This window comes from Akebia trifoliata, chromosome 16, assembly GCF_017979445.1.
Source record: "Akebia trifoliata isolate Shusen 1 chromosome 16, ASM1797944v1, whole genome shotgun sequence".
In the NCBI taxonomy this organism is placed as follows: Eukaryota; Viridiplantae; Streptophyta; class Magnoliopsida; order Ranunculales; family Lardizabalaceae; genus Akebia; species Akebia trifoliata.
Genome location: NC_141390.1, coordinates 25,045,035 through 25,117,123, shown reverse-complemented (window position 1 = coordinate 25,117,123; position 72,089 = coordinate 25,045,035). Strand labels below are relative to the sequence as shown.

The 72,089-nt window shown below is 36.4% G+C and overlaps 4 protein-coding genes across 10 annotated transcripts; 1 reads left to right on the top strand and 3 right to left on the bottom strand.

Moving 5' to 3' along the window:
- Nucleotides 1-28,169: 28,169 nt before the first annotated feature.
- Nucleotides 28,170-28,520, bottom strand: LOC147383026 (uncharacterized). The gene has a single exon (XM_086427262.1). It carries the CDS (start codon nucleotides 28,518-28,520, stop codon nucleotides 28,170-28,172), a length of 351 nt encoding a protein of 116 aa, XP_086283388.1.
- A 6,007-nt stretch (nucleotides 28,521-34,527) lies between these two features.
- Nucleotides 34,528-40,345, bottom strand: LOC147383025 (YTH domain-containing protein ECT2-like). Of its 3 annotated transcripts, none has more exons than XR_015173900.1 (6): nucleotides 39,993-40,345; nucleotides 37,575-38,095; nucleotides 36,070-37,458; nucleotides 35,927-35,971; nucleotides 35,331-35,480; nucleotides 34,528-35,243 (listed from the first exon to the last, which is right to left on the bottom strand). XR_015173900.1 is itself a non-coding variant. In XM_086429065.1 (5 exons), exons 1-2 carry the CDS (start codon nucleotides 38,149-38,151, stop codon nucleotides 37,454-37,456), a joined length of 582 nt encoding a protein of 193 aa, XP_086285191.1. In that variant the 5' UTR covers nucleotides 38,152-38,754; the 3' UTR covers nucleotides 34,528-35,243; nucleotides 35,331-35,480; nucleotides 35,927-35,971; nucleotides 36,070-37,453. The 3 variants fall into 3 exon arrangements, 1 of the variants encoding a protein (XP_086285191.1); XR_015173899.1 differs by having other exon boundaries at nucleotides 37,575-38,100; nucleotides 39,993-40,344; XM_086429065.1 differs by lacking the exon at nucleotides 39,993-40,345 and having other exon boundaries at nucleotides 37,575-38,754.
- Nucleotides 40,346-44,521: 4,176 nt separating this feature from the next.
- On the top strand, nucleotides 44,522-58,055 carry LOC147383023 (protein CONSERVED ONLY IN THE GREEN LINEAGE 160, chloroplastic-like). Of its 5 annotated transcripts, none has more exons than XM_086427794.1 (12): nucleotides 44,522-45,990; nucleotides 46,590-46,647; nucleotides 46,763-46,862; nucleotides 47,373-47,596; nucleotides 49,269-49,318; nucleotides 49,850-49,946; nucleotides 50,042-50,137; nucleotides 50,219-50,299; nucleotides 50,416-50,507; nucleotides 50,698-51,378; nucleotides 51,474-51,589; nucleotides 57,411-58,055. In XM_086427794.1, exons 5-10 carry the CDS (start codon nucleotides 49,272-49,274, stop codon nucleotides 50,807-50,809), a joined length of 525 nt encoding a protein of 174 aa, XP_086283920.1. In that variant the 5' UTR covers nucleotides 44,522-45,990; nucleotides 46,590-46,647; nucleotides 46,763-46,862; nucleotides 47,373-47,596; nucleotides 49,269-49,271; the 3' UTR covers nucleotides 50,810-51,378; nucleotides 51,474-51,589; nucleotides 57,411-58,055. The 5 variants fall into 5 exon arrangements, with proteins under 5 accessions (XP_086283920.1, XP_086283921.1, XP_086283922.1 ...); XM_086427795.1 differs by having other exon boundaries at nucleotides 46,746-46,862; XM_086427796.1 differs by lacking the exon at nucleotides 49,269-49,318.
- LOC147383024 (UDP-glucose flavonoid 3-O-glucosyltransferase 7-like) lies at nucleotides 57,352-57,780 on the bottom strand. Its single transcript, XM_086427261.1, has 2 exons — nucleotides 57,603-57,780; nucleotides 57,352-57,515 (listed from the first exon to the last, which is right to left on the bottom strand). The coding sequence occupies exons 1-2, from the start codon at nucleotides 57,778-57,780 to the stop codon at nucleotides 57,352-57,354; spliced, it is 342 nt and encodes a 113-aa protein (XP_086283387.1).
- Nucleotides 58,056-72,089: the final 14,034 nt, after the last annotated feature.

The window sequence follows — 72,089 nt, the reverse complement described above, 5'->3', positions numbered from 1 at the left end:
AATTAAAGGTATTTTCCAATGGAAAATATTCTTTCATGGCTTGATCCCATTGGACTGAGCATATCTTTTCAAATTCGAACCCACTGAGCTCTACTCCCTGTTGTTCCGATTGAATCTCAAGCAACGGCTTATCCTTAACCTCAGTACTGCTCATAATCCCTACAATTTCAGCATCTCCATGGAGAGTAATCACTAGCCCATCCTTGATAAACTTGACCTTCTGGTGTAGCGTAGAAGGGATGTCTTTGATTTGGTGTAACCATGGTCTCCCTGGCAGTAAATTGAAAGAATACTGGATATCAATAACCTGAAATTCCACAGGAAATTCAGTTATGCCTGTGGACAGTCGAAGGTGCAAAATTCCCAGTACATCCCTCTTGGTGTTATCATAGGCTCTAACACCTTGATTAGTAGGTTTGAGATCTTCAGCCTTAAACTCAAGGCAAGTAGTCGTTTTCAACGGGCAAACGTTCAGTGCACTCCCGTTATCAATCAAAACCAAAGGTACCCTCATTCCGTTACAGTCAACTGTAATATGAAACGGCTTAGTATGGCTTGCCCCTTCTTTTGGGAGATCTGAGTCTGAGAAGAATAGGATATTCTCCACGTAAGTTGCCCCCACTATACTGGCCAGCTGATCTGGAGAAGTTTCAAGGAAAACTTGGGCTGTGTTAAGTGCTTTGAGAACAGTCTCCCTATGAGCAGTGGACGCCATGAGTAAACCCCATACTGAGATATTGGCCCCTGATTTTTTCAACTGTTTGATCACGGAGTTATCCTCTTCGATGTTTTCCTTAGTGGGATCTTCTCCTTCTTTTCTTGCTAGGGTTGCAGGATTTTCAACACAGAGTTCTTGTGGCTTAAAAACTCTTTCCCCTCGAGTCATATGTCTAACTTCATCACAGGAAAGGGGGAAAGGCTCACCTTCCTCGGTCAACAAGTATGGATCTTCGGCTGTCAAAGGTTCAGGGTTTTTCAGATTCATTTGGGCCAACAAGTAACTAGTGAACTCGGGACTATCGTAACGAGGCGGGGATAAACAATACGTGTCATCCGAGGTTAAATCAAATGGTTCATAGTTAGTGGTGAAAACCTCATCAGTGAAGGCTATCCTGGCAAGGGGGTAACTGGGTGATTTAACTTGGATTGGATGGATGAGAGAAGCAGGGTCGAATGGTAATGGGGTGTGAGAAACCATGTTCAGGGTCGGTGGAGGTTGATAGGTAGGTAGTGGATTAGTAGTGACATTTGGTGGGCTAGGGATCGTGATCTTTTTGTTATCAATAAGGTTTTGAATGGCATGGCGCAGGGTGATATATCGATCAGTGTGATGGCCAGGATTTTGATGAAATTCACAGAATAAGTTGGGGTTGTGTCCGGCTGGCAAGGGATTTGGTAAAGGTCGGGGTTGGATCGGGGTAAGATCGGGGTAAGCAACCTTTTTTCAACAGTTTTTACAAAGCTACGGTAAGGGTCATCCCTAAATTGGTAAATTGACGCGGAGTTCGAGGTTGACTTGGGTGACCTTGGTTATTAACCCAGGCCGGGGGTTGAGCTGGGGTAACTGAGGTATTGGCGATGTAAGTATGGTTGATGTTGGGTTTGGGAACATTTGGTTTCTTAGGCTTGTTATCTGAGGGGTTAGAAAGGATCCCAGAGGCAAATGCATCCTCAAGTTGGCTCCCTGCTTGCAACAAGGATTCAAAAGTAGGGAGGTATTGGGCCACTAGGTGTTGAGCATATCCTTGAGAGAGGTTCTTTAAGATAATTGCTACTTGTTCCTTCTCCGAAGGTCAATCCCACATTTGAGAAGCCTTGGCCCTCCAGCGACCAATGAAATCAGTGAATGTCTCCCCATTTTTCTGTTTAGTTGCTTTCAAATCCCTTCTTGAAGTCTCAATCTCGGTACTGTACTTATACTGATGCCAGAAGGCCTTTGACATGTTTTCCCATGTACCCACAGTAACTGGATCTTGAGACATTAACCAACGTAGTGCTGATCCCAATAAAGTTCTTTGGAACAACAATGTCATTTGTTCGTCGCTGAGCCCCATAGTGCGCATGTTGGTAACATACACCTTAAGATGTGTTTTCGCACACCCTGTCCCACTGAACTTGTCCATCTCAGGCATCACAAACTTTTCTGGCAAATGGATTCTAGGGATGCGATTCAAAGCTTCAATGCCTGCTGCAATTTCATCGATACCCTTTATACTCTTCATTGCTGACTCCAATTGAGACATTCTATTAGATAACGCCGGACTTTCATCAACATACTCTTCATCTCCGTCGAGCTCGAAGACTTCACGTAGACGTTTCTCTTCAACCTTTTTCCCCTTTAGGTCATCTAGGGGAATTCCTGTTGATTCCGAGGTCTGTTCTAACATTTCCACTTTGCCTTTTATATTGTTGATATCATTGGCAAAGGCTGCCAAGATCTTACGGATCTCTGTGAGCTCAGATTCTGAAGCCATCTCTGCTTGTTGACTTGGTACTGTGGTTCTTTCTAACCGACTGGACTTACGACTCCAACTAGGAGGTGGACGCTTGAGTTTGGGCGCAATGATAATCCTATATGACCCCATCAAAGGTAGATTTAGTCAATTTCAGTATTACCCCCTTGATAACATTTTTAAGAATCATTTTATTGAGGTTCGTGCACCAATCCATTAATTAATCCATTCACACAATGAGTATTTGAAAAGAAAATAAATATTTATTCAAAAAGAAAGATAGTTTTATTGAAAATGATAAACAATACGTTCTTATTAAAACATCTTTCAACAAATTTGTTTTGAACTATTTTTACATGGACGCTTGGCTTTGTCTTGATGGTCATCAGGATTGCTGTCAGGCTTGACCCTCTTGGCTCTAACAACTGGCTCTCTGAATTCTGCTGGTCCGTCTGGATACCTTAAGGTGCGCTTGTTCCAAGCTTTCTCGATGAGGTGTACTAACTTTTCAGTCAAAGGCTCGGGGGAAAAGAAAGCTTTGGGTTGAGGTAAGGATAACTCTATGGGTACATCATACTGTTCTAGGATCAAATTAGGATGGTAAAAAGATGTTTCTTCTAAACCGATCAGACGGACATAGTAGGATCCTTTGGTTCCTAGAATGGGGGGATCAGTCATTCACCAAGGACATCTTAAACCGATATGACGGGCTAAGCGAGAGTCTAACCATTTACTCCAGGCTTTGACTGAGTTGTGACGCACTAATAGGTTTCTCTTGGAAAAGTGTTCTGGCCCATATTCGAGGTTTGAGGGAACATCTACAATCTTAAGACGATCATAAAGCCACATATAGAGTAAGTAGGGGCTTCCTTTGAAGCTTTCCCGCTCACCATTTTTTATGGCATCTAGACCTGAGAAAGTTTCAGCTAAGATGAGGAGTACTGGGTTGGCTTTCCTCGAGAGTTGAGAGGCTATATCTATGAAGGACTTAGGGATAGTTTGGCCATCACTATTAGAGGTCAGTATGTATTGGGCTAGGATTCCTAAGCATAATCGATAGTCTCTAGTAGCTCGCCAGGCTTCGGGTTTTACATTGATAGGATGACTGCGGGAGCGGTACGGGCCCAGTAAAGGTACTAAATCCAGTCTCCCGTTATGGATTAGGGCCTTGGCTTCTTCTTTGGAAATATTCAATCCTGTGGCGAGGGCACCAGAATATCCGGTCTTCAATGAGGGCTTGACTAGAGGTCCTGAAGTGGATATCCCCATAATACCACAAAAATCCTCGTGAGTAGGGCACAAGTGTATACGCCCAATGTGGAATATGTGAAGGTAGGGGTTCCATCGTTTAGCCATAGCATGTAAGAGGTTCCAGTCTATCTCAAACTCATTGAAGTAAAGAGCACTCCTCAACATGAATCTCCCAAAATTGATCTTCTCTACAGGGTGCATTCCTATGACGGTTGTTTTGACTAACTGATCGATTGGGTTATCGCCGACGGCTAACATCCTGATTTGACATAAAAAGGTATTTTAGTACTCTTCCAATGATCCATATAAAATATTAATCTTATTCTTATGAAAAATATTTTCTGAAAAATATTTTTTCTTGGAAAGCGTTTTTTCTAAAGAACATTTCTTTTGGAAAATAATCTTTTCTGAAAAATATTTTTTTTTTTCTTCTTTGAAAATTCGATTTTCATTTTGATTTAACTGGCCCGGTCCATCATGATTGTTGGATCGGGGTGGACTGGGTCATTATTGTAAAAGAATGGGTTCTTTATTGGGTTGGTGCACCCATTTTAATTTTCAAAAATAAATTTTTGATCCTTGAGGACAATCATACACTTTGATCTCATCAATCACATCACTCACATACATCCATCAATCACATGCATTCATTCAATAAACAACCCGGGAACACCCACGATAAGTTCGAGTCGTGACATATAGGGAAGGGTTCTAGACTCTAAGCTTACTACGTGCAATGCATTTTTATCTGGCCACTCTTGCCCAAGCACACCTATATACCTTTCGATACGTGGTGACTTGGTTTGATATACCGTATAGGTGATAATCTAAAACCTCAATTCACTTCTCTGAAGCCAAAAACAGCCAGTTCGATCTCCAGTTGAGAGGTGGCGCACAATGCTGAGCAAGGGCCCACTTAAATACCTCTCGTCTAGAATAGACGTAGTCTATCCCCCTCGTACAGTAGGGTACAGCGGGGCAAGATCTTGCTTAGGCACCGGTTTTGACCAAGAAGTGCAATTGATATACTTAGATTATCTTTTATACCTACGGGTACGAGTCAAGAGTTGTAGCTTTCATAAATGGTTTGGCATCCCACGAGGGGACCGACCACGTACTAGTACTACGTTAGCAATCGGGACATGTGACTGTGTGGCTTACAATAGGTCAAAGGCTCAGGTCGCTCCAGCCTGGGTGCATCAATATATCTCTCAGAGTCACCTGATCAGACGGTATTAATGCCCCAGTTTGATATACCCTAAGGTACGTGACTGGAGTTGTGGGTTTCATGAATGACGTCGCATCTCCGAAGAGACCTGGCCACGCACTAGTGCCACGTTGGCTAAATGGGACGTGTAAGTGCTCAAAACAATAAACGTGCATGTGGTGTGTGCAAAACAGGGTGGGGTGTGCCCGGGGCCTTTTCAAACAAATGGGCCCATGGATCCAATCAAACCAATCATTACAACATGAATAACATGAATATTTAATTGAAATAAACACTATCCTAATCACATGAATACTTAATCAAGATCAAGACCATTCAAATCACATGATTAAAGATGAGGATATCAAGCATATAGCAAGCACTTAATCCAACATTATTTCCTTATGTATTCCAATCGAGGGTTATTTCGGATGGCCCAAAATAATTCAGAAAATCATATTGCATCGAGGATGACTGGATATTCGTTAGGATGGAGATTTTAAAATCAAATAACCATTTTTTTTTTTTGAATCAAAAACAAAATCCCAATAAAAATTTAGCCAACAAATGGATCGTTGTCGACAAACCATCTTTTACTAGTGTCACCCCAATTTCCACGTAAATCATTAAGGTGTCATTAGAACAATTGGTGTGTCAAACTAACAAATCATTCAGCCGCAAAGAGGGTTGCCAACAATTAGAACAACATTGGGGTGTATTAGCAATCCATTATTAATTTATAACACATCAATCCTTTAGAAAAAATAAATAATTGCCCACACGTGGATCGGTGTATTACAAATAAAAGCTTGAGATAAACTAAACAACCACAATCTTCATTAGTTAAATTAAGCAATTATATAAAAAAATATGCTTATTTAGTTGTAATTTCTCATCTAATCCAATGATTCTGATCCCAGAATTTTTAAGAAGTAAACATAAAAAATTAAAAGGGTTCAAAACTAAACGGATTGACTTTGATGTTGTCATCAATTTCCATAACATGTCGATGTTCTCGGCAAATTCCTAAACAAAAACAAAAGTTCAACAAAAAACAGAAACTAATTTTGTGAAAATAGATCAACTGAGATCGGCCCGTTCCAAATCCAAGAGAATTTTTTTTTTTTTTGCACCTATCCGATCTACCGTTTAAAAGCAACCGAAACCAAACCCAGAATTTCAACGTTTCTACAGTTCGATTTATGTTCATCATACCAATCTGATATATGTGAGTTGAAGCACATAAACAGCCAACAAGATCAACCAAAATCGGCAGTGATGTACGAGGTTTGAATCTACATAAAAGTTCGGTCGAATTAGTTTTTTTTTTTAAAAAAAAAAAAAAAAACAAACCAGAACAGATTTAGTTTCTCTTTTTTTTTAAACTCGGTTTCTTTGGGCGGGATTGACAATATCCAGCAACCTTCAAGTTCTCCTTGACAGATGAAAGAGACAATGGTCTTTTTCAAGATCGGGTGACCTCGACAAATCCGAGCTTTGCACTTCTCTCTTAGAATGGATCAAAAGAATTTCAATTAATGATCTCAAACCGATCGCCATGATTGATAAAGAAAGCTAAACCGACTGTCCCTTGTTGAAGACGATGGAACTAGATGGACAAAGATCAGTTTCCTTTTTTAAAAAAAAAAAAAAAATCGATTGAACCGATCGATCTTGAATCAGCCGATTCGGATTGAAGTCGTTGGAACTAGATTGGTTTCAGATATGGTTCGGTTCGGGAAGATGAACCAGATCGGTTTCTGGTTTGGTTCAGTTGAGGACGATGAAGTAATAAACAGATTAAAACGCCAAGATCAAATCGATTTTGAGAGTGATTACTCTCTTTCAAACAACGAATTCGATCTGAGATTCCAGCCGATCGGTTTGGATTATTCTCTGTTGGAAAGAACGAACTCATTTGGTTCTCTTAAGAAGATGATGTGGTAAAAAGAAAACATTAATTTTATTTAAAACACACCACTTATACCAGCGTTGTTCTTGGTGTTAAGGGAGTGTGAAAACTGAAAAAAAAAACGTTATTACTCATTGCACACCGACCCAAACAGCACTTGCTGTTGACAGAACCTAGAAATTTTTTTTTTTTTTTTTTACTATTTGCTTCATGTTTGCTGTCAATGGACAACACCATTATCTTTACTAGAACAATCCAATCATAAAAATTTAAAAAATAAAAAAAATAAAATAAAAATAAAAAACTGTCAACCAAAAGATCGACCACGCCTACAAGTAAATCAAAAGCTTTTCCCCCTCCCTAAAAAACGTCCAAGGATTGATCAAAGTACTCCTAAAAAATTTTAAAAAAATTTAAGGAGAAACAAGACAGCAATCTCTCTGCTCCAATAACCATTAATTTATCCTTGATAATACCGACCTTTAAAATTTTGTATTATTTAAGGTCATCCTAAACGACCCTCAATTGAACCACAAAGATAATGCTTGATTAATCCATAAAAATAACATGCCGAGATCTCTAATATTCAAAAACACATGCCCAATAATCAAACAAAAAGACGGAGATGCAAATATAATCATGAATAAACCAATAAACAAAAACAAACTAAATAAATAAACAAATAAAAACATTCTAGGTTATTTTAGCGATGCCCCCATACTTGGGGTTTTTCAAGTTTGATCCTCAATGTCCCCAGTGGAGTCGCCAGTGAAAGCGCCCTCGATCCGCGGGGTGCGCGGATCCGCTTTTGACCCTTGAGGTTTGGGAGTCGCCACCTAGTTATTGTGGTCTAGGAACCAAACTGACTCTAATATGGATAAAAAGAACTAATCTACCATAAAAAATCTGAATTCGGAGATCATGTTACGGGGTTGGAAGGTGTTAGGCACCAACCCTGCCCGGCCAAAGCTGGTCTCTACTAACTTCCCAAATATATAACATTGCTAAAAACCTAGATAAAAATAAAAATAAAAAATTACATACGTTTTTGATAGCAAGGATTTTGCTCCCTCAGATCTGACAAAAAGAGCTCCTTGTACTGTACTCCCTTGCTTCGTTCTGTCTCCGGATTTGACTTCGGATCTCCTAGATCAGGGTATCTCCTTGTTTTTGAATCTGAACTCTTTAAGTTTATTGCGGATTTAAGGGTGTTTTTGGAGGGATTTTAGGTGTTTTCTATGCTAAAATTGAAGGAGGGATGTTAGGTAAGGAGTTGGGACTCCAAAACCAGGGTTTATGGGAGGCTAGGGGGGCTTTTAGACCTACTTCTCTTAGGGTTTATGATTTGATACGAAAATAGGGTGTGAGCACCTCTATTTATAGATTTTTTTAGAGGTTGATTTGGATAGAGTTAGTATTTAATTAGAGTTCTTTTAATTAGAGTTGTGTTTTAGTTAGACTTGTTTTAGGTAGAATTGTGTTTTAATTAGAATTATTTTAGGTAGAATTGTTTTTAAGTTAGAACTCTATTTGATTGAGTTATTATTTAATTAGAACTCTATTATGACTTTTGGTCTTATTTGATTGACTTTTAATGTTTTGACTTTAGTCTTAATTGATTGACTTTTAATATCTTGACTTTAGTCTTGCTTAATTGACTATAATTTTGACTTTAGACTCACTTGATTGACTTTAATACCTTGACCTCAGTCTTGCTTGATTTACTTTTAATTTTTGGAGAACCCCCCTCTAAAATATCTTTAATTCTTTGGACCCCCAAATGGAGGGGTCCTTAAAGAAATATCTCACGAACCCTCAACAATTTTACTTGAAAGCCCGATTGATTGATTTTTTTAATTCAAAATTTTAAATTAATTTTATTAATGTTTCACTTTAATTATTTAATATTTTATTTATTAATTTCGAAATTTTTAATTATGAAAATTGTGAAATTACCGTTTTACCCCTAGAAAAGACTTTTCACGTTTTAAGTCAGTTTTTAATGTTTTAGGATGTTTTAGAATCGATTTTTCGTAAGGCATTCAATGAAAATATTAGTTTGTGTCATTTATAAAAAATTTTATGTGAAATGGTCATGAACTTTATGAGGGGCATTTTCATAATTTTGTCGAATTTTGTTAAAATTGGTGAAATGATTTGTTTGGTTTCGATTTGTTGTTTTATGTGTTTGAGAGAGTTTTCCTAAGCATAACGTAGGCTCTAGGGTTGTTTTGAGGTTAGGGGTATTTTGGTAATTTAGTCAATTTTTAGTGATTTTTATCGTGAAGCTTTTTTTTTTGCTGCAAGATGATGATTTCTATGTTTCTGGGGTCGTATTTTCCTAGCGTAGCTTGGTTTCTAAGATTTTGTCAGTTCGAGATACCTCATCCGGATTTCTGAAACATATCTGATAACAAAATAAAGCAATGGAATACACATCCATCATTGGGAATCATTGCGATCGGGTGGACGAATTGATTAATCAGGCGAGTGCAAAAATGGGGTGTCTACACCCAGGATTTGTTTAGCAAGCACTATCGTCAACATTTAGTTTAAGCTAGCTATTTGTTTGTTCTTCCAAGCAATAGTTAGTCTTTTTTTTTTATGAACTGTTGTATTTCATTCACTGATAAGATTTTCGTTTACATATATAATTGTATAGGGAAGACTAGCTTTAATGTTTTGTCTCATTACGTTTCTCAATATATTGTTGAGCTAATAATGGGTCTTATTAGATGCTTAGATAGATTGCCTAGGTGGAAGGCTTCTGATCATTCATCAACAATACAAAAGTGAGATCCCCAGCTTATAAAAATGCCAAGGTGATACCAAGCAGAGGATAACAAGACCTTTATTGAAATGGTGTACTTTTTTTTGAAGGCTAAATGTGACAAGAGTTGTGGGATGCAATCCTATGTGGTCTTCACTTCTTTGGAATTTTACAAGTGGCAAGCTATACGGTTCTTGCTATTTCATGGTTTGTCCAAAACATCTCTAGTTGTCGAATGCATTCTCGATTTTTTATCTTTTTTTATTAATATCCCTTATTTGATTTATCATGATAGACGGGGAAGTCTTTATACCGTGGTTTGTCCTGTAATAATGGCATACGTCCTTTAACACATATATGTCTCATCTCGAGGAGACACATTTCCATACATAATGGAAAGGGAAAAAGTTGCATAAAAAAGAGGCATCCCAAGAAACTTTCATTTCGTGTATTGTTTTAAATTAGTTGTATAGTTTTGTTATTTGACATTATGTTACTTGGGGCGTCGATTCACTCGATTCAATTTGGGTCGTGATTCCTAATTAACCTAGTTCATACAAATAAAAGTTCTTCTATCACCCAAGAGCTTGCAAGAATTTTGTACGATGATCTAACTTGTAAATATTCTCGTTGATCTAATATATAAAAGGGGGGTCCTTTGAACCTAGTTTACTGATCAAAAACAGAATTTAATGTCATAGATGGTATTAGATTAGTTGTACTAGTCACATAGAAGAAGATCTATGTCGCAGGGGCATGTCATCAATTTTAAAACGCAGGAACGATATTAACCAAAACCCAAAACAAGGGTATCTCTAATATTTACGAACATAGATTCGATATTTTTCAATTTCACATGTTTGACCTTCATTTTTCCTCGCATATTACTCGGCTACAAGTAAAATGTACTAAAAGGGAAATAGAAAGACCCAAGCAAACATAATTGTGTAATCTTAATTACACTCAAGCAACCACACTCCATATTATGAAAAAGATAATAAAACCATGAAGTAGAGGATCTCTCACAACTGCTAGGGCAGCTACTTATTACATGAATATCACTCTAAATACAGAGATAAAACCATCAAGCTAGAAGGTCTATCACAACTGCTAGGGCAGCTACTTATTACATAAGCATCACTTTATTAAAACACAAAGATAAACCACTAGGAGGACCTCTCCTTATTTTATATATATCCATATCATCTACAAAGTCAGTGTAGATGAATGGGTACTGATGGAGGGTGACCGTGATGTGGTGGTGGTGAGTGTGGTGGTTTGTGTGGTGCAGGGTGAATAGGAGGAGGTTTGTGTGGTGGAGGGTGAATAGGAGGAAAATGTGGTGGTTTGTGTGGTGGAGGGCGATGATGAAATGGAGGAAAGTGTGGTGGTGGTGGCTTGTGGAAAGGAGGACGATGTGGCGGGAGAAGAGCTAAAGAAGGGGTAAGGGTGAGAGTCATCACCACCCCAAGGAGCAACACCAGTAGGTGTAGGACTATTGACATCTTCAAGATTATTGTACAAAACTAGACCAAATGTGAAATATTTAGGTTTTATTGGGTGGCTTTTTATAATGGAATTGGACCTCTATTAGCCAGACACGTGTAAGCATCAAGGCTAATTGAGTTTAGATGCAGACTCAAACCTAGAATATTTAGTGTCAGATCTGTCTTTTGTTCATACATTTATGATTTCCTGAAGGTAGATTAAGTTCGACCTACTTAACCACATTTTGATGAATATCTGCGACACATAACTATATTTTCAATGAGTCAGTGATAAAATGACTTGCCAGCTGGCATACTCAATCAACTCATTACCGTGACAAGTTCCGAACCGTAGATCTTTCCGTCTCAAGATACATGATTGTACTTCCGTGTAAAAAAGTGTATCTTGAGAGAGCCATGTATCCCAAAGTGGAAAGATTTACGGTTTCAAAACTTATCCACATCAGTGAGCTGATTAAGTATGTCACCATTTCAAATGATCTCATGAGTTCCTTCACCTCGGTTTTTTCTTATGGACTGATAGAAAATGACCTAAAATACCCTCTTCTTTAACGTCTAACAAATAAAGATACTCTTGATAGTAAAACGTGGGGACCTATGTGTAAATCATGTACCACACATGTGAAAATTAATTTGAAGAAATGATGCAATCATCCTAAGGTGAGCTATAACTCGAAGAGTTTCGATTGTAGTGCGAGCATCGGCAACCCTATGGTATACACATGGGGAGGACATCCTCCAAAAATTGGAGTATTGTGCCCTTGATCTTAAACCCTTTAATTATTACTATTATAATGATAGAAGACCGAATAGAAAACACCAAAATTTAGATCCCAAAAATGCCTCTACCTTAACATTTAAACTTATTATAATCAGAGTCATTTTGATCAATAACAAAGAAAATTACAATCTCTTGTCGTGAAAATCACGGTAGTTAATTTTGAAAATTACAGAACATATCTTTTTTCCTGAGTAATCATTAAAATCAACCTTTAATTAATATTTTAAAATACAAATAAATCCTTTACATGTGCTTGCAGATGCCACTTTCTAGTAGCATTTAACGTGACATTTATCTTTCTTGACTTGTCGTCTCTGTCTATGGTTTATTTTGACTTTTTCTTTTGTTGACTATTCAAAAATCCATAGATGTGTCAAATACCAGATGGTCCACAAAGGAACTAAACACAAATACTATTGCAGTACGTTATCAGTAGTAGCACAAGTATTTTTTGCTGACAGTGCTCACTGAATCCTTGGTCTCTCCCCTGTCAACTATATAAGGGTAGTTTTGTAAGTGACATGGTTAATTTGTAAATTAGGGATGCCATTCAATACACATGGGTTCATGTGATTGGTGAATCCTGAATTTCTGTGAGCAAAACATTATTCGTAGCAGCACTTCATTCAGATATTGCAAGAAACCCCACCTTCCTATTCATCTTTTTCTTATTTTCGAAGGATGATTGGCGCTTTTGTATTGAAGGCTTCCTATTGGTCTTTTTCTTATTTTGAATTGACCTCCTAGCATGACAAGTTTGGAACTGTACATTTATACGCCTCGGGATACACAATTATACTTCACCATAAAAAAGTGTATCTCAAGGGAGTCGTGTATGCCTAGGCACACAAATCTACGATTCCCAAACTTGCCATCGGGGAGTCAATTGAGTATGCCACTTGGCAAGTCATATTATCAGGACTCTTTATAAATACACTTTTTTATGGGGAAGTGCAATCGTGTATCCCGAGGGGTATAGATCTATAGTCGTGAACTTGTCATGTCAGGGAGTCGATTGAGCATACCACCTGGCGAGTCATATTATCAAGACTCTTTTATAAATTGGAATACGCTCAATTAATAAATGCGGACCAATAGGAATTTGGATTTTCTTGCTGTCTCCAAAATGCCAGTCTCAAAAATCCAATTTATGGGAGCGGAATAATGATAACGAGAAGAGTGAGTAAAATATACTTTTTTCATGGATGAATTTGGGACTATGGAGGCCCTTCCCTTTTATTCTTCAGTAGGGATCCAGTCAGGTCTTCCCTTCCTAACCAATTATAGGTGGCACCCCATTTTCATTCCACGTTGAATTTTTGGGACCCATTGACCATATGAATATGTGGTCCATCCCTTGATGAATTTACATATAAAAAATCATTGTGTTTGATAGCTTGTATCCACTAGGTCTAATCTCTTGAAAAAGAATTTAAATCCTACGATTAGAAATCATTCTGAAGACACTGTTATTATCAATGGATGCACATCACCAACCAAATTGATTTTTTTGTGTAGATTTAACAAAGGATGGACCACATACCCAAATGGTCAGTGGGTCACAAAAATGCGCTGCCACCTGACCTTAGTTAGGAACGAGACACCTTACTGGATCCCTACTCTTTATTTAGTGTCATGATAATATGACTCGCCAGGTGGCATACTCAATTGACTCCCTGACGTGACAAGTTAGAGAATCGTAGATCTATATGCCTCGTGATGCGTGATTGCACTTCCCCATAAGAAATTATATCCTGAGGGAGGAGTGTATCTCGAGGCATACCAATCTACAGTTCCCGAACTTGTCCATGTCAGGGATTTGATTAAGTATGCCACCTAGCAAGTCATATTATCATAATTTTTTTATTTATTATTGAAAGACGAATACAATATTAAAACTCATAAACCAAATCCTTAGCGAGGATTAATGTGACGCTCGAAGTTTAGATCCACAATGTTGCTCATGATCTGTGATTAAACTTGTGAAGCAGGACTCACGGATGAGATGAAAAAAAAATTAATTAATGGATAAAATAAAATCTTCATTATTATTATTCTTTTTGATAAAAGAACTTAATTAATTATTCATTCCTTAAATTCATGCCCCGAATTTTGGGTCTACAATGCTACTCATGATCCATGATTAAACTTATGACCCAAGACTTGGAGTGAGATAAAAAAAAAAAAAATTAATTAATGGATAAAAAATATATTCATTATTATTATTATTCTATTTGGTAAAAGAACTTATTTAATTTTTCATTTCTTAGATTCAAAAATCCAAAACAAAAAGGAAAAGAAGCACCTTTTTTATTTTTTCTAATAAAAAAGAAAACGAAACACTTAAACATATTATCGTAAGTCAAATTAAACCCTTATCCTGTTCACCCCTTAACATCAATTAATAGAAATCATTATAAGTGAGAAATAATCATTAAATAGTTCCCTCTTGATATCATGCATCATCATTACTCCTTTCAACCAAAATTTGAAATTCTGTAAAAAAAAATAAAAATTTTACAAAGCACTATTATTCTACAAAAAGTATGTGAAGATGTTAAACACTACCTCAAAAAAGTTGAAATTCGCTATTATTATAGCGCTAAAATTGGTGGCCCAAGACCCACGTTTATTTTTACCAGCGCAAAATCCAATTTTAAGCCGAATAACAAATTTCGACAGTCTAAGCCCGACGAACCACCGAAACTTTTTCTTAACAAAAAAAACAGAACCTTAACAGACTTCGTGCGTCTTCAGCCGTTTTAGAGGAACACCTGATCGAAAAAAATTGCAAAAGAAACTCACTCTCACTCACAGATAACTTTTCCTCTTGATTTGGTTCGATCAAGCCAGACATTCGAGAACACCGAGCGATCGAGAGCACCGAATCTCTCACTCTCACTTACATCCCTCAATCTCCCATTTCAGATCACTCGAGAGCACCGAACTGGCTCTTGTCACTTCGTTGATGGATTTTTAAGTTTCAGAACTCAAATCGAAGAAGAAATTATAGCTCAAGTGAAAAACCCTACGAATTGAATCTCACTCATCAGTGCCACCGATCAAACCACTCCAGATCTCATCTGTAAGTCCATCTCTCTCAAAAACCCTAAAAAGCCCTAAAAAAATTTATTAGTTTATTTCCAAATGATGTAATTTCATCCATGTTTTGCTCGACTGTGTAATTTGAGTATGTTAAACTAATTTTACTCAAGGGACTCATGTTTCTTGATCTTCTATAGATGAACAACATTGCTAAGGTTTGCTTTTTTGAAATAGAGAAAAAATCTTCTCTTCTTGATCTTCGATAAATAAACAATATTGCTGAGGTTAGGTTTTAATGTTTAAGAAACAATTTTTGAGATTTTCAATATCTGATTCGATTCATTTCTATTCTTTGTTTAAGTGAGTTTATGTTTAATTCTTTCAATTATTGCTGCAGAAACCTTACAATTTGCTTGATTTTTGTCAAAGAAAGTTTTAAAATTTGCAATCTTTCTTATCATATAAGTTGAAATTTAGGCATTTTAGTCTTTCTTCTCATGTTTGTTTAGAATTTTGAACTTATCTGAATTATATCTTCAACTCTGAATCTCAATTCTCAACTCAATTATTGAATATCTATATAAGAAACACTCAATACTTCCATGGGTTTAACTGCTAAATGGGTCAGATGTTGAGACCTTCCTTCATGGTTTACTTCAATTTCAATGCATTAGCTATAAACACATGAATTTTTAGATCCCACAATTCATATATCTTTTACCGGAATTTATAATCGAAGAACTCGTTCATGTTAGTGTTTATGTGTAGCGAGTCCCACGATTCGTAAAATGCCCATTTCATTTATTTGTTATTGAAATTGAGCATTTATAGCGTTTAAAATTGTTGATTAGAACTTAATCATTTTGAGAATTTTGGTTCATGAGATGTTCCATTATTAGTCATAGAGATTAATTATCTTACAACGTACAATATATAATAAACAATTTATTTCAATACAAGGAAAGAAAGAAAAAAAAAATTCAAAATATTAAATTTAAGTTTCGCCATGAAATGTAGAAGGCTGGTTTGTGACTATATATTTATGAATTTCTATTTTGCAACTTGAAGATCATTGAGGGACGAGGCTAGTTTAATCATGATGATATTACCCTTTCACTGAAGGTGCTGAAAGGTGTATAGATGATCTCCATTTTTTATCTTTGTTGATGGTGTCTCCTATTTCACATTTGACTCACTAACTAAACAATTGGTTTTTGCTCCAAGTAATTTTGTTTGGCTTGGCCATTTCACCTATTGGCTGCCATATGGTTTAAAGTTTTGGTTTGTGTTGGAATGTAGTGTATTAAACTATATTAACTGCATGCAATAGAACATGGTGTTCTAGCATGTCTTTGTTGATTGAATCTTTCCTTTTGAGAGCCATTAGTAAGAAATTTAAAGATTCTTGGACATAATATGGCTCATTTTCTACTCTTTTTTTTTTTTTTGGTGCTTCCACAGCACCATCGATAACTAAGGGCTAGACATGACACGTATTACAAATGGTTTGGTTCAAATTATAATCTCAACATTACAAAACATTATAATGGTTTGGCTCATTTTCTACATTTTTTTTGGTTGCTTCCATGCTTTGATTTTAAGGCATAAGAGAAGGATAGTAGGAGTCCTAGTAAGTGTGTTGTTTGTTTGGAGAACTTCAAGTTGTGTGAGAAGTGTTGATCATTTCCAATATGTAAGCTTAGTTTTCATGCTCAATGTGTCGATTCATGGTTGTTGATGACACCCATTTGTCCAATTTGTTGAACAAGTGCCAATTCTACGAAGGGAAACAGTGAAATTAATCGTTTAGATGAGGTTGGATTTGAATTTAGAGAGATTCAATCAGTTGTAGTTGGGACTTAAATCAGTTCCCATTCATCTTCTGTGCATATGAGCATGTTTGAATTGTGAGTTATAGTTATGGTTAAATGAAGAAGATCATGTTCATTGTACTGGCGCTTAACAGGGAATTTAGCTGGTCAAGCTTCATGTCCTCCATGTATTTGTGACTACTCTTCAGAGACCATTAGGTATAATTTGACTTTTCTAACATGTTTATTACTTGATAAATATGAAAATAGTGATGATTTAGTATCTGGGTATCTTTTATTTTTTATGAAATTCTGGAGTAATGGAGTGTTGAGTTTGCTAGTTGACATATATACATGTTTGTTGCTCTTTTTGTATGTTGAGTTGAGTATTGGTTTATGCACCTATATGTATCCTGAACTCTGAATATTATACCAAATCAATTTCATATAAAGTAAAATGGTAGATCCAATCAGGTCAGGATTGAGTCTAGATCTAACAAAGTTCTCATCTTTTACCAATTTACAGATTTGGATTTCATCAAACCTCCAAGAATAGTACTTGTGTACCATACACAAGCTGATTTTAGGTTTGCACTTCAACTGAACTAAGAAGCTCTTTATGGTTTGCACTTCTTATTCAATATTTTTGTTTAATTAGATCCCATCTAACGAACTGGTTCATCATGTAAATGCTTTATGTAGAAAACAGAAAGCTGATTTTTGTTATTCTCTTCTTTGATATTCAGCGTGGAGCCGCATCCTGGTAACTTCAATGATAAACTTTCCAAATTCCTTGTATGAATATCTGAAGTCATTTCTTCCTTGTAAGTAATGTTTAGTAGTGCACTTCGTAAGTATGGTAAGTTATTTTGAGTGAGATACAATGGTTATTATGATGACTTCTCATGCTATGTAGGATGGGATGGTGGGGGTGAACAAGTGAAAAAAGACAAATTTGTTATGGGAAGGAAAGAGTGGAAAGGGTAATGGGATGTAAATGTCTACATATACTCAATTAATGTGTCTCATATAGGAGTGAAAGTTTGGATTATTTAGTCTAGAAAATATTGGAATGGTGATTTTGTGCTATAATATTTTTTTTTTTTGGGGATATGGGTAGTGCCAAAGAGTCCAAACTAACCTGACTCATCTTCATTGTATTTCTTGAATTGGACACAAATCTTCTTTTCATTCACAAGAACATACTTTAGATGCTTAGCAATTCAAAATTCTTGATGTCTTCACCCATCCCAAAATCCTTTATTTATAGACTTCAGTGTATATTCATGGGTGTAAGAAACCTTTAGAAAATACAACCAAGGATTCTGATGATTTGATCGACGACTATTAAGATCCAATGATTGTAATGAAATGTTTGTATGTTTTCAAAGTGAACATCAATAGTGGACAGTCATCATGAAAGGTTTCACCTGAAAGAGGGATGAAGAAGTGTGATGAGCTAGGCCATGTCATATATCATAGCATGTAAAAGCAAATAACAAGTGCATAGTGGCTAAATCATTATATGTGGCATACATTTCTCTTTGCTCCACGAACAAAACAGAACAACAGGCCTGAAAAGAACAGAATGTTCCCAATTATAACATTTAAAACTATGTGATGCTTGATGGTTTTAGAATAAAAACAAGACACGGGTAACAAAACAAGTAGAACAGAAAAATTATCATTCCAATTAATTTTAATCGGAAAAAAACAAGTTTATAAAAATTATCATTCCAAAAAGGAGCACTTACACCACATATCCAACAGAAATCATGGCTGTGCATTCTTTCTATGGACAATCCTTTAATGCAAGAAGGACACCACTCAATCTAACTGCATTCCTAAATAATTGCAGATATGTAAGGGTTTGCTTAAATGTTATGAGATACCTACTTTATTCATGTATAATTCTTAACTCTCAAGTTTTTCCCTGGATTTGTTCCTTTATAAGATGAATAGATTACATATACTGAATTGTATTATTGCATTGTGTTATTTTAAATTAGCTCTTGGGTCATGAGCTCCTATTAAGTATTCTCGGGTTATTATTTTGTTGGCGTAAACTTTATAGAGTTCAAAGGTGTTTTCTTCAAAGATTTTGTCTTTAGATGGGAGTTGTGTTCGAGTTAATTCTTGTTTATTGTTGTGAGGTAGGTCACCCGACTGCCTTTGTACATTCTCTTTTCTTTTAATTAAATTTATACTTATAATAAATAAATGAAAACTCTCAAGTTGCTCCCTGGATTTGTCCTTTTATAAGTTGAGTAGATTGCATATACTGAATTGTATTATTCCATTTTCGATCATGTTATTTTAAATTAGCAGTGTTTCTGCCTGTTTTTTTTTATTGGAAACATGTCTATTAATTCTGTCAGGTGCAAGCTGTTACAATCCATGCCACCCAAAAGTATTTGGTGTCTGCTTCACTTGACAATACTTGGTGCTTTTATGGTGGAAGTTATCTTGCAACTGCGGGCTCAGACATAAGGTCGGTAATCCAATAAATCCCAAAGAATTGGAATTCAATTTAGAATTGTAGTACACACCAATCTTTGACTACACTTGATGTTTAAATGCTTACAAATGCAGTTATTTTAACAGACTATTTTGTAGAATACTTGGAATCTCACAGTCTCATTAAAGTAGTTTAATTACTACAAAATTTACCAAGTTGCCAATATCAAGGCAGAATGGAAATGTATCAAAACTTTCCCTGATTTGTCAGGCACAGGTATTGTACAGGAAACATTCCTTCCTTATATGCTTAAATGTATCATTAGTGCTGTGAAATTATTAATGATCTTAGATTGGTGAAGTTTCTGAGTTTTGGGTATTGTACGTTGTGCCGAATGCAGGCAAAGCAACGTGTGTGAAATTTGGTGCAGATGCAAAATATATGGCAGTAGGGTCAATGGACTAAAACCTCCGCATATTTGGCCTGCCTGGGGATCGTCCAAAAGAATCTTAGAAAACCTACAACTACTACACCCCAGTTCATTAAATGCCCGTGACACACTATTTACTGCACGATTGGTGTATTTTTGGGAAAAAAAATGTGAGAACATAGCTTGAATTTTGATGCTGGTTTAGTTTTTAATGTTGGGTATTCTTTTCTAATTTCAACTGAAGGGATGGAGAAGAGGGCAGCGCTGTTGGATATTATTTGGCTTTGTACGCTTTTTCTCCTTGCAGGTGAGGCAGGCAAATACTAGGCAATTTGTATAATGTTAATTCCTTATTCTTTGGGGGGGGGGGGGGAATCTGTATTTGAATAGTTATTTTCCCTTCTGATATGATTTTGCAAGAAAACTGTTTTAGGGTTCTGATGTGACATTTAAGATAACCTCTTAGGCCAAAATTCAGCACCAGTGTATGAAGGGATTTTCGACCACTTTCTTGGGTCAAATTAATTAATTTTTTTTCCTTTTTCAGTAGCCCTTTGCTTTGCACACACAAAGTAAATCCATTTGCATGCAAAGTTTGTGTTTCTTTCAATGTTTAGTAACAGTTGAATTATAAATAAAAGAAAACAATGTATTCTAAAAGAAAGTCCTCGACTGGTAACCTTGGACTGATTTATGCTCCTATGATCTGGCCTGTCTTTTTGTACAGTTTGGATTTTGAAAATGACGAATTTGCTAATTAGTCTAGAATGTTCCATGAACTTATGGAACGAGGCTTGAAGGTACAAAGGTGGGTGAAAACAGGCGTAATCAATGAGGTAGATCAGCTGAGGCTGGTTCATGATGTATATATATTTTAAAGTTACTACTGTAATATAATATGAATTATTATAAAATAAAAGACTTATAACACTAAAATAGAATATTATAGCAGTTATAAAAGAAATATAACAAAAAGAAATGTTGAATGATCTGAAATTATTTAACCCGAATCAAGGGCTTCGGTCAGGTCAAAGCTAGATTTGGTGAAATCAAAATGGTTCATATATGATTTTCACTTATCCAAATAAAAATTCAGATATGGATATTGATATACACGGATCCAACCCAAACCTGGCCCATTTTGAGCCCTATTGAGTTTGGGACAATATCTTAACAACTTAGATAGTAAAACCTTTCTTTATTAATACATTCTCACCCTAATAATATACCAATTTCAAATCGTTGAGATTGATGATCCAAATCATTAAGTACAGCCAATCAAATTGTATACCTAGACAATTTGAATCATCGATCTCATTGATATATGTTGAATGTGGAGATCAACAATTGTATCAAGGTTGATTTGACAATTAGATTGTTGATCTTGATGATTCATGTTCAAACTTCGAATCAACGATTTCAATATTTGATAGCAACGATTATAAATGGTGATCTTGACGATTGGAACAAGGTTGATCTCAATGATTTTAGATGTCAATCTTGATAACTTGAATCATTGATCACACCAATCGAAGGGGGGAAGACTTAGGGTTTTTCTCAATGGTGATCTTGAGATTAACTGTGAGTGTTCTCCAGGTTGTCAGGAAGGTTAGTTTGAGTTGTTGAAGTCTTGAAGATGTTGTTTTGTATTTATACATAGAAGTGTATGTAGATTTGTCTCAATGATAGACTAAGCAGTTCCAGTGTTTATCTCTCTCGTTGTTTTAAGTATTATAGATCAAAACATGGGTTTTCTTCAACCATATTCTGAGTTGGTTAAAAGGCAACTTTTTTATGAGTATTGTGGGATCAAACCCAGTACATTATTGTTCATAGTTATATCCATAAGATAACATCCTTGGTTCTTGATTTGTTTATTCAAGAGGTTCTGTTCTTTCTGTTTTCAGCATAGAAAAAAATTTAGAATAATGCAGGATAGTTGATGATTTAAATTGTCCTTTTGAACCCAAAAAATGAAAGTCATGGAGTCCAACATCAGGTATCTGATAAGCACCTTTGAGAACTCTACAATGCCAACACATCTATAATTCAATTTTGTTAGACTATGAAGGTGATTTTTTTTTTTCTTTTAATTTTATCAATAATAAAAAGCAATATAAGAATGAACTGTTATGAGTGCTTGAGTGTTCATGTGCTCTAGGCAAAAGCCTTAACAATGCAGTGCACTGCGTAATTATTCAACTTGAGTTTCTATCCTATCAATTTCATTTTGCCTTAGGTTCTTGTCACAATTCATTGACAGCGTTGTTAACACATGTTCTTATTTAGAGATGATTCCTCTTTGATGCTAATGTTATTGGTTATTTTTTTCCTCTCCTTTTTTTTTATCAGATACCATTTGGTTAAGTAATTTGAAGGTTGATGCAACTGTTACAAGTTTACCTTTGGCTATACTTGTACATTGCATGGCTATAATTTGATGAATAGGAAGGTGAAATCGCCTCGACCCTCTTCACTAAATCGGGGATAGGGGTCTGATTTATTAAATGGGGGACTTTTGAAAAATGGAAGTCGTCACTTAGTTTAGGTCTAGGAATCAAAATTAACTCTAAATGGTCGATCCTCGAATCAGAGAGATGGATAAGGGGTCAGATTACGGGTTTCAGAAGGTATTAGGCACCGACCCACCCGATCAAGATGACCGGTCTCTACTACGATCCAAAATCATCCTATGGTCAACATACAAAGACTACAGTCAAAGTCACAGTAGAATCATCATCATCAATTCATGTGGGATTTTCCAATAAATTTCAACAGATCTACCTCGAGATTCGTGAAAAATAATCGCAAATGATTTTATTGATTTTTGATGAAAAGTAGATACAGATCTCAGTATTTCCTCTGATCAACAGTCAAGTACAAAAATAATAGTGATGATGTATGTAGCTTTTCTTCTCTCCGGGCTTCGTGCTTTATCGGTTGAGAAAGATGTTTTGACGATGTCTTTGCTTTGTGCTTGATCTTCTGTAGAGGCTTCTGTAGATTTTATTCTCTCCGTGCTTCGCGTTTTATCGGTTGAGAAGGTCTTCTTGGTTTCCGGAGACGGGCTTTATGCTTAATCTTCTCTTTAGTCGGAGTCCAGATCTCTGAAAAACCTTGTTTTGTCTCTGGAGGAGGGCTTGAGAGCTTCTGTCTTCTGAGAGAAAGTGATCCCGATCACCTCTCAATGAGAGAGGCTCTTGTATTTATAGACTTAAAGGTAATTTAGCTTTCCAATTATACCCTCAACTTAAGAAGGTTTAATTGATTTATTTAAAAGGCTAAATTTGTCCAAATCCAATTTTAAAGATTTTATGAATTATTATTGGGCCAAATTTATTTATTTGGGTATAAGGCCCAATATTTAATATGGATCACTTGGATTTGCTGGATCATGGACTTTATTTGCGAAAACCCAAGACCCAAGCTTGTAAGAGGCACATTCCCATTTAATGGACTCAATTTTGATTTCAGGCCCACTAATAAAATTAGGGATATTTGTTTATAACAATTTGTAAATGCCTCCTTGAAATTTTGATGCCTACAAATGCCCCCTCAAGGATGAGTTGACGGCAACATAATTGAAGGCGATGCATCCTTGATCTTGTTTTTGAGCGGATGAATGCTTGAATTGAGAGATATTGGCCACGTGATTTCACCTTGCAACTCTTCAATCATCAATAAACAAACACCAATATATATATATATATATATATATATATATATTTTTTTTGGGAACTTATCTGGTGGATTGTAACAACGTGAGTTTGAAGTAGTTAACAATGCAGAACTTCAACCTACGTGGCTTCCACAAATTAGAGGTCCATGGATTTTAACAATTCAAGAAAATATTTTCTTGAGTTCACGAAATTTTTTTTTTTTAGAAAGCATCTTGAGAGAAACCAAGCCTTAAAACAGTTGCATTAGTCTTGGGCTTTTGCTGTAGCAAATAATGATGAATATTGGTTGGGCTTCAACAATTGATATTTGGGGTATCAATATAGAGTTGGAGTTTAAAAAGTAAAACGTTGGAGTGTGATCGGTTGTAAAGCTTGCTAAATAAATGCAGAGATAGAGATTTAAGAGATGGACTTTGGTAAGTCGAATTCATTTCACAGGGACATTGAAGATTCAAAATCTCATTCGGATACAAAGGCCAAAACAGAATTAGAAAACAGATTTTTCTTAAAGACAAAACAGATTTGTTACAAATTAGAAAATGAAAATTAGCACTAGAAAAGAGAAATTGAAACTAGTGAGAAAGGGCTTAGAGAGCTCAAGTCTACCATTGCAAGTCATCCAAAATGCTAATTAATTCTAAATATGACTCAATCCACGTAGCAAGTCATTGCTCGTGGATCGGAAGATGATTCAATATATCCATTGATTGGAACCCAAAAGTATCTATGAAAATCTCTGATTTAGGCAAGATTATCCGACTTATGCTTCCATTCATCACAGAGCATGAGTGTTCTTGAACTTATCTAAGTAATACTCATCAAAGCTTGAATTAGAAGTATGAGTTAGATGATCTTATCATGAAGAGATTCACAGATTTAACATTAAACACAGAAATATAGAATTGAAATAACATGAGTAGAATGAATTTGCTCCGATATCCTTGATCTCTCTAAAGAGGATCTAGCCGATCATCGCAAGGATCATATTGCAACAATAATAAAAGCAAGAAGATGATAGTTGGAGAAGAGAAGGTAGAATAGTGTTGCAATTTGATTCCTTCCTTGATGATCTCTCAAAAGAGTTACAATAAAGCTAATGGATTATTTTTTTATGTTCTCACTCCTCTCAAAAGCTCACCCAAAAGAAAAATTACAGAGAATTAAAAGAAGAAACTAAAGAAAATTATAGAAGATAAGAGCCTAAGAGGGACCCAAGAGGGGACCCCTTCTTTGAAATCAACCCTCAAATTTATAGTGTTCGTATTCGGGTAATCGGGGTGGTTTGGTGGATGATTTGATTCGAACGACCCATTCAGTTACAACCACCGAAGCAATTGGAAGCTTCTGGGAAAATCTCGAGGAAAAATTCCTCGAAATCACCGTGGAGCACCAAAGCCTAACCGCGGAGCGGTGACGTGACGCCCAAATCGATTGAGGTTTTTTTGGAAACTTCCTTTCAGCTCGCGTATTGTAACCGTAGTTGTTTCGCGATTTGATAACTTCCACGTGCGCTTTATTTATCTACAATTAACAATAAAATCTCATTAGCTCTATTAATTTGGATAAATAATTTAATTTTGTAATTATTTAAAGGAACTAGCATTTATAATATGATAGAATCCGGGAAATTACGGTCCCAAAATCACATTATTGGGACCTTATCAGAGTGCCGATATAAGTTTTAACAAAACTAAAACCCAAAACCTCTTCTTTGACGCAGAACACTCTTAAGAGCTTTATAGAAGCTTCTCTCTCTCAGATCTCAGTCATGATTTCAGCCATGGAAGGGAGAGTTTCGTAGGTTTTTTGAAACACGAACTCGGTTTTGATCCCTTCTTCCTTTTATGTTATTTTTCGTTGGAGCAATTTTCACCACGGCGCATCTACTCACGTTCTAATTGCAGCCACTTACAGGTATTCTTCTCTCTCTCTCTCTCTTTTGTTTTTCGACGAACCTTGAAGCATTTCTATGAGTTCTCTCATCATCTCCACAGCCGTTCATTATTCAAACTTTTTTTTTTATTCAAGATTTGGTTCAAATCCGGAATTGAAGAAACGTTTGATGGAATGTTTTTTTTTTTTTCAATCATTCTTATTTGAACTTGACTGATTCAGATTTTTTGGGGTTGATCTTGAGAAGCTCCCAAGATTTTGGGACTGATTTAGATTTTGGGGCTGATCTTGATTGAGTCACCTCAATGTTAATCGGGTCCAGTTGAGCGGACTCACAATGGGTCGCAAATCATTATTATTATTTTTTTATTTATGTATTTTTTTTTTTTTTTGAAACTTCATCTAATTAGTAGATTTATTCCATTAGAAATCTTTAAGATCGAATCCTAATTTAGATAAACCTTTTTGGATTTGAAATTCTTCATTGATCTGGAATCGGAATCTTCGATTAGACTTTTCTTCCGATTAAACAGAGTTTGAAAGAAATTTGGACTTCAATTTCCTTATTGATAGAACGCACCGACGAGAGTTTTTTTTTATTTCAAAATATTTAATTCGATATTTCACATCTCATTGAGTAGGGTTCTATTTTCTTATAAATAGAACACAAGTTGTTGTAGAAGGTTTGTCTTCTCTTATTTCTGATTTTTTTTTTTAGCACACACATCTATCCTTTCTTAGAGAATCACGTAGTGGAGGCTGCCCATAGACCCTTTCATCAACATATTTTGAATGCGATCTTTTGCACTAGCACTCCTTAAAGAGGTGGTCGATATCGTTATTAATATCAAAGCAGCAGAATTCACTGTTGATCTTCTAAGTTGTGTACAAGGTAATCTCTTTATTCTAAAATTTCCCATATTTTTTTTCTTTCAAAACTTGTGAATGAATTTCATTGGAACTTCTCTTTCTCTTACAGATCCAGGATTACCAATAATATTGATATAAAGATATGATTTTTTTGGGTTAATTGCAGCTCGACTACAGCTTCGAAACCACAGGAAGGTATGGACCTTAGTTTTTCCTTCTCTATTTTTTTTTTGAACTTTGTCACCTTCGCATTTCCTTTCTTATGAATTGTAACCAGAATTACCAATTGAGAACTTACAACCCTTATCAGTCAACTTTTAGAACATTTACCTGTTAATCTGCTTAACGGTGGCCAATGTTAAATTGTTAAAAGTATTGCGTGATAAACGATGTACATGTAGAAGAACCATACGACGAACCATTTGTCAAGTTAGTTAGCTGACCTCTAAAGCAACTGTTTATCAGTAATGCTTAAGAGTAGATGACGTCAACTGGCTGACAAACGTCAATTGGCTTGCAGAATTACGGGACACAAGATTTATGCACGTCGAAGATCCATGCGACGAACTATTTGTCCAGCTAGTTGACTAACCTCTAAAGCAACTGTTTATCAGTAATGCTTAGGAGTGGATGACGTTAACTGGCTGACAAACGTTAACTGGCTTGTAGAATTACGGGACATAAGATTTATGCACGTAGAAGATCCATGCGACGAATTATTTGTCCAGCTAGTTGACTAACCTCTAAAGTAACTGTTTATCAATAATGCTTAGGAGTGGATGACATCAACTGGCTGACAAACGTCACCTGCCTTGCAGAATTACAGGACACAAGATTTATGCACGTAAAAGATCCATGCGACGAACTATTTGTCCAGCTAGTTGACTAACCTCTAAAGAAACTGTTTATCAGTAATGCTTAGGAGTAGATGACGTCAATTGACTGACAAACGTCAACTGGTTTGCAGAATTACGGGACACAAGATTTATGCATGTAGAAGATCCATGTGACGAATTATTTATCCAACTAGTTGACTAACCTCTAAAGCAACTGTTTATCAATAATGCTTAGGAGTGGATGACGTCAACTGGCTTGCAGAATTACGAGACACAAGATTTATGCACATAGAAGATCCATGCGACGAACTATTTGTCCAGCTAGTTGGCTAATCTCTAAAGTAACTGTTTATCAGTAATGCTTAGGAGTGGATGATGTCAACTGGCTGACAAACGTCAACTGGCTTGCAGAATTATGGGACACAAGATTTATGCACGTAAAAGATCCATGCGACGAACTGTTTGTCCAGCTAGTTGACTAACCTCTAAAGTAACTATTTATCAGTAATGCTTAGGAGTGGATGTCGTCAACTGGTTGACAAACGTCAACTGGCTAACAGCATCACAATGTCAATTAGTTGACAAACGTTAACTGGTTAGAAAACCATGCGACGAATCATTTGTCCAGTCGGTTGGCCAATCTTTAAAATCAGAGCATTATTAAGCATGATGATTTTTTTTTTTGATGTGGTTGAACCTGAAGTAACTTTACAGGCTGCCTACGTACCCAAAATGGGATCAAACCATAGCGTAGTTCAGATGGATAATGCTCTAAGTTTTTCCTAGTTCGCCCTTTCGAATTTTCATTCTAGCGAGCTCAAAATTTTTTTTTTAGGGACCGTTCACAGTTTTAACTCATGCGGGTTAAGAGTATCATATAGTTTAAGCTCGTACGATAATGAGCATTGTCAAACAGTTTAGGCTCGTGCTGGGGAGCATTGTCAAACAGTTTAGGCTCGTGTTGGGGAGCAAGATTCTTTCAAGCATAGTATCGTTTGAGAAATTTCCCGTTGATTGCACTAAGACGTAATCCTTCTGGTGTTACAAGAAGATATGCACCATTAGTGTATACTTCTTTCACTACATGAGGCCTATCCCATTTTGGATCAAACTTCTTTCCAGAATGGTGTGAGAGGATGATTGGTCGTTGTACAGCAAGAATTAAATCGCCAACTTGAAAAGAATGTGGTCGAACTTTCTTATTGAATGCACGTGACAGATGGGCTTGGTAGCATTCTAGCCATTGTTGTGCTTCCAATCTTTTTTACTCCAATGCTTCAAGTTCAGCCAGACGTAACTTATCATTCTTATCGCAGGTCAAACCTTCTTGGATCGTAATCCTTAGGGAAGGTATTTGCCGTTCCAATGGGAGAACAACTTCAACTCCATAAATCATTGAGTAAGATGTGGCTTGTGTGGAGGTGCGGTATGAGGTTCTGTATGCCCATAATGCTTTTCCAATTCGTTCATGACAATTTTTTTTAGATTTTGAGACAACCTTCTCAAGAAGCTTGCATAGAGTTTTGTTGAAGGCTTCGGCGAGTCCATTTGCTGCAGCGTTGTACATTGTAGAACATCTCTGCTTAATGTTAAACTTCATGCAGAATTGATCCATCAGCGTATTACTAAAAGATTTTCCATTACCTGTAATGACATATCGTGGAATGCCGTAACGGAAGACGATATTATTTTTGATGAAATCAACTACCATTTTTTTCTTGACCTCTCGAAGGGGAACTGCTTCAGCCCACTTAGAAAAGTAATCAGTTGCGGCAAGGATATAAAGATGTTGTCTTGAGGATTTTGGAAGTGGTCCAACGACATCAAGTCCCCACCCGTCAAAAGGCCAAGATGCGATTGTAGGATGCAAAAACTCCGGTAGTTGACGAATATAATCTCCATGAAATTGGCAAGCTTTACACCTTTTTGCATGTTTTAAAAAATCTTTCACCATAGTAGGCCAGTAAAATCCCATCCTCTTCAGACTGTGATGGAGTTTTGGCCCTGACTGATGTGAACCGCACACTCCAGAGTGTGCTTCTTCTAAAGCATCTCGGATTTCATCATCTCCGAGACATCTCATTAAGATATCGTCGAAAGAGCGACGATATAACTTATCGTTGAAATATAAAAATCGAGGTGTCCTACGACGTATTTTGATTTTATGTTTTAGGTCGTCTGGCAGCTTCTCATTCTATAGATAATCGATAAGTGGTTGTCTCCAATCTGCGACTTCAACTATTTCGATAGTGTTTGTTTCGTGCAATTCACCATTTTCCTCTATCAAAGGAGGTATTACCCACCTATGGTAGATAGGGATACTCATTGTCACTCCTTCTAGCATAGCCAAACTTACAGCAAGACTAGCTAAAGCATCAGCCTACTTGTTTTCAGTTCTTGGTATGTGTTTGATGATGACGTCTTTAAACTGACTTAGAAGTTGTGTAGCATACTGGTGATAAGGTACCAACTCATGTTTTTGAACGTCATACTCTGTTGAGAGTTGGTTGATGACAAGCTGTGAGTCCCCATACACATAGAGTTGGTGTAACTTCATCTCTAGCCCGAGTTCTAAACCAATGATCAGAGATTGGTATTTCACAACATTGTTTGAACATAATTTCGTCAAGGCAAACGAGAATGGCAATACTTCATTTTATGGGGTGATAAAAATTACACCTACCCTCCCGCTCCATCTCTTCGAGCTGTGCCATCAAAGAACATTCTCCAAGCTGTAAGCACATCAATAGAGAATACTTCTTCGTCGGGTAAGTCGTGAGACAATTCCTATTTAGTCGGAATAGGATGATCAGTAAGAAAATCGATTAACGCCTACCTTTTTACAACCTTTTTAGGGATGTAAATAATTTCAAATTCTGATAAGAGAAGGGCCCATTTAGCTAGTCTTCCCGACAAGACTGGCCTTATCATGATGTACTTGAGTAGATCAGCTCGCGCAGTGAGTCGGATTGTGTGCGACAACATGTAGTGCTAGAGTTTCTTTGTAGCAAAGATGAGCGCTAAATATGTCTTCTCGATGGGTGAATAGTTTACTTCTGCTCCAACAAGAGTTCGACTCAAGTAGTAGAATGCACATTCTTTTCCTTCGGCATTTTCTTGAGCCAACAATGCTCCTAGTGACATTTCTTGTGCACTAATATAAAGAATCAGTGGCTTCTCGGGAATTGGTACAGAAAGAACAAGAGGCTTGAGAAGATACTCCTTGATACTTTTCAAAGCATTCTCACAAGCTTCATCCCATTCAAATGATGTATCTTTCTTCATCAATCGATTGAAGGGATGACAACGCCCAGCTAAGTTTGAGATAAATCTATGAATGTAGGCAAGTCGACTATGTAAACTTTTGAGTTCATGAATGTTCTTTGGTGTCGGTATTTTTTGAATGGCTTCAATCTTGTTTCGATCGATTTCAATACCGTGATGCCGAATCACGAATCCCAAAAATTTACCCGAGGTGACTCCAAAAGCACATTTTAATGGATTCATCTTGAGCTAGTACCGCCGTAATCTGTCGAAGGTATCACGTAGATGTTGTAAGTGATCTTCTCTTTTCCTTGACTTCACTACTAGGTCATCAATGTAACATTCCACCTTGTCATGTAGCATGTTATCAAAGATCTTTTGCATAGCTCGCTGGTAAGTTGCACCAGTATTCTTAAGTCTAAAAGGCATAACTTTGTAACAATATATACCTTTTGGGGTACGAAAGGCTGTGAGCTCCTCGTCTTTTGGCGACATTCGAATTTGATTGTAACCAGAATATCCATCCATGAAAGACAAGGCTTCATGTCTTGTAGTCGCATCAACCATAAGTTCTATGATTGGGAACGAAAAATCATCTTTTGGACATGCATTATTCAAGTCACGAAAATTGACATATACTCGAATCTGCCCATTCTTCTTTCTTACCGGAACTATGTTGAAAATCCATGTTGGATACTTACTTCTCGGATAAAACTAGCTTCTATCAACTTGTTGACCTCTGTCTCAATCTGTGGTATCAACTCGGGTCGAAAACGACGTTGTGCCTATTTTATTGGGCGAACTTTGTGTTTAACTACGAGCTGATGAACAACGATCTTCGGGTCAAGTCCTGGTATTTCTTTGTAAGTCCAAGCAAATATGTCTTTATATTCTTGTAGTAACTTGAGGTATTTGGATTCTTCATGCTGGTTTAGAAGAGTGCTGATGAACGTGGGTTGCGACTCTTCAATTGTCCCAAGATTTATTTTTTTCAAGTCGTCTACAGTAGCTTGTTCGCCTTCTTCAAAGATCGGTGGAGCATTTTCAAGTTCTTCATCTAACGACGTAGAATCTTCTTCAGGAAATTCCTTAATGATAATATGATTTATCGAAACGACATCTTCAGAATTGTCTGTTTCAACAGTTGAAGCTTTGCTATTGCTCATTTGATTTGTGAGGATGATGGTGCGTCGCTTTACAATCAATGCATCTGATATCGAGACCTCTAAAGTTTCTCATCATTTCATACGAGATGGAATAGTGCTATGTAAGCCACTACTATATTTATGCTCCATATGTTTATTTATTTACTTAGGTCGACGTCGCGATTCTCTTCGTATTTTTGCTCCAACATTCTGACCAAGTCTAGATATAGCAGACGCACGAGGTTTATGAATTTTTACATCATGATGATCATCTAAAGCACCCAATCGATCAAATACCGACGTGGTTGAGATGTGGTCAATTCGATCAAAGACCGATGTTCGTGGAACTGGTGTTTCTTCTACAGACTCATCGATGACCTCTATTGTACTATGTTGTGAAGAAGCCGTCTTTATCTTAAAAATTTTGATTGGAGCCTCTGGCGTATAACCTAGTCCTGCTCGTGTGAATGAAACTTTTTCTTCAGCTCGAACGAGTTTGACTTGTGTTATAGTTAAACCATGAATTTGATCAGTCTATGGTAGTTCACCCAATTGCACCAATTCACCTTTTCCATAACTGACAATCTTGAATAACTTGGAAGTTTTAGGACCGAACCAACTTTTAGACTCTACTTTTGCGAGGTTGTCTTCATGGTTCTTTGCGATTGACATAGTTGGGAGAACGTTTTCCACGGGAGTCCTTACTATGTAAGATTTTTGGAGAGGTGTAACCGGAAAGGTTAATTCTTCTTTCAACGTCTCCAATTCGATTTTAGAGACAGAAGGCTTGGTCTTTGAAGAAATCTCTTCGAAATGTGATTTTTTTTCGATTTTCGTCGAGATTGTGGCACGTAACGAAGCATTGGGGTTGGCAATACAACTGTGGATGACACGTCCACCATTGATTGACCTACCTTGATCTGTCGAGTTTCTGGTTCTTGTTTCTTACTATGTTCTTTCTGAAGCAGAAAACCAGGAGAAATTTTCTCGGCATCCTTCGTTATATGCTTTCCTTTGTCATGTTTTTGCTTACTAGAAGGAGGTACCGAAATTGGAAGTGCTTCTTGAATGACATCCCTTCAAAATAGAATTTCGCATCTGCAAAATATGTTTATGCCTTGTCAAACGGTTTCGGCTATTACACGTTTCTGCACACCATCTTAGTAATACTTGAAGCATTGATGTAACGTGGATGGTACTACCCCAGTTTCATGCAGCCACGGTCGATCGAGAAGCAAGTGATATGAAGTTTTACAATGAATCACGTGGAAGAGCGCTGTTGACTCCAAATCTGCGATAGAAAGCTTGACTCTTATCATGTCGATAGCTCTCTGACCACCCAAATTGAAGTCTTGGATCATTAACTTACTGCGAGCAAATTGATCTAATGAAATGCCAACTTCTTTCATAGTACGAATTGGCATGATGTTGACCGCAGAACCACAATCTAAGAGGATTCTTTGAATTTTAGTTTCCCTCACATAACCTGTAACATAAAGAGGTCTATTGTGAGGTCGAGACCCTAATTGGAGATCCTCGTTAGTGAAGGTGATTGTGGCCATACACATACTGTCTCGTTGTGGATCTATGTCAGGTCGAACTTCCTGTTTTGAATCAGTTGAGCTCTGCTTTGAAGTAAACTGAACTTTTTGGAATTCACTAGACAAATCCAAGTCGACTTGTGAATCTTCTATTTCCGAAATGCTATTGTCTTTCTCAAGTTGTTGATCTCCATTACTGCAAGTAGACCTATCACCGACATCATCTTCTAGCATTTATGCTTCCACTTGATGACATGAAACTATGCAAACTTCTTTCAAAAGCTTCTTGGGTAAAAATTCTAGAAGAGTAACCGGCACACGGGGCGGTTGCTGAAGGATGTCTTCAGGGTCTGCGAGCGGCACTCGAAAAGCCTTCTTCTTTGTTGCTCTCTTTCGTTTCTTTAACCCTGTACTTGGTTTTGACTTTCTTCTATTTCTCTTTGGTTTCGAAATAGAAGGACTTGGCACATATGTAGGACGTCTTTTTCGACGAGTGACAACTGTCCACCCTTCGTCATCAACTGAAGTAGACTCTAAGATGTCTAACTTTGAGTTTGAAGTCGAATGAGATTGTGATCTTTGTTGAAGTGAAGTGGGAAAGGTGGTGATTTTTCTTTGATGTGGTCTTGCCCCCAGTATGGAATTGGCCTTTTCAACATTGGAATGTACGGAAATAAGTGGTGATGGTTTATTCAATGACATACATATTTATTAAGACACGAAATGCACTAATCACATGGAATAACTTTAAACTAATACAAAAAGTCTAAACCTCTATCATCATACGCCATATAAATCCGATTCAAGCAAGATGATTGAAAAATAAGAAAAAAAATATTCTCCTAATTCTATTAACATGTGAAAATAAAAAATAAAAATAAAAATAAATAAATAAAAGAGATGTACAAAAATATTCTCCTTATCCTAGCGATGTGCAAAAGTAAATAAGAAAATAAAAAAATGCATAAATTTTTTTTCCTAATCTACCGATGTAAAAACATAAAAAAAAAAACACATAAAAACATATTCTCCTAATCCTATTGATATGCAAAAATAAATAAGAAAATAAAAAATGCATAAATTTTTTTTCCTAATCCTATTGATATGCAAAAATAAATAAAAACACAACAATGATGCATCTCTCCTATTATAAATTATTTAAAACACTACATAGCATTGCAAGCATATAAAAAATAAAAAATAAAAAATTCTTTTTTGTAGTAAACTCCCACTACAGTAAAATAGGGCTATAGCGACAGCCGTGACCGTCGCTATAGAGATAAATACCGTCGCAAAAGACATCTAGCGACGGCCAGGGAGGCCGTCGATAGTCGTCGCTAATAGTCCCATCGCTGTATCTTATACCGACGGCCAACTTTTCACTAAAACGTCGTTAAGTGCATGACTTATAGCGACAACCGATATTGGCCGTTGCTATAGGGTTTTAACAAAAAAAAGTTTGATCTATAGCTACGGTTTTGGCCGTCGCTGTAAAAGCTTTTGAAAAACAAAAATTCCAATTTTACACCAGCCCCCTCATGTTTTGCTGAATATTGGAGATACCCCTATGTTTTGAAATTGATGACCTTGACCCCAAACATCAGCATTGTTGAATATCTTTTGAAATTGTTACCTATTACTGGACTGTGATACAAATTCTCACCAGACATCCTTGATGAGCTACTGATTTTACTTTAACGTTACAAAAATTAATGGATATTGAGTAATTAAAACAAAATATCTTACAAATACTGAAGTGTGATGTAATGCAAATATATAAGGAACAAACCCAACTCTCCATCGCCATTATTTTCTAGCAGACTTTGCATTGAACTGTGCTAGATCACCATATCTTCATCTAACGTCGGCCTCCTACACAATGGACACGTGGCACAATCATACTGTGGCCACCTGTCAATGCAGTCTTTGTGAAACAAGTGAATGCATTTCAACTCCTTGATCTCTTCTCCTTCCTCAATTTTCGATAAACATATGGCGCATTTCTCTTCAAAACTATTCATCTTCAAGCGTACACCATTAACTAGTTTGCCCTTTCTACAAAAAAATCCTAGCTCCACTCCTGTTCAAAGTAAACATCCTATAATGTCAGCTACATGGCTCGCTGGGTAACTACTCATATAATTTATCCCTCAACCAACGATTCTTTGATCGCCTCTGTAGGAGCCCCCAATCAATAACAATATCCCAATATGTACTCATGATCGCTGCAATGGCTGAGGTGATCCATGCAAACACCAACCAAACATTTGACTTGCTATTGGTCTGAGTGTAAGCAGTCCTCATAACCACAGCCACAATAGTTGACATGTATTTCAATCCATTATATCCCTGCATTGGATCTTTCTCCTCATACAAGCGCCGGAGACACTACAACAGAATGAACTAATATCATGAGTGTGAACACATCAATAGGGAGGTTAATGGTAAGCAAATATGGAAAAAAAAAGGACCAACCTGAAGAAAGCGGAACCAGTACGAAATTGTAGCTATGATGAAATTGAAAGTGACATACACAGCGTTATCCTTGCAAGTGGTCTGCCTATGTCAAAAGTCACCCCAAACATAGTAGTAGATGTAGAACTCAAGACTCCTAAGGGCTTGCACCTGAAACATAAGAATAAACAAGATTTCTTAGAATGTTGAGGATCTAGTTCCACATTACTTACAGGTTTTGAGAAAAAAATGAAAAAGCAAAACCGACAAAAATTGCACAAACACAAGGATTTATGTGATTTGGCAATGTCCCTACATCCATGGATCCGAACAAGAATAATCACTATTTTCATTTTAGTTTTCCAGCCCAAGAGATCTCTATTTATAAAACTGGGAGTTGATAAAACATGTCTATCTCCCATGAAATAGAAACCCTGATTTAAAAAAAAAAAAAAAACCTTGAGAAAATATTACACAATTGCCCTTTTAATAAACTCTACACCCTCGCAACTCTGCGTACCGCCAACAAAATTGAAGACATTTACACAACACTAGTTATTTTTATACTTAATTGTTCCTCTATATAAAGAAACTTAGCCTGAGCCATGGAGTCAAACCTGACTAGTGAGCTGGTCTCCCAAGAAAAAATCTGGTAGGGTGACCTGTGATGAAATAACAAACAATAAAAAATCAATAAACTTGTCTTAAGTGCCGATTTCTCTTCCATTTTTTGTAGAAATTCAATTAATTCATCCTTTACCTTGTAGAGCAGGGCAAGAATACAATGGTATAAACATCGGAGTAGGAAGAAACGGCTTGAGTGATAAATGATATTGAATGGGTAGATTGTTATGAGAATTACCAGTTGCATAAAGAGATAAATTAGTAACTGAGTCTATATATAATTTGGAGAGGGAAAGAATAATTTGGCTAAGTATTGGTATCTTACACAAACTAATACTAGAGGGAGTACTTCAGTGAATGCTTTGTAATCTTTGGTTTTTGGGTCCATCTCCATATCTAGATTTGAAAGAATACAAGCCAATCCTAGTGTTTCTAGGCCGGTACTGAGGAGAAAGACTTTTCGGTAACCCAACTTTGTCCCTTGCTTGAAACCAAATATAAATGCATAATTTACTCTGTAATGCCTCCAGGCATATATATTAGCTCTGTACATGAGCATATGTAGGACGACAAATCCAAATAAACTGCAGTAAAGTTCAAGATATCATGTTAATTAAGACAAAAAAACAAGTTAAGGACTAAAGACTCAGTTCCTGTTTGCAAATTAGCAAACTGTCGAACAAAATCGCTTTTTCTCTCTCTAAGATTAAGTGAATAAACTGAAACAAAAACTGAACAGATTTCAAACGTCGATCATTTGTAGGCAAAATATCATCATCAGATGCAACAATGAGTTGGGTGGCCACATCGGGATTCCACTACAGAACTGAGCACCGTCTGCGATTTGAATCCGAAAAACTAACAACAAACAAAAATCAAATCATGTAATTATAGACAGCACGATGCATAAGTGTCCACAGCATTTCACAGTTGTGAGGAAGTAACTTGCCTAATCATTGGTTTTTGTCACCTTAAGTCCCAAAGCATCCATCAACTGAAGATAACAAACCAGTAATGGTACCCAAAGTGCAAACATGAAAACTAGGCAGGTACTTCCTCCATTTTCAGTATGGATCATATTCAGACACTCAATGACACAATGGTCATTGGAGATAGTTAATGTCATTACCATTATAAACTTGCATATGGCAATGTCCACCAAATCGGAGCTTGCATTGCTGAAACCATCGATTAAGGGGGTGTATCCACCATTGTACAACCATCCAAGCACGCCCCACTTAGCGGCCTTAGCTGCATTGTATCAAACCACAGTAGGCATTGTATCAATAGAACAAACAAGAACTCAACTTACCTCTTGTGTGTCTCTGCTATTAGTTACTGGCTTATTCTCATTGTTCTCTAATATGATATGCCGAAAATTAGTGTTTGGTACATCTTTTACTATATGCCACTTAACAAGGAAGCTACCACTCCATTTATCTTGCTGCCAGAAATCCATATCCTTGTTAAAGTAAACTGTGCCAATCATCTCTGCAACACCAAAAAACTGCCCACTTACATTAACCTGTATTGGAAAGAATCCCCGTCAGCAAAGCTTAAAACAAAACCAAAGATGGAAAAAAGCAATACCCAAATTGATTATAAGAAAACTCACAGAAAAAAATAGAAATACAGGACAACCTCTTGGATTTCTAGCAGCTATTGTTTGTGCATCTTGATACGCTAGTTCCAGTCTCTTGTTCCCATTAGGAGTACTTGACCATACATTATATTTAATGCTCTTATGCACATCATCCTCATTATACAATTTGATTATGAAGAAGTTGGCATTAACATTGTTTACAGGAAAATCTTCCATATTATACTGATAAGTATAGATAATGATCTTTCCCTGTTCACTAGTAGATCCTGTCTTTGTTGAGTAGCCATCAACAGAATTAGTTGGCATCCATTGGCTTTTTGACCTGTTCATCCTAGGCCCTCGATTCTGTTCACCTAGCAAATCCTGATTTCCATTTCCATTGTTTGAAACCCCACCATAGTGCAACCTGGGCCTATCCACCACTGCCCATCCACGTGCATTTGATCCAAAGTCGGGTAAAACATTAGTAATGGGAGAAGCAACTTTTAATGGGCTACGGATAGTGGAAACCTTCCTAACAGGCAATTGATCCACAGCTTGACTTGAGCCAGTAGCATTTCTACCCTGGAAACACATCATTTCAAACAATGATCTAAAGATTAATTCCTGGAGCATTTTGTACGAGAATAGGCAAACATTAGTACACACAAGTTTAGTGGTTGAGTTTGGGGCTAATTTCCAAATTTTCACAATTTATGAAGCAACACCTACATTCCTGATCCTTCCTGTCACTACAATGTAAATGGAAGACAAAGGGCTATACCATGTACATTGTTAAATAGACCTCAGTGAATTAAGGGCTATACCATGTACCAGAAGTAAGATTAGTGTGTGCCACAGGCTGCTTACTAGATGCCACATTAGCTACAGAAGAATGGGTTCATGGGTGGGTTCGATTTCATTCAATTTTAAACATATCTATGAGTTTACATTGATATAAGAATCAAAAGCTCATATTTACACAGCAGGACACACATTAAAAACAAAAAGAAGCATAAAGAATAAAGCATAACGATTATCAAATATGTATTATTAATAATATGAGTTGCAATTAATATAATATGGTGTTATCTACAAAGCTCTTATCCCTTACTAATGAAAATAGATAGAAGTGTCTATAAAAGAATAAAAGTCAAAGAGATTAAAAAAAGAAGAAAGAATTATTGATAAGGGTTGACATTGGATAGGAAACAAAGCCACAAGAATGATGTTAAAATATAACATACAAAGTACCATAAACTATAAATGCAACAGTGGTATAACTAAATCCAGGCACACAATTAGACTCGCACAACCTATGGTTTTAATTAGATTATATATGTTGTACTAGAACTATAGCCCAACATTGCAAAATAGCTTCCTTTGGTACAAGGGAGACAATACTAATACATGACTATCATTGTCATCCTTTCACTCATTACATACAAGCTTAGTTAACACAACACTTCTGTATTTATCTATAAAGAGTGTGTTTGTCATTCTCCTTCATTCAAGCAAGTATCATTTGGTATCACTTTCTTCTTATTTCATATGTATTGGGTGTTGGCTTCTTCGTTTTTCCCCCTTTAGAGGTCATGTCGACTTCTCCTACAGAGCAAAGCCACCTTCATGACTAACAAATTTTTTTACTTGTGAAAAAACATCTCATTGCTGATCAACAAATTTTTACCTGTACTAGCAAACATGATTCATGAATCCAACTTTTGTTTGCTCAATTAAGCCAAATAATTATGGGTTCATTTCATTTTATAATTGAGACCTTAACTAATGTGTCTTTTTTTGTTTTTTTTTTGTTGAAGCCAATGAAGATTGTAAGAGGAAGACGTTTCTTGTTAGTTACAAAAGGTTTGATCATGTAGTTGCCACATTGTCATGAATACGTGTTACTGGTAAGCGAAGAAAAACATAGCACCCATAATATCTTTTATTATTATTTTTTAAATTTTGATTCTATTTATCCGGAAATGATATGGTTAATCAATTTTGATTGCTGGCTTCTCATCTGTATATGTAAATATTCAAATTTTGTGATACAGAAATGAAATTCAATGGAGAGTTTACAAAATGTGACTATGTGGGCTAGACTTTCTTTCAAAACTTTCTAACCATTAACAAATGAAAAAATTAATACAGATCTGAGAGAAAACTTGATAATATAAGTGAGTTCTCAGATTTGATAAGTAGAATTGGGGAGTGATTGTCTCCTGAAATCTGATTTTGTTCAATTGAATATTAGTTAGCTATAAAAATGAGAAATTAGGGTATTAGTTTGAAATTGAACCAAAAATTGAATTAAAATCATAGAAATTGGGATATTGGTTTGAAATCAAACCAAAATTTGAATCAACCCTATAGAAATTAAGATTATATAGAAAAATCAACAAAATATGCAGAAAAATCTAGGGTTTAGGGATCGATTGAAGATAAAAATTAACAAAATATGTATAAAAACATACCTAAATTTTCGAGGTCGAAATCAAATCGGATCTATTTAGTTGAACCCTCGCGCATTTGAGAGATCAAGAGAGCGAGAGATCGATAGAGAGGTAGAGAGGCAGAGAGGTAGAGAGAGATCGACAGAGACAGATCTGTTGAGTATGAGATGAAAGAGAGACAGATCTATCGATTTGCAGACGAGAGAGAGAGAGTGAGGCTTCGTTTTCGAGTGCCGATTCCTTCTCTACTAAAGCAATCAACGGAGATGAGAGAAAGAGAGTGAGGCTTCGTTTTCAAATTTCAGACAAGAGAGACAGAGAAAACGAAGACAGATTTCGTTTGAGACGAGAGATAGAGAAAACGAAGATAGATTTCGGGTGAGTGAGTGAGTGAGTTAATAGAGTTAGTGAGTTTGGGAGAAATAAACATTATATTGCGACGGTCAAACTTTGACCGTCACAAAAAGTGGTTGTGGTAGCTAATTTTTCTTGTAGTGTCCATAATGATCGTGACAAAACGTGTGCTAGGAAGAACAAGGAGAAAAAGAAGAGAACAAGAATAAAAATAAACCAAAAATAAACTTACCTCTAGGGAGAGATAACAACGAGTTAATTCCTTCAAGTATGACCCAAAGACTTGTGAGCATTTGCTGTGATTGTTGCTGCTATAAGAAGTGATAATGAAAAACACCAATACTAGTTGCTAGGACTGTGGCTGCCGGCGTCTATGTTGAAGCTGTTGGTACGGAAAGAGAAGACATTAGAGATGGGCTATGATAGAGATGCAAGTAGAGAACGAAGCGTTGTAGAGTCGATGGGGAAGAAGAAGATGTGCAACGACATTCTTATAAATGCTTTAATGGTGAAGAGGGAGGAATGCAGCAATGATGAAGAATAAGAAGGTTGGCTGGGCAGCAGGGATGTGAGGAAAGAGGAGACCAGAGAGAGAGAATGGGCTGCGCAGAGAGAGGAGGTTGTTAGAAAATAAGGTAGAGTAAATAGCTCAATTCAATTAGACCTCGATTGGGCCATGCCCGGTTTAAGTTAAACCGAAACTTGACGAGTTTGAATAAAAAATGTGAGATTGGACCTCTATGGGCTATGATGAGCTTGATCAAGAAGGATTCAGAGGCTCAAAATATGATTAAAAAAAATAGAATTTGATTACTTTTGAATCAGAAGCTCTTTGCACAAAAGCTGCTTTGAGCTACATGAGACCCATAAGCAATTTAATTTAATGTTTTGGGTTAAAAAAAGGTTAATTCAAACAACCACATCACATAGGCTAATGGGCCAAACTTTGATTGACAATAACATGATTTGTTTAGGAAAATGTGGCCTGAATTAATTGTTTGGGGTTGGACCAGATGGTAAATTAACATGAGCTTTGAAGTGTATCTGACTCACAAGGAGAATCATATACTTATATTTAGTAGTGAGAGACATAGACCACATCAAGTCACCTTCTTTACGACTTGAAGAACTTTAAATTGGAGAAACTAACTGTCCCACTCTTTGAGATCAACTGGTAGTACAACCGTGAATGGAAGTGGTGAGACAAAAACTCTTGAAAGGATCTTAGGGAATGATGGTGATGAGTACAACATTGCAGTGGCAACATTGTGTTCATCTTGATGTCCTAAATAGTCTTTTACACCTTTATGAGCCTAACCAATCATGATCATCAATGGGTAGACGCGTAATTGCACTCAAATTTCTAAAGAATTTTACATAAAGGATAGAAATGTCCTAATCCCTTGAGTTGACATAAAATTCTAGATACCTAAGCTAGATGGCATGTAAATTGGTGCTTCGGTTTCAGACACTCTAGGCTTTCTACCTAGCTAGGCTTCTAACAACTTTGGTATAAGAGTGTCTTTGCACACAAATTTTAGAGCCTTCACTTAGGTGGACAAAATGATCAAAGGTCCTTGATTTTACATTGAATGACAAGGAATCTCTTTGATTCTAGAAGAGGGATTGAAGGGTAGATTGGTGAATTACATCTAATAAGTCTCAACAAATTGGGGTTAGAGGAGGTAATTCACCTTAAGTGCTAACCAAGAAGGACCTTGGATCAAGTTTAGCAAACAATAAAGATTACCAAAGGGCCTTGGTGATGAGAATTTATGAGGGTTAAGTCATTGTCCTTGATGAGGAGAATTTATGAGAGTTATATGGACCATCTATCTCTATGTCAATACCAGTTCTTGCTAATGGGACCTCAATTCATATGTAAATCAACAAGAATCAACACACATCTTAGGGTGGTATTAGCAAAAATATGCGTAGCATATACTGTCTCTAAATTTATGACTTGAATGGCTGTCCTTTTTTAAACACAAGATCTAGCTCCAATATATATATTGGGATTTTGTTTCTCAAGTCCAATCTAGACCACAAACAGGAAGGTTGAGTTATGATTTGGGCCAATGGGGAGTCCACGTGGCCTAAATGTGGATCTCAATCCAGGCTCTACAAGGTTCCTTGATCCATACAACCTTTTTTCATATATATATATATATATATATATGCTCAAAAGAACGGAAGAAATAAGTACAATACCGACCTTGCAAGCACAATATCCAATGATAGAGATTTTTTCATTATCTTGATAATACATATCCCAATGAGGCTTATCTCTAAGATAATTCTCAACCATTAGATCACGAGTTTACATGAATTCTTGAGTCATATTTCTTGAGTTAATGGATCCCATGGACTAGTTGTTTATATGGATACAGAGCATAAAAGTGTAAGAATTAGAAAAAGAATTAAAAAACTTTAAAAAGAATATTTTTTACCATTAGCCAATACAATTAAAATTTGGGAGTTTAAAGATTGTATACATATATATATATATATATATATATATGGGTCCCGCTCAATGGCTAATTTTTTGGAAAAACATTTTTGAAAACATGAGTTAGAAGTTTTGGAATGGGCTGATTTTTGGTGAGGATGATCTCTACGGTGAGGAGATCATTATCACCAAAAACCAGCCCATTCCAAAACTTCTAACTCCATCAAAAATAGTTTACAAAAAATGGACGGTCCACGATTTTTCAACTTGTAAACATGGGTTAGAAGTTTTGGAATGGGCTGATTTTTGGTGAGGATGATCTCCTCACGGTAGAGATCATCCTCACCAAAAATCAGCCCATTCCAAAACTTCTAACTTATGTTTTCAAAAATATTTTGCCAAAAAAGTTAGCCATTAAACGCTACCCTGTTCGGCACCCAACCATTTACCTAACAATTTGCCCAACATGTTGTCCTACATGGGTTAGAAGTTTTGGAATAGGCTGATTTTTTGTGAGGATGATCTCCTTACCACAAATTGTTTACAAAAAAACGGTCCACGATTTTTCAACTTGTAAACATGGGGTTAGAAGTTTTGGAATGGGCTGATTTTTGGTGATGATGATCTTCTAACCGTAGAGATCATCCTCACCAAAAATCAGCCTATTCCAAAAACTTCTAACCCATGTAGGACAAAACATGTTGTGCAAATTGTTGGGTAAATAGTTGGGTGCTGAACATTTCCCTATTTCCCTATATATATATATATGGGAGTGGTTCAGCAGCCCCTTATGGTGCCCCATGTGGTGCCACGCATTTTTTTTGTAAATCACTTTTGATGGGGTTACAAGTTTTGGAATAGGCTGATTTTTTGTGAGGATGATCTCTACGGTGAAGAAATCATCCTCACAAAAAATCAGCTCATTTTGAAACTTCTAACCCTAGTTTACAAGTTGAAGAATCGTGGACCGTCTTAGTTTTGTAAATCACTTTTGATGGGGTTTGAAGTTTTGGAATAGGCTGATTTTTGGTGAGTATGATCTCCTCATCATAGAGATCATCCTCACAAAAAATCAGCTCATTCCAAAGCTTCTAACCCATATTTTGAAAAATGTGTGGCACCAAACTTGGCAAACTTTAAGGCTGCTGAACCGTCCCCTATATATATATATATATATATTTTTCAAAAAACCTATACAAACTACAAAGTTGAAAGAACTTTTCTTGTTCTAGCAGTAACTATTTATTACTTTATAACCAATTTTACAAGTTAAAAATATAGAAAGAATAATAATCAAAGCATCTCTATATTTCAAAAAAAAATTAAAATTTTAGTTGGATAACAGGTTTCGATTTGGTTCTAATTTTGGTCCAGTTTCACATTCTCAAGACCGAAATCGAATTCGATTTTTGTCCGTGTATAGAAATTGGATTCGGTCCTATCCGGTTCGGTTTCAATTTGGGCTTTCGATCTCAATTTTTTTTTCTTTTACATCTTAAGGTGAAGGGATTTATGCCATCATCAGTTTTAAAATATGGATATGTGTCTCAAAGAATTGCCTAAACTTGGCGAGCTCTGTCAAAATCACTCTTGTGAAATCATACAGGCATGAAAGTCAAAAAAAGACAAATTTCACACTAAATATTTTAGGTTTTAGTCTACATCTAAAATAAGGTGGTCCTGATGTTTACACGTGTCAAGCTGATAGAGGTCTATCCCCATTATAAAAGCCCACCCATTGAAACCTAAAGATACCACACTTGGTCTGAGTTCTGAATCATTGAAACATCATGAAAATTTCAGCACTCCTACACTTACTGCTGTTGCTCCTTGGGGTGGTGGTGATGACTCTCACCACCCCATCTTTAGCAGTTCGACCTCCAAAGCCACCACCTTATAGTCCTCACCCTCATCCACCACCTCGTCCCCCAACTCCTTATCCTCATCCTCGCCCACCTCCATATCCAAAGCCACCACCTTATACTCCTCGCCCTCCAACCCATCATCCACACCCACACCCACCACCACATGGTCATCACCCTCCATCTTCCATTCATCCACACTGACTTTGTTGATGATATGGAGAATAATATAAAGATATGTAGCGTAATAAGAAGAGGGTCTCCCTAGTGGTTTTACGTTTATGTTTTATAAGTGATGTTCATGTAAGTAGCTGCCTGCGCAGTTGTGAGAGATCCTTCTTCATGGTTTTATCTTTGTATTTTAAGTAATGCTCATGTATGATATGAAACTACCCTAGCTAGTAGTTGTGGAGAGATCTTCTTCATAAGAAATTGCATCTAGCGGTACATGTGAGAGATCTTCTTCACGGTTTCATCTTTCTTATATGTAATGTGGTTGCTTCTAGAGACTATATAGTCCTCTCTTATCACATTACACAACCTATGTTTAATTAACTTATAGTAATTCTTCATGGTCGAGAGAGAGGGAGAGAGACCTAATATGCATCATTACTCCTGCCATAAATGTTTAGTCCAATATGAATTATCGCTGGACCAGTAGAACCACCAAAGCTACCCCAGAATTGGTTGTACCCCCAGGCACAGGTCACGTACATCCCTTAAGAATTGTTGCGAATTATCATTCAAGATCTCTCTTGTAATTATATTTGAAAATGATTGATTAATAAATGGGTGAGGTCCCTATAACCTCAGCTTACCGATAAATAAATAAAAAAAGACTCCAAACAGACTTAGCAAGCTCGCATTCGAAAAAAAAATGTTGGATGGACTCCCCCTCTTTCACTACAAGAAAAATTAGCTACCACAACCACTTTTTGTGAGGGTCAAAGTTTGACCGTCGCTATATAAGGCTTGTTACGCTCAAACTCACTCACTCTATTAACTCACTCACTCACTCACGCTGTACTCACTCACTCACTCTTCGTTTTCTCTGTCTTTCGTCTCAAACAAAACCTATCTTCGTTTTCTGTCTCTCTCTCTCGTCTGATATTTGAAAACGAAGCTCTCATTCTCTCTCTCGTCTGTAAATAAACGAAGCCTCACTCTCTCTCTCTCTCGTCTGCAAATCGAAAACGAAGCCTCTGTCTCTCTCTCGTCTCATACTCGACAGATCTGTCTCTGTCGATCTCTCTCTGCCTCTCTACCTCTCTATCGATCTCTCGCTCTCTTGATCTGTCAAACGCGTGAGGATTCAACTTAACAGATCCGATCTGATTTCGACCTCGAAATTTAGGTATGTTTTTATACATATTTTGTTCATTTTTTTCTTCAGTCGATCCCTAAACCCTAGATTTTTCTGCATATTTTGTTTTCCTGCATATTTTGTTGATTTTTCTGCATATTTTCTATATGAAAATCAATTCTGCTTATCAAATCTGAGAACTCACTCAGATTATCAAGTTTACTCTCAGATCTGTATTAATTTTTTTATTTGCTTTAAGTTCAGATTAACTAAGCTTGTATGTAATGGGTGGAGGGAATAAATTCGAAGTAAGTTTCTTTTTGTAAAAGATTTTTGTGCTAATATTGTAGGTTTAAGACATTATATGGTCCTTAATATTTACGATTTCATTAGGAGTCGAAGAGATTACCTAGCCTCTCTACTAGAACCAGAACCACATGCTAGTGGTTGGCTGTATTCTAATCTTTAATTATTAAGCCTCTCTTTGATAACATATCATGATCTCTAGGGTTATCAATGGCCGTCTCTCTTGTTTGTAGCATGTCATGATCTCACTGTATTTGTTTATAAAGTGATAACATATGCTGTAGTTTAGAAATGTACATTATGTGCTTAACTGGTCATTAACTTAAAATTGATTTTCTGGATAGTTTGCTGGGCAGGGAGCGGTTTACAGAACAAGGGGATGCAATAACATTTGAAACAGAAGTTAGTATTCATTTTTTGGGGATTTATAGTTGTTTTCCTTTGTTTTTTTTTTTTTTTGTATTCCCTCCTCCATGTTGCTTATAATACTTGTTTCATAGTTTCTATGTGCAAATAGGTAGACAAAATATATGTCAGCACACCTACCAAGATTGCAATTCTGGACCACGAAAAGAAAAGAACGTTTGTTTTGAGGAAAGATGGACTTCCAGATGCTGGTGAGTTAATTTCAAGTCCATGTTTCTGTCGCAAGTAAAACTAAAATGGTATCAACCAAGACATTCCAAAACATTGAATGTTTCAGCGTCAAATGTTCTGTTCTGGTTTCATCTGAAACCACATGCTACCAAAGATTCTGAAATGGCAACCCAAAAAAAAACATTAAAGTTACGAAGTAATTCTCCTCTATCCTGAACACGGTATTATGTATTGATATGTACTGTAATTTATTGAATAACACTTACCATTATTCCAAGCTCCGATAGGGTACATTATAATTCTAATAATAAGCAAGTCTCCTTGTTTAGAAACCTAAATGCTCGGCATAATTGTGTACATCCAGGCTCCGATAGGGTACATTATAATTCTAATAATAAGCAAGTCTCCTTGTTTAGAAACCTAAATGCTCGGCATAATTGTGTACAGTTCTCTAGAATACCATGACTACACATTGATTGCTCACTTGTTTCTTTCCCTCTACAATGGTATGGAATCCTTGGGACAAGAAGGCGAAGGCCATGGCTGATTTCGGGGATGATGAGTACAAGCATATGCTGTGTGTGGAAGCTGCAGCAGTGGAGAATCCCATCACACTGAAACCTGGGGAAGAGTGGAAAGGAAGGCAGGAACTATCTACAGTTCCTTCTAGTTATTGCAGTGGGCAACTGGATCCCCAACAGGTCCTCCAAGGCAGCTGAATGATCAAGATCTATCTCATGCATATGCTGTACAGGTACACTGCCCATACATTTGATTGTATTTATAGTTTTTTTTTTGTTACTGGGCAGAGTTCTATAGGTCTTGTGTCTCGTCATGGAAGCATGGTGAACCAAAGTGTGCCCCTAATGGACCCTTTAGTCACACTCTTTGGTAGCATCCATGAAAAGCTTCCTGAGCAAGGGGGACGGATGAATTCGTGCGACATGGGGCCAAATTTCATTGGACTGTGGCACCAGGCCATTTTATGACTTACAATATCCCTTCACAAATTTAAATTGTATGCAAAGGATTCTCCTACCCGTTGTCCAGTGGGAATAGTACATCAAGGAGGCCTGCACAACTATTTCGTCACAAAGGCATTACCAACGACAAGTGCTTTTGGGGGTTGAGGGCCCTATTGTAGGTTTCGGTATTGGCTTAGGAATGTATCATAAACTGGGAAAGGGCAAGGCACGAACTGTGAAATACAGCTTGATGCGTGCGCCCAAACATAGTACCCAATTAGGATTTAGAAAGAGTTTCAATTATTTGTTTGTGGGTTAATTGTCTTGGGTTTAGGGAATTCTTGTTAGTTTGTTGCGAGGGTTTCACCAAAGACATGTGCCTTTGGGGTTCGGGGGACCTTATTATGGGTCACAATATTGGCTAAGGAATAGGTCATAAAATAGGAAAAGGCATGGCATGAACTATGAAATCCAGCTTGATGAACATGCCTAGACATACTACCCAGCTAGGATTTATAAAGGATTTCAATTATATGTTTCTAGGTTGATAATCTCGGGTTTAGAGAATTGTGATTTTTTATATCTTGTTAATTGCTAGATCACATAGTGGAATTAACAGTTCTCGTGGATGAGCCCTAGCTTCAGCTGTGGTCCCCTCCCTTTGCCTTAACCAATTTGATGGTTGTTCAAACATTTTTGCAAAGGGAGATAAGAAGAAAGAAGGCATGGAATAGAGGGAAGAATGAGAAAAAGATTAGTTCACGAAATTGAACTTTTTTTTCTTCTATATTCCATTAAGGTAGTGAAATTCCTAGTCATCCAATTAGCGACAGACATGAATTGATAATGAGCCCAAATAAAGGAGTTGGTTGCGTCAGACAGTTTAAAATTATGTCAAGACATCCTGCTTGTGCAGGCTACACTTTGCATTGCTGCGCCTAAACCTGGATAAAAGAGTAGGCTTTTATTGACGGGTTTGATAATTTGTTAATCCTTCATGTTGTGTTTGAAGTTGCTTATTGAATAGCGAGATAGGCTTCATGTCGCCGCCCATAGGTCTTAATGAAACAAAGGAGAAGATGATCCTTTTTACCAAACATCACGATCTTATAATAAGAACAAGAAATCTTTCTTGATCATTCCCTTTGCCCTGAGAATCAGAACTTCTCAAATTTGAATTTATTCATTTTGACCCGATATTTGAGATAAGGAATCGATGATGACGATCTCAAAATTGTCATTTAAAGGTTAATTTCTTCATTTATGTTCAGATTTTATAAAAATCAAAATGTCAGAGAACTCTTCCTCTTTGAATGCATGAAGGCCTTTCTAATATTCCACACTAATGAGGAAGGTGAATAAAAGTTCCAATTTGCTCTGTTAGAGCGGCCTTTAGATCTATCTATCTATCTTTTTATTTGTTTGTTTGTTTATTGTTGATCCATTAATTTCATGCAACAGGAAATGCCCTCTGGGTTTGTAAGCCTTAACAGAGCTATGAGCCTTGACAGGTTTGTTCTCATGCTATGATTTGGGAACTATGTTTATTTAAGAGAGCTTATATTGCCACACCAACTTTTACTGATAGCACCCCAAGATGTTGATAATTTGGGGGTCCAACTCAAAACCAATTGGCATTGAGTGGAGAGGCCTAAGAGTTTATAAGGAGAAGCAAGGCAATGAGTGTCCGATGTGGGACTAAAATGCAACATGCCCCCACACGTGTGGGTTAGGCCAAAGCACGTGGAAATATGAACTGGGTGACGTGGAGGAGAGAAAGGCCTGCTCTGATACCATGCTAAATTTGGGGGTCCAACTCAAACCAATTGGCAATGAGTGGAGAGGCCCAGGATCTTATAAGGAAAGAGGCAAGGCAATGAGTGTCCGATGTGGGACTAAACTCAACAGATGTGTGTTAATCTATGGTGATTGACATATGAATTGGGGTGCTGTTAGCAAAAGTTGGTCTGGCAATAGAAGCTCTCTTATTTAAACATGTCTATTTTATTGAGATTTTTGTGCTTTTCAATTTGGGGGTGCAGTGTGGAAATTGATTTGAGCAAGGAACTTAAAGCGCCTTCGAAGCCCGTTTTAGAACAGCAAGTTGAAGCTGCAAGACGAGGCCTTTCAGCTACTGAAGTAAGATTAATGTCTTCTATTTCAAAGTTGGGTTCTCTCTCTCTCTCTCTTAATAGTTCTACACTTTACATTTGGTATTAAAAAATGGTTTTCAGGGCACTGGCATTGCTTCTCCAAGATGGCGATTGGCTCCAACTCGTCGTGAGCAACAAAAGTGGGATAGGGCAACTAAGGCTACAACAGGGGGCACTGTAAGTCCATTTTTTTTTTTTTTGGATCGGCGGGGGCACTGTAAGTTAGCATTGATAATCAGATTTAGCTTCTGATTGTAGGATGTCATGCTTCGTGAATCAAGAAAGCCTCGTGGAGACCCAAAAGTATTGGCAGCTCAGTCAAGGGAGCAGTATTTTAAGGTATCTATATCTAATTGTTTAGGGTCTACTATGGCAGCTCATTAAATTTGTTTTCATGTACTTTCGGCGTGAGAAAATCAATAAGTTGTTTTCTATGTTTTGTAATTGTTGTGCAGTTGAAGAACAAGTTACAAATTCTCACTTTGGGCATAGGTAGTGTTGGTGTAGTTTCGGCTTATATATCTTATTCTCCAGAAATTGCTGCTAGGTAGGTATTAAACAGGCTTTATTTTGAAACCTGGGATATATTCTGATACTCGAATAATAAATTTCATTTGTCGGTCTTAACAAAATATTTCCTCCACTCACATGCACATAAAAAAATAAAAATAAAAGTAAAAAAAAAAGTAAAAAAAAAAGTAAAAATCAGATATATTTTGATATTCTTCTGTATTCAGCTTTGGTGCCGGGCTACTTGGATCTTTGGCATACATACGTATGCTTGGGAACAGCGTGGATTCTCTGGTAGATGGAGCTAGGGGTGTTATCAAGCATGTTACATATCTTTAACAGCACAAGTATTTAACAATACTCAAACTGAAAAATCACAATTTTTTTTTCTTAGCTTAGTATTACTGTCGTATGTTCTAATGTTGTTATTTATGCATCAAACCATCAAACTATATGCACACTCTGGCATATTGCGAGGTTTGGTTTCATTGCATAATTTCAAGTGATAAACTAGGAAGAATTTTTTATTATTTATTAGGTTGTTCTCAACAGGAGCTTGTAACATGTTAAGGAAGTTTGTCATGGTCATATGACCTTTTAAGCAATTTGAGAACAAACAATGAGTCAACATGTTCTCTGAAGTCATAGAAAACCACAATATTTAAGGCAAAGAGTAAAGAACAACACATGGAAAAATTGGTAAAAACTTCAAATGAAAATCTAGTGTCTGGCATACACTAACCATAAGACCTTGATACCTTTATAAGCAGATCCTGTTGTCGTTGTTGTTGTTGTTGTTTTTTTTTTAAAAGCAAGTGACGCAGCAAGCTCGACTCCACAAAGGCTTAAATCAACTTCAACTTTCTTTATTTGAGAGGCTATCTCAAGTATGAGGCTGCGGGAATATGGTGAGTTATCCCCCCTCCCCCTCTCCCGGTGTTGGTGTGTCTTTGCTGTTTCAAATGCTTGTGGTTTAACTGAGCCTATGTGATTCACTTGGCAGGTATGAACATCGGCTCATCGATGATATGGTTGCCTACGCAGTTAAGAGTGAAGGGGGATATGTTTGGGCATGCAAGAACTATGATGGAGATGTTCAGAGTGATTTCTTAGCTCAAGGTTTGTATTACTCTTTGTGCATGATCTTTTCAAATCCGTACAATACTACATAATTTTTTTTGATTGATAAGTTGGGGTTAAAGGGACCCCACCCTGAAACACTACTAACGAGTGTAGGTACAGATTAAGTCTTCCTCAACAATTGTCAAAACTTCTTGAGGAACATTACATATATCTTCAATAACGAAAAAACCATCTGAATAAGTACCCAATTTCGCTAGATAATCCGCTACTCGATTTGTTTCTCTCCACATAAATTCAAACAAACAACTAACAAAATTTTGGCTCTGTTCTGCAATTTCCAACAATATTTCCTCATATTTCCATGATGAAACGATTTCATTCTTTATGCATTTAATTGAGTATAACGAATCAGAGGAAATTAGAATACGATTCAATCCCTTCGCTCTTGCATATCTCATAGCTTCTAATATTGCTTGCAACTCAATTTGGATAATGTCAACTGCAGAAATATTGCTCCAGCCTACAAAAAGTAATGTACCATCGCTATTTCTACCAATAAACCCCAAACCTGAGCCTTGCATTGATCGAGCTCCATCAGTATTAATTTTTACCACGTCCTCCTCTGGTTTTGACCAAGAAATGAATGTTAAATCTGAATTAACAATGGAGTAGCAGCAGCTCCAATTGTTTAAAATCTGCCCATATACATGGCTAAATCTTTCCTCAATCGATAAGCCATCAAACCGATTTTGCATCACCTCTCCAACCTGTTTCAAAACAACTTCCTTTGGGGAATTAATTTCTACAAAAACTCTCTGATTTCTTTCCTTCCAACAATAGTAAACCACTACACAAAAAGAAGCATAAAGCAATTGCTTTATCTGTTTACACTGAAATCGCACACTCTTAATCACTTGAATTTCCGCCTCTATTGAGTCCACTCCTACTCGCAAAATTCCGAACTTCTTTAAACACTGAATCCAGATCCATCTAGTATATGAACATTGAAAGAACAAATGGTCATTTGTCTCTTGATGGTTATAACACAAAGAGCATCGAGACACCCATTTGAAGCCCCTCTTATTTAGATTTTCCACAGTAGAAAGTCTCTTCTGTACCGCTAACCACGCAATAAAAGAAAACCTTGGAATACAATTACTCCAAATAATTTTCTTCCAACCCATTGACTCTTGCCTTTCACATAGCGCCTCGTGAGCCGATTTAGACGAGAATTGACCATTTGATGTAAGTTTCCAAATTATTCTATCTCTCATCAGCATCTTAGGGATTGGTCTCTCTGAAATGATATCAATAATTGTTTGCATGCGATCATTATATGGTCTTGGAAACACCCACATTCTGTCCACAATAAAATTTTGAATAACTGCATTCGAGTGACTATCGAACTGATTTATAACTCGGTTGCCAAATCTGGAAATAATACTCCCTTCTTGTAACCAAGGATCTTTCCATATGTACGTGTTTTCCCCATTTCCAATTAAAAATCGGACGTGCTTTCTAACAAATTCTCTTTCATTTAAAATACCTCGCCATGCCCAAGACGCATTATTTGGGGGTTGGCATCCCCAGATATCTGCATCCCCCACATATCGCTTCCTCATCCATTCTGCCCATAGGGATTTATTTTCCACCAGTCTCCAGAATAATTTAGCCATACCAATTTTGTTTATATCCCTAAGACGTCGAATGCCAAGTCCTCCTTTTTCAAACGAACTACAAACTGTAGCCCAACTGATTGGATGAATAGAACGCTCAAGTAAGGGACCACTCCACAAAAAATTGTTAAGAATTTTCTCAATCTTTTTCAACACACTCACCGGGATATTGAAAGAAGCAGACCAATAGATTTGAAAACTTGATAATACAGATTTAATTAATTCAAGTCTTCCCGCATACGACAAAAGATTTGATTTCCACCCCTCTACCCTTTTGGATACTCTATCAATCAAAGGTTGACAAAGCGTATGAGTAAGTCTAGAAGAGAATAAAGGGAGACCCAAATATCTGATAGGGAGATTTCCTTTCGTGAATCCAAGAATAGCAAGAATATCATTCTGATTTTTACAAGATTCACTAAAAAAAATCTGACTCTTTGCTTCATTAACTTGAAGACCAGAAGCCTTGTAAAAAAAATTAAGAACATCTCGAATAGATCTTACTGACGATTCATCATTATTAGAAAATATTAGGACATCATCGGCAAAGATCAAATGGGAAATGCCCGGACTACCCATAACTCTAGGAATACTCAATTGATTTGAAGAAACAAACTGATTAAGGATACAAGAAAAAGCTTCCATAATCATCGTAAATAAATAAGGAGAAAGAGGGTCTCCTTGTCTCAAACCTCTTTCACTTCTGAAAAATCCATGAGAAGAACCATTAATAAGAATTGAAAAACTGGGTGTAGACACACATTCCATAACGCGTTCTATCCAAATTGAAGGACATCCTAATTGAAAGAGAATTGATTTCAAAAAGCCCCAATTAACACAATCGTAGGCTTTCCTGATATCAATTTTGGCACAAAAGGTTTCTGGAGATTTAGAATTGTGAAAATTGTGGACCATTTCATGAGCAAGAAGAATATTGTCTTGGATATTTCTTCCTTTAACAAAAGCCGATTGATTAGGAGAAATAATATCAGGAAGACAGACGGCTAACCTATTTGCAAGTAATTTGGAAATGATCTTGTAGATAAAGTTGCAAAGGGCAATAGGTCTATACTTTTCAAGGCGATTGGCATTCTCTTCCTTTGGGATTAAACAAATTAATGTGGCATTAATTTCCCTCAGCATCTTCCCCTTTTTAAAAAAGTCCAACACTGCTACACACACATCTTCACCCACAATATCCCAGAAATTACTGAAAAATTGCTCCCCAAATCCATCCGGTCCTGGAGATTTATTCCTTGGGGAAGCAAATATAACAGATTTTATCTCCTCCTTTGTAATAGGATTTGATAATATTTGCACATGTTCCGCAGAGAATTTTAAATTAAAAGGCACTTGCGTACTTACAGTAGTGTTCGGGTTGCGAAACATTTCTGAAAAATATTGAGTAGCCCATGCTCCAATCTTCCCTTCGTCTTTGAGTAATTCTCCTTGATCCGTGACCAACTCCATAATTCCATTCCTTGCAATATTCGCGGCTACTGAAGTGTAAAAAAAATGAGTATTTCTGTCCCCTTCCCGAAGCCACTGTATCCTTGACTTTTGCCTGTACATACTTTCTTCATTGTCTAGCTCAGAATTATACACTCTTAGAGCCTCCACTTCCTGGCCTTGAAGATTATTATTCATCGGCTCCCTTTGAATTTGGTTTTGGATTCTAAACAAATTATCTTTGGCTTCGTTTTTCCGCCTGTGAATAGACCCAAAAAAATTCCTATTCCATTCTCTAATGGAATTTTTCACCGCCCGAATTTTTTTTGTGAGTCTAAACATAGGAGTACCTGTGATTTCTTGGTTCCAAGCATTGAATACCACTTCTTTCAAACCTGGTTTGCCTATCCACAAAGAAAAAAATTTAAAAACTTTCGGGCCACCTGTAGAATTCCTTGGAAATTCCCATTTTAATGGAGCATGATCGGAAACTCCACAAGGTAAGTAACTCAAACTCATCTGAGGAAATTTAACTACCCACGCCATATTAATTAAAGCCCTATCCAATCTGCACAGAATCCGTCTACCTCCTGTAGATTTATTGCTCCAAGAGAACCAGTCAGAATTTGTTCTCAAATCATGAAAACCAATCGAATTAATGAGCTCATTAAAGTCACGCATAGAACGACTAGAAGCAGGCCGTCCTCCAACCTTTTCTTCTTGGAAACGAACCGTATTGAAATCGCCCAACACGATCCAAGGTTCTGGCGTGGCTAAATTCCTTAGATCTGTCCACAGGAATCTTCTATCGTTTTCAAAATTTTCAGCATATACAAACGACATAAAGCTAATGAATCCATCCCGAATTCGAGTAATTTTACAATGGATCACTTGACTTGATTCGAAAATCTTTTGCACAAAAAAACACAATGGATTCCATCCCACCCATATCCGACCATAAAAATGAGAATCATAATTATCAATGAACTTCCAATTTTTACATAGCTTTTTTTGAAACTTCGCTGCTTCTTCTATCTGTACTTTTGTCTCACAAAACCCCATCAACTCAGCTTTCTCCTCTTTAATAAAATCACTAATAGCTTGTCTCTTTCGTGCATAATTCATACCTCGAACATTCCACATTATCACTGACATTAATACAAATTGATTGTGTTTCCCTCGCTAGGGACAGCTTTAGATCTCGTGGTTCTATTTGTGATCTCCCCCACATTCTTCTTCTTTATGTTTCTCATACTCTGTTTTTTAACCATTTTTGCGTTAACAGCGCTAGCAGCCTCAGACTCTTCCAGATTTGTTCCTGTTCCTTCCTTGCTACTGCTACCAGACACTTGCACAGGCTCCGTTTCAAGATTTTCAGCTTCATTTTCCAAAGCTTGGAAAGCATTTTCCATTCTCATCGGTTGAACATTTAGAACCACCTCGAGATTTGAAACCAAATCCGGATTGTCCACTTCCTGCTCCGCTCCAGCTGGTATACCCATATCCGCTCCAGATTTTTTTGAAGAAGACCCACGTCTACTAACTACTCGATTCCAACCATCTTTCGTTGGAGTAGAATTCGGCATAGTATTTGACACTCTCACAAAAGACTCCGTATCTCCACCCAACTCCGACCCACATGCTGATTTTGAATTTGAAACACCTTGAATTTCGGAATTTGTTGCAGCCACGTCACTCTCATCTTCTCCAATTCGATCCATCCCACCTGCACTTGCAACAGCCCCCATTTCACCCAAAACATCCAACTTTTCACCTACAACATCAGTGTTACGCCCCATCTCTTCTGATATTACTTCATTTACCTTTGATGGCTTTGCAGCCCAAGCAGTAATTTGTATTGCCGGTTTCTTCCTTTGCAACTTCGGACATTGATCATGGCTATGATTGAATGTTGCGCACACTTTACACGGTTTCGGTTTCCATTCATAAACAACGCGTTGATTGTATTTCGCTCCATTCTCCCTCTCCAAAATAACTATGTCTGGGAATGCACATCTGCAATCAATCTCGACGCATATACGAGCAAACCCGAGTCGTGATCTATTAGTAGTTGCTTCATCCGAATGCAATGGAGTTCCTATTCTGCTTCCTATTCGACCCAAACAGATCGGAGACCAAAACTGAATTGGCAGATGCGGAAGTCTAACCCAAATTGGAATTGTAGCGAACATTTCACGCATAGGTTTAGCATCCACAGACCATTTTCTGAGAACTAAAGGTCTACCTCCAATACTCCAAACCGCAGAATTGAGAACCATATTACAGTCCTCTGAATTGCTGAATTTAAATAAAAAAAATCCATCCTCCATAGATAGCATCTCAAGATTTCCTTTAATTTTCCACATTCTTTGAACTGCAATTTTTAACCCATGGAAGTAAGGCTTTTTCCCTAGGAGATATCCCACCAGAGAATTCTCCCATCTAGATGCTTCAGATACTATTTCCTCTTCTGGCAATAAAATCGTATCACCATTGATCACATCAGGAAAAAAATCAAGCCTTTTTCCTATCAAAGAAGTGCTACCACCCTTGAGAAGATCTTTCCAGGAACCTCCAGACGAAGAGGCCGCCATTAAATCCTAGAGTAAAAAACTACACACAGAAAGTATGGTGATTCTAAATTCTTCTCCGCAAAGAGGGAGAAAATGGAATCTACAATACTACATAATTGTTGTATATTGTTTCTAAAGAGTCGTGTTCATCCACAACAGCCTTGATGCTTCTAGTAGCTTTATCTTCGACATCTCTTAGAACAAGTGTGACAGGGCCAAGATGAAATGATTTGGTTCCCAATGAGTCGTAATGATGTTTGTAAGCTGGTTCCAACACCAACGATCCATAACTTTTCAACTCTGCATCTCTCATTCAATCCAAGAATCTTCCGTACTCATTCGGTTCCCTACTGTAATCGGGTAACTGGGATCTGGTAATGGTGATCGGATCAGGAAGACCAGGAACCACAAAGACCTCCGAATCAGATTTCACCTTCTCATGAGGGACGTAAGTTTTGATGGCTAGCATCATAGTGAGAGCGAACAAACAGGTGGAGTGAAAAGCGAGATATGGTATCTGTAGCCTCATAGCAACATCAGCTGGCCAACAGTAGAACACATCGGATATGAAATAATCGGATGATCGAAATCATATGTTAAGGTTGATCATTGGGCATGAATGATCAAGTTGGTAGGGCCCGACATATGTTGTGACACATTCCAAAGCATGTAAATGACATAGTATTGTAAAACCATAGATCAGCCCCAGTGAATCCTTTTTTCCCCCTATAGCCGGCCATGGAATAAAAACAGGCTACTTATGTATCATAATTTGGTAATAGAAACACAATGAATTCTAGTAGAGGGGCATTTGAGTCTTTTCATATAGGTAATTGGGGTCATGGTCATCAATTTCAAAACATAGGGGTCTCTCCAATATTCTGCAATATATGAGGGGGCTGGTGTAAAATAAAATTTTTTTTTCTTCAAAAACCTTTACAGCGACGGCCAAAAGCGTAGTTAAAGAGTTTATTAATTTTTTTTAAAACGATACCCTATAGCGACGGCCAATACCGGCTGTCGCTATAAGTCCTGCACTAACGACGTCCTTACCAATAGTTGGCCGTCGATATAGGATACAGCGATGGGACTATTAGCGACGACTACCGACGGCCTCCCTGGCCGTCGCTACATGTTTTTTGCTACGGTATTTATCCCTATAGCGACGGGCACGGCCGTCGCTATAGCCCTATTTTACTGTAGTGTTTGCGGCAACATGGTATAAATAATTGTAAACCAAGTAAATTTTGATTCGTCTGAGACAATTTGGTTTTGTCCATGAACGAGAATAATTTGACCAAATTAAAGTTTTCTAGTGACTGATTATTTAAAATAAAAATTATAGTGACTTGAAATAACAATCGAAGTAGCTCTTGAGGTGAGCAAAAAGCCATAGATGCTTTATATTGAGATACGAGTCTTATATACCCTGAACATATCTAAATTATATCAATCGACTTTCTCTTAACTTATTGTCCATTTTCAGATCTTGTTGGATAAATTCTTTGGGCCCTACATTTTTGGATGTCATTTATTTGATTTATATTCTACTATTTGTTCAATTCCTGATTTCAAGAAAAAAAAACATGCCAAAGTGACTTGAGATAACACTCGAAGTAGATCTGCACTTTGCAGAAAACTATCGATTTTTTTCTCAATATATGAGTGTTATATAGTTAAGGACCATTGATGGCAGTATGCACACTCGTGAAGTGCGGTGCAATGCACTGTTACGAGGAGTGTTATTTGGAGTCACTGCAGCAAGGCTTTTATAATAAACATTTTAAAATTTAACCAACTAAAATAAGATAAAAAAAACGAAGTTCATATACGTGTCATGGAAATTCGCTCTAATTACTTACTATACCAAATAGCAAATTAAATTATGGTTAGATTCGTATTAATTTGCAGAAGATAACTCACTAGAAGCCCATAATTTCTTTTATTATTATTACTTATGTTTTTTTCATTATTTAAATATTATCTTTTATTTTGAAAATTCTAGTTTTTCTACAACTTTTATTTTGTGATCGGTGTGGATCCTTGGATCCTTGGGTCTTTAAAAAACCCGTAGAACCATAATCCAAGTCTTTGAACTGAGACCCAGGTCAAGCATTAGCTAGAGAAATCTTTTGGTATTTTTTTTTTTTGTAATAGTTTGGAATCTCTAGTAATTTTTTTCCAAACCTTCTAAAGTTTCCTTTTAGGTGTATATGCTAGAACAATAGATGCTTTTCATCGAGATACAGGTGAGATCTCAATGAAAGCTTCAATGGTTCTGTGCACAACAATGTCCCCCACGATGTTCCTCGCAAAGTTATTTCAGAATTATTCTATATTTTAAACTTTTTAGAAGATCAATCCAAAGAGGGATTTAAGGGGACTTAAATGAAAGACCATTCCAGGAGAGCAATTAAAGGAAAAATGTTTCCAACATTTTTAAAAGGTGGTGGACTATTACCTTGTACCAAAATCTGAAATTTTATACCTTGAATTTCTCTCCAAGTTTTCAATTTCAATAGGTACTAGGTGTCCCAACACAATTGGATGACTGTTGATCAGATTTTTCTTGGGTCTGGGATTGGTCCACGTGGCTTGAAATCTAGGGAGCTTTGTTAAGAAGGGACAAGTGGACTTGGAAAGTTAGCCTAGCATGGTTTAGAAGTTTTGAATGACTCCACGAGGGGAAATCCTAACCATAGTAGCTCCTTTAATTTCTCTCATCTTCATGATCACTCTCTCATATATTTCACTCTGTTGCTCTCTTTTATTTTGATTGGCTGCCTTTGTTTATGGTTGTAGAAGGAGAGGACGTTCCAACCACTAAGTAAACAACGAGTGCCAACCCCAAGAGTCTCTCAAGAAGGAAGGTACTCCAACCCTTTCTAGGTTTTCAATATATGGTCGTTAGAGAATTGCTTAGAAGTGCACAGATGCCCCTTGTTATGAATGGCATTGAAAACTTATGATATTGTATTGGTTCTTCAAATAATGATTGATATGATGGCATGGTATGTTCATGTGAGCAAGTAGGGCATAAGCCCTTAGGTGCAAAACGTGTTCAGCTGACCTGGTGTGAGGTTCAATGGGTTTAGACCACATTTACTTGGGTTTGGGAGTCACCACCATTTAAGGAGTTTAAGATGTGTATAGATCTCATTTGCTTTTTGAATTGAATCTTGGTCATTTGGATGATAATTTAAAATTAGAGCACGAAACCCTAGATCTGTCGAAAGATCTATGTTAATCTCATTCATAACACGATTTCGCTTCGAGCAATGTTTCACTTACTCCCTTTCTAAGGTAAGAAGTGGTGGGTCTAACTTGGACTTTCTTTTGAAGAATTTTTTCATAAGACTGTAAGGACCTATAGGAATGGACAGTAATAACCTATCAAGATTACAAGTAATAACACTTAGGACTTAAGAACTAGATCAGTAAGGATACTTTTATGTTATACAAAATAAACTAATTAGAGATATAAGAAAAATACACGGATTAGATGCAAATATGTAAAAACTTAATCTCAACTCAAACATGATCTGAGTTGAGCATCTCCAGATTTAATAAAAAAAATCTCCTACAAAATTGATATTGATCCCAAAGAAATCAATATTGACCTCTAAGAAACCTATTTCTAACAAGTAGTCATTGAGTTATCTCTAAGGGCTTGATAACGGATTCTTTGATTTATATTTCCATATTAATTATTAGTTAGACACTAGGACATATGAACAACAAGGAAAATGAGATTTCAATACCACAATTAGCAAAAGAAAACTTAATTTATCTCAAAAGCACAATATTAAATTAAAAGATGAAGAAAAAGAAAGGAGCTCATCAATAAGATAATGCAAGTACGCAACAAAGACCAATCTTAACCAAAAATTAATTTTCAGTGTATGTTAAAGCACTGAACAACATTAAGTAATAGCGTACCTAATGTTGTCGTGGAATGTGCTCTCTATGTAAGAGTAATGTCGATAAGCATTAAAAATTAACAAATCATGTATTGAAACAAGCAAACACTAATTAGATTGTAATTAAAAGCTGCTATCAGAGGAAAAAATATGAGACTTGGTCAATGTGTGTCTTTTATTTTAATGGGTTTTGTTTGGAAACTCCATTTTCTTTAAGGTAATTATAAATGCACTCTGGGAATTAATAAAGGCAACCCACACATAGCCGAATTATTTTGCCTACTATAGGTTCAAATTTTCGAAATAAGCCGATTTTTGGTGAGGATGATCTATGTGATGACTAGATCATTCTCATAAAAAATCAGCCCATTCCGAAACTTCTAACCTTATCTAAACTGATGTTAAAAAAAATAGACGATTTACGATTCTTTAACTTGTTTTAATGGGGCTAGAAGTTTCAAAATGGATGAATATTGGACGCTCCAATGTCTTATTTTTCTTGTAAAGTATTGCATTCATTTATCCTAATTTGGCAGACAAATAAGGGATACATAAATAATTTAGTAAAGAAACACTTAGACATAAATCATGAAAGTAAGACGTTACTCTCTTGTCATATCAAGAGTATGTGATGTTAGTTGAGAATTTGCATTGCAGGAGTTCATTGTTGCATTCTGTATATCAAATGAATGCAATACTTAGACATAAATCATGAAAGTAAGACGTTGCTCTCTTGTCATATCAAGAGTATGTGATGTTAGTTGAGAATTTGCATTGCAGGAGTTCATTGTTGCATTCTGTATATCAAATGACAAGCCTTTCTTTCTTGATGCTCCTTCACCAGTCACCCCTATAAAACATCAAACTCAAATTGTTGATTATCCAAATCATTTGAATGAATCTCACTGATTCATTTTCAACAGATGACATTGCCAATTTATAGTCATTGATCTCAATGGTTACAAAAGGTTGATCTCAACAATTTGAATTGTCAAAAGAGGGTGAGGGGGCATTAAGAAAGAAAGATCTTGCTAAGGAGTTACGCTACTACTCAAAAGTCAATGTACAATACAATAGTTTTCCTTAAGAAAACCTTAATTGTATATGTGCTTAGATTTCCTTTAGGGTAAACCTCAATTGTATTTGTGCTTAATGCTAGAAAAGCACTCTCTACGTGCAGCATCAGGAATACTTCGGATTCATCGGTTGAATCCAATTGATTACTATGCTTTCAACAATGGTGCACATAAGACCAATTAAACTACAAATTTCATCTTGAGAAAACCGCATCTGGAGGCCTAAACCATTGGATTGTCTTGGGATGCACAAGGGTATAACCCAACAATTGGAAGATGGTTCTCCTCAGGATTACTGCACCATTTTAGAAATTGTCACAGATGAGGTAAGTCTAGGAGTGTCAATGGGTCGGATCATTAAATTTTATTCATTTTGGTTTCTAATATCACTCCTCCCCTAGATGTTTAGGTCTTGAATCGTTCTAGGCTCATTGTCTAGGCACAAAATTCTTCCAAAGAATACCTTTGGCCAAGTTTTGAATAGCAAAATTCATCCCTCTGTATCATTTTCTCTTTAATATGATTATTTCATTAGCCAAAACAAATGTACCCCATATTGGTGGCCAAGAACAAGGAATGATGAGTTGTTCGTGTTGTAGATCTCAAGGTGAAGGATTGATGGAACAATACCTTACGATTCTCATGTGGGTTCATAACCTAGGTTTACATAGTTCTTTTTCAATTTATCTATTATTGACCTAAGAGCCCTGTACGGACGAATTTCCTCTGTATATGAATCAGGTTTGTTCTGGAGTAATGAATGGTAAAACCCGAACCAAATATTAAGATGACCTGGCTGCTTCGTTGGATCGGATGTCTCTATTGATTGACCCACTGATTCATAAATGCTTGATAAATAAATTTTGACTTTTATTATGGACTAACCAGTGGACCTAATTTGGTATACTATCAACGGATGGGGCCTGTACTCTTCAACTTATCTACAACAAAATTAAATGGCATTCTTTAAAGCTTCTAACCTCCATTCAACACGTAGGAGCCCATCCCCATTATGAGACTTATTTATCATTATGGATATTTGGCACACCTACGGTTTAGGCATAGATGTGAGACCTTTAAATAATGGTCAAATCCAATTAAAAGATTGGACCACTAGATTGTTGTCGGTGATGTTGATTTTTGCTTGTAGGCACATGGAGAAGGGCAGATAATCACCCAAAATAAGTTAAAGAACTGTAAATCGTCAACTCTTTTTATAAATAACTTTTCATTGAGTAAGAAATTTCAGAATGGGCTGATTTATAGTGAGGAATAAATAACTTTTTTTTCTTCACCATTTTCCTACTATAATGAGCGAACCTCCCTGAATGAGTCATCCCATCAAGCTCCTGATTTTGAGACAAGTGCCCAGCACAAATACTTGAATAAGGCTTTGATGATCATGATTTAGTTACTCCAAACACTTGGTCAAATTCTTCGGGATAAGACGTTATTGATGAGGTTCATGATTGATTTTCTTTCTTAAAACTCCATTATATCTAAGTTTCATAAGCGTTTCGAACTTATACCAAATTGGCATTTATTGCACCGTTCTCAAAAACTTATTGTTAAAGAGCGATTTCTGATGGTTTGTAGGGATCTTTATTCATCTCTCATTTAAAATTATGGCTTCCTATAACTTGTTTAAAACTCTTTAAGTTTCCTTTATCCATTTCTCTCTGCTTCTTTGTGTTTGTCCAGATATTGCTAACAAATTCACTTTAATTTAATCAATTATTTATCACCACACTTTTATTGATTAAAATTTTTTGTGCTTTCAGGTAAATCTGTTTTTAATGAGTTAGTAACTTCGGGTATTAGTGAGAATTCAACTCAGGTCAATGGTCTCATCAACCAGAGACGTTACCAAATTATCTAGTGGGCACCTACTAATTTATTATGTAGTTGGACTACCCTAAAAAACTTATATGACATTTTGAAAGATATATATTCAGTTGGCTCTATATTTGGACTCAATTCAAGTGCATTCAGCTGGTGCATGGTGCTTTACTTAAGATTCTTAATTGTAGTCAAGTTATGTAGTTAACTAACGAATTTTGAGGAGCATTCGTTTTCCCACTTTCGCTGGTAAAACCCAATCATTTTCGTTTTTCGAGTTTTTTTATTAGAATACATGGAAAAAGATTGACTAAAACCTTGACATAACGAATTGTGTGGATGATTTCAAACCAAAAGAACCATCCTTGATCGATTTTCATTAAAAAACGATGCAAAATTTTTGAAAAAATCCTTGTTTTCTACATACATCTTCTTAAAATACTTGAAAATGGTTTCTTTTTCCTTCTCAAATCTTTTCCATCAGAATGAAATCTTTGAAAATTGATTGGGATGCTGAAAATCCAATTTTTTTGGTACAAAAATGACGAGTTCTAATTGTTAGGACAGGTGGAACATTTCAATCATGAGAGATGTGTGGAGTAGAGTTCAAAGACTGATTAGAAATAAAAGTTTTACTAAACAAACTATTAAAAGAAGTCCTAAAACTTAGAGACTATTTATAAAGAAATCCCTCTGTCGTGGTCCTTTAAGTAGTTTTCACTGATAATAATGACCAATTTATCAAAACATGCATCGAAAATTGAAAATTTTCCAAAATGGTTCACTATTCAAATTAATTCCGAAAATGGTAATGGTAATTTAGCATTTTTGAAAATAAGGTTTTTTTTTACCAAAACGGTAAGAAATAAAATGAACAGTGTTTTGTTTACTAATTTTGTACCCAACATATCCTTTTTTATCTTTATATTGAAATTATTTAATTAGCCCTCTTTCTATTTATATTCAAATTACATTTATGCTCTCTCATCTTTTTATTACCCAATAGTGTATAAAAGGGTTTTGATAAATATGAAGGGTAAAAGGGTAGAACAAAGAGAAAAGGTTATTTTTGGAAAAAAATTTGTTGAAAGTACAGTTAATTTTTTTAACGTTTTGTTAAAAGACTTATTTCCTAAAATAGTAATTCATGATTTTCGGATTACTTTGAATAGTGCATTGTTTTGAAAAATTTTCAAATTTTCATGCTCCGTTTTAATAATTTGCTCTTATTTTAATTTAAGGTCTAAAATCCAATGGCAAGAAATCACTCATCTTCATGATCATTGGTGGGAAGCAGAGTAGCTACGCAACTCTCCCAGGATAGCATAACATTTTGTCGATAGTTTTCCCATACCAAATCTACTCCCAGTCATAGTCACAAAATTCTTCAAATAAGGATCGGCTGATAAATCAAGGGATCCACTGATACATCAATAATTTATTGATTAATCATCAAATATGAAAACATTTTCTTTAATCTTCAAATTTTATCTTCGTCAACCTTCAAATCTTAGGATGAAGATAGGGTTTTCAGGGAGGAGGTTGAAGATTATGGAATTGGGGAAGGAAACCCAATACATTAAAAAAGGTAAATTTGATGGGGCTCTTTTAAAGGTTATATGAAAAAAGAGTTAAATCCGATGGCTCTTGGTGTCAAATTTACCCATTTTTTCTAGTAGTGACCCAAACATCATTTGTTTTGTCCCCAAATTTTCACAAACTTATTTCAATCAACCGAACTGAATCCTGTCAAATAATAGTTTGAATCCGAACTAGATTATTGTGCCTGCTTGCAGCTATGCTACAAGTAAGACCGAATTCCAAATTTAATCTTGAAACGATCATCATGAGGTCTAAACCATTGGATTGCCTTATGGATGCAAAAGTATGATTTAACTAACACCTGCATGTATGGTTCTCGTCAAGATTAGTGCACCCTTCATCAATTTTTCATACGTGAGATAGGCATCAATTTCAATTCTCAAATAAATGGAATCTGAATTGTAATGTAAAACAATTTCTCCTTAAAAAGTTTCGATTTTTGGTTTCTCTTGATTTTGATTTTCAATCGGTTTGATTTAAAGAGATCCAATTCTTATTCGTTGACACCCGGCCCCCCTTAGTAGTTTCTCAAAGTACACTCCAATCACTAACAGGTTACCGAGAAAAAAGAAAAAATGAGTCCACTTGGCAACCTTCTTTCAATTTGTTCAGAATGGTTCCGTAAGAAGTCCACGTGTTTTGTGAAAATGCGGTTGTTGGTGGAAGGGGTAACAAGTGAGTCAAAACTCAAAAGTAAACTATACAAATAGACGATTTAAATGCTTATAGGAATTATCTGCAATTTGCGTTCAAAATCAAATACACCATTGGCTGAAAGGAAAACCTGAAAACGTCCTGCCCATGTCTAAACATTTGGATTGTCTTGGGATGCTAACAATACAATCACATGTTACGTTGATGATTTAGACTTGGGCCCCTTGGCTTTATAAATGTTTAAGATACAGATTTTTTATTTTTTCTATAAGTAGCATTTCATTCAAAACAACAGCAGGCCAGTCGAGGTGACCAACCTAGCAAAATCTTACAAATATGACATTACTCACTAGAACTACATTGAATCTCATCCCAATTGAAGATAAAATCTTCAAAAACAATCCCCCTAAACTCTTTATAGACTTTGGACCAACAAAAGATAAGACCCAAAATGGATATAATCGTTGCCGTACAATCTTCTTGCTTCCCCTAAAAGTACGCCTATTTTTCTCAATCCATATCCCCTAACGAATTGCGAATGGTGTAATACTCCACAACAATCTCACCGCTCCACCAAATGAGAAACCAATTGACCACCAACACGTGAAGAGGTCCTTTATTGTTTTCAATAAACAAGTTAGTATTCCATATAGCCTAAAGAAATGAGCCCAAATATACCATGCGCAAATGTACAATGAAGAAGGAGATGGTCCAATGATTCTCCATTATTCATACAAAGCACACAACAACTTGCCCCGCACATCCCACGCCACATCAAAAATTTCATTGTTTGAATTCTTCCTAAGGACGCCGTCCATGTGAAGAAGGCAACTTTACTTGGTACTTTCGGCCCCCAAATTGAGATATGAGGAAAGAAAACATCTCCATTATGGTACAAAGAATGATAAAATGAGCGAATCGAGAATCTATCACCCTTTCTAGCCATCCATACTCTCACATCTTCTCTACCCGTATGTAAAACGATACGTGAAGTGCCATCAACTAATCTACTAACTTCTTCAACTTCCAAATCATCAAGTCCTCTCTGAAACCCAAAGTCCCATGCCCATTCTCCACCCATAAGACGTTGGATTGATGTGATTGGACACCCTATTTTTATGGATATGAAATACAAATGAAGAAATACCTCAATAAGGGAACGGTTGCCACCACAAATGTCTTCCCAAAATCTTACTTGGTTACCTTGGCCCACTTTGAATTTTATTATCATTTTGAATAAAGTGGAGATCTAGCCTTTCCACATCCCGCAACCATGGGGTTGCCTAGCACTCCATTTTCCCACCCTGTCTGACACGATCCATATTTTCTTTCTACAACTTATCTCCACAAACTATTCCCATCGGTCCCAAACTTCCAAAGTCACTTCCCCTTCAAAGCCATGCTCGTCTCCCCGAGTCTTCTAATACCAAGGCCGCCTTGCTTCTTAGCTGAACACACATGTTTCCAATTCACTAAATAGTGCTTCCTACTCCCATTTCTGTCATGCCATGGAAAATTATGAAATAATTTATCTAGCCTTGTTTTCATACTTCGAGGTAAAGAGAGTAAAGAGAGAAAATAGATTGGAATACTAGAAAATACGCTTTTAATCAAAGTCAATTTACCCCTCTTGAAGAAATAGTTAGCTTGCCCCGCCACTAGTTTCCTTTTGATTCTTTCTATTATCGGGTCTCATATAGCCACCCTCCTATATGGAGCCCCCAACGGAATCCCCAAATAAGAGGAAGGTAAAGTACCTACTTTCCATCCCAATGAAGCCGCAAGAAGAATGACTCATCTAACCATGCCTACCGGGAATATCTTGTTTTTCCTTATATTTATCGAGATACCTGACATCGCTTCAAAGAAACATAATAAATTGCCTAATCTCCTTGTTTGATCTATAGAGTCTTCTAAGAAGACTAGAGTATCATCTGCATATTAAAGGTGTGAAATTGAAATAGTGCCTTGCCCTACTTCGAACCCCAAAAGATAGCCATTTGCCACCCCTCTATCCATCATCTTTTCAAGTGCTTCTGCTACAATAATAAACAAGAAGGGGGATAGAGGATCCCCTTGCCTGAGGCCTCTAGTGCTCTTAAAAAAATCATGGGACGTCCCATTTACCAAGATTGAGAATGAGGGAAGAAACACATGCCATAACTTAGGAGATCCATTTCTTTCCAAAGCCAATTCTACCAAGCATGTATTCCAAGAACTGTCAATTGACGTGATCATAAGTCTTTGCAAGGTCTACCTTACAAACCACCCCCTCTTTGCCAGATCTCATTCTAGAGTCAATACACTTATTTGCTATTAGGACCCCATTCAGAATTTGCCTCCCTTTGATGAACGTACTTTGATTGCACCCTATAAGTCCTTGGATTATGCCTTTTAATCTTTTAACAAGGATACTCATGATAATTTTGTAACTAGTGTTTACCAAATTGATAGGTCTCAAATCTTTGACATCTTCCATTCTCCCCACTTTAGGAATTAAAGCGATGAAGGTGCAATTAGAATCTAGATCAAGCACTCTGTCTTTGAAGAATTCCTCTATTACTGTGATAAATCACACTTAATGGTCTTTCAGCAAGTTTTATAAAACTCCATGGGAAAACCATCCGGCCCAGGGGCTTTATTATTCTTTATGCTTGAAGTAGTCACCTAGATCTCGTCTTTTTCCACAGGTCTTTCCAACCAATCACTTTGAGGCTCAGGAACTCTATTAAATTGAAGTAGCTTTGATTTTGGTCTGATGTGCATGTTATCGGTATACAATTTTGCATAGAAATCTACAATCGCTTTAACAATCTCTTCTTCCCCTTCCAACCTTTCCCCATTCACATTTATTCATGTGATGCGATTGTTCCTATTACAGGCATTAGCCATGCAATGGAAATTTTTTTTGTTGTCATCTCCTTCTTTAAGCCACCTAATTCTGACTTTCTGTTTCCAACTAATTTCCTCCATAAGTGCCATCCATTGATATTTCTCCCAAAGACTAATTCTTGTTGACCTGTCGCTTGTCGAGATCTGATTCAGCTCCTCAATTTTCAAAATGGCCTCTTTTTTATGCATATCTACCCTTCCGGAAGATTCCTTAGTCTATTTTTTTAGAACCTCCTTTAGAGCTTTCAACTTCTTTTTAAACACCTCCCCTGCTGTACTTGTAAAAAAGAAACTCCTCTACCACTCTATCACTAACTCCTTGAAATTTTGGTGCTTTAACCACATAACTTCAAAACGGAATGGGATAGGGCCTCTACGAAATGACCTTATTTCCAACTGTATAGGATAGTGATTGAACTCCGGGTTTGGAATGGCCATCTAGGAAATTTAACTATACAACAATGTCCAGTCATCTGAGATAAGGAACCTGTCTAATCTGTTAAGGGTATGCACATCATGATGGTTAGACTAGGTAAAACTTCTACCCTGAAGAAGAATATCCATCAAGTTGTTCATGTTTACAAATTTCTCAAATCTTCTCATCTTTGTTGTTAACTACGAACCCCCTTGTTTCTCACAAAGGAACCTGATAACATTAAAATCTGCCCCCAAACACTACTATTGATTCCAATGAGCACCCACATCATCCAGTTCCTCCTATAATTATTTGCACTCCCACTCTTTGGTAGGCCCATACACACCTGAAAATACCCAACTATCTTTCTTCCCTATACACCTGTATAAGACTGACACAGAGAATGCTCCCACTAAAGAATCCTTAACCGCGATCAACTTCTTGTCCCAAAGAACCCAGATTCCCCTTGCTGTCCCCTTAGCTGCTAGATATTTCTACCCCATGTTCCGATTACCCCAGATGTCTTGCAACACCACTTTATTCACCTGACTCAATTTAATTTCCTATAGAGTCAAGATATGAGGTTTGTACATTTGAATAAAAGACTTAACCGAAGCCCTTTTGGTTCTATCATTAATGCCATACACATTCCAAGATCAGAATCTAATTGACATTTGTAACCTTAAATTTTCGCCTACTCCTTAAAACTAAAGACTTTCTAGCCTTTACTGTATCTCCTATTATCTATAGCTCTTGGACCTCTTTGGCTAGTCTTACTCTTAATTTCTTAACTCAGTTCTCATCTACCACCTATAGTTCTTTCCCTTTACTCAAATACAAATTAAGTTACCAAATTGATATATATATATATATATATATATATATATATCAAAAAAGGATAGTGAATCTGCCCCTCTTTAAAAATCAAATCACTGAACTGAATTTTGTGGTTAAACCCTAACTATAGCCCTAGTTTTTAAACAAAAATGTACTACTTGAACTCTCTCCCAAAAATTTACTTCCTTAAAGAATCTACTTATCTAATACTAATTATTATTTTTTGTCTTGTTAGTTAGACTAGGTGTTGTTGCAACAACTTACAATCATAAACTAATGAGAGGGTAAAGGCTGTGAGATAGATGATAATGGCAATGAAAGAGGAACAAAGAAAGATAGTGTTGGACTTGCTCTTGCCCTATCAAAGATCTGACTTTAAAGGCATTTTTCTTGCAATGGACGGTATTTTTCTATATTCTAGAATAACAATGTCCAAAGGAGAGTATCTTATTTGATTTTTTTCCTTGAGTGGTTTAAAGTCTTCAACAAAACCTTATGAAAGTTTTGCATGAGCTTGTTGTCAATAAGAGAATTTGTATAGCTATTATGTCTATAAATTCTAGTATCTGTAGGTTTACATTTTACATATATAAAATTCAATTGAAAGTTTAAATCGGTAAATTTTTTGTTGTTTTTATGTATAATTTGAATGTGGTATGGATTCATTGTGAAATGAGAATGATTTGATACACCCAACAAGGGTGATAGACTTAGTATGTGATTATATCTTAGGTTTTGAAGGAAAGGATCATATGAAGTGTTTCTTACCAGGTACCAAAATTTTTAGATGTCCAAGAAACAAAGTAAATTCTGCTGAAATTTAGAAAAAATTAAAGGTGAAAATTGCTCTTAAAGTTTTATGTTATCAATTTTTTCTTATATATTAATTTTTAATACGCAAACGTATTTTCCAAGTTGGTGTTATTGTTTGGTTTTCTATGTGGATTCCTAAAATTTGAATTGAAGTTTGATCTTTCTTTGAGATAAAACAAAGCCGTTTTTTATAATTACATTTTTAAACAGTTGCAAGTATTTCCCATGTTGATCTATAGAGTTAGAAAATAGCAATATATAATCTATATAGACTAAAGAAATTTTTTTTATAAGGATTGAAGATGTCATACATCATGTTTTGAAATTCCTTGGGGCATTTTTGAGGTCAAAGGCATGACATTCCATTCGTAATGGCCTAGGAAAACTATGAAGGCGATTTTGTTTTTGTCTTTCTCGTGGATTTGAATTTGCCAAAAGCCAGATTTGAGATCAAACTTGGAAAATACATTTGTATTTGAAAGTCAACTTATTAGTTCTTGTTGGTTGGAATTGAGAATCTTATTGGTTTTAGGACTTTATTTAATGATTTATAATTGATACAAAATGAGGCACTCCTCTCTCTAATTGTGTTGCATTTTCAACATAAAATACTGCACAGCTCCAGGGAGATTTGGATTTTCTTCTTAGATTTTTTGTCAAAAGATAATTGATCTCATTTTTACATAACTCTTGGTACCTAGCATTCATTTGTATGGGTCTAGCTTTGGTAGGTATTTTTGCTTCGTCAAAATATGGAATATATGGTAGGGAAGCTTTGTGAGTTTTTCTA

Excerpts from the sequence above, each read along its gene's own strand:
- LOC147383026 (XM_086427262.1), bottom strand. The coding sequence starts at position 28,520 with ATGGATCAATTCTGCATGAAGTTTAACATTAAGCAGAGATGTTCTACA.
- LOC147383025 (XM_086429065.1), bottom strand. The coding sequence starts at position 38,151 with ATGCTCCAGGAATTAATCTTTAGATCATTGTTTGAAATGATGTGTTTC.
- LOC147383023 (XM_086427793.1), top strand. The coding sequence starts at position 49,260 with ATGCAACAGGAAATGCCCTCTGGGTTTGTAAGCCTTAACAGAGCTATG. Across the intron at positions 49,947-50,041 it reads GAGGCCTTTCAGCTACTGAA|GGCACTGGCATTGCTTCTCC; the intron begins GTAAGATTAATG and ends AATGGTTTTCAG. Across the intron at positions 50,138-50,218 it reads AGGCTACAACAGGGGGCACT|GATGTCATGCTTCGTGAATC; the intron begins GTAAGTCCATTT and ends TTCTGATTGTAG.
- LOC147383024 (XM_086427261.1), bottom strand. The coding sequence starts at position 57,780 with ATGAGGCTACAGATACCATATCTCGCTTTTCACTCCACCTGTTTGTTC. Across the intron at positions 57,516-57,602 it reads ATCCCAGTTACCCGATTACA|CTTACAAACATCATTACGAC; the intron begins GTAGGGAACCGA and ends TGTTGGAACCAG.